The sequence below is a fragment of the Taudactylus pleione genome, unplaced genomic scaffold (assembly GCF_031769625.1).
Source record: "Taudactylus pleione unplaced genomic scaffold, aTauple2 ptg000062l, whole genome shotgun sequence".
Taxonomy (NCBI): domain Eukaryota; kingdom Metazoa; phylum Chordata; class Amphibia; order Anura; family Myobatrachidae; genus Taudactylus; species Taudactylus pleione.
In genome coordinates, this window is record NW_028284464.1 from 918872 (window position 1) to 990960 (window position 72089).

General features: G+C 45.0%; 1 protein-coding gene across 5 annotated transcripts; it reads left to right on the forward strand.

The window, feature by feature from the left end:
• Positions 1-11268: 11268 nt before the first annotated feature.
• Positions 11269-45118, forward strand: PXN (paxillin). 5 transcript variants are annotated; one of them, XM_088465231.1, is made up of 16 exons: positions 11269-11427; positions 25952-26160; positions 33643-33716; positions 33803-33942; positions 34840-35032; positions 35133-35268; positions 37655-38389; positions 38669-38932; positions 39767-40231; positions 40537-40614; positions 40873-40998; positions 41108-41278; positions 41357-41530; positions 41617-41698; positions 41895-42043; positions 42727-45118. In XM_088465231.1, exons 1-16 carry the CDS (start codon positions 11415-11417, stop codon positions 42991-42993), a joined length of 3276 nt encoding a protein of 1091 aa, XP_088321357.1. In that variant the 5' UTR covers positions 11269-11414; the 3' UTR covers positions 42994-45118. The 5 variants fall into 5 exon arrangements, with proteins under 5 accessions (XP_088321357.1, XP_088321364.1, XP_088321371.1 ...); XM_088465238.1 differs by having other exon boundaries at positions 37655-38236; XM_088465245.1 differs by lacking the exon at positions 38669-38932 and having other exon boundaries at positions 11271-11427; positions 37655-38236.
• Positions 45119-72089: the final 26971 nt, after the last annotated feature.

Below are 72089 nucleotides of genomic sequence, written 5' to 3' on the forward strand. Positions count from 1 at the left end.
AAAAAGATTTGCCTCTGAATCAGAGGAGAAAAGAAATGCAAAGTTTTTATTTGGGAGTGCAAAGGTGGGGAAACCACTCAGAACCCTTGGTACAGCTCCCTAATGGACAACTGCGTCAAAAAAACTTAAGAACACCCCAAAAAATTACTTTTAATTTGGGGACAAGTTCGCAAACTAGCAAAATAAGGTTCTGGGGGTGCACTAAGAAGGGGTCAAGTGTTTTGGGGATTGCATGTACATTTTTGTGGGTGTTATTTCACTTTATTTAAAAGTTCACTTTACAGACATTAAAAGGTTCTTGCACCCATTTTCAGGTACCCCAAATTTGACAGGAGTACTTATTTTTTCACCAAAAAACACTGCTTTACGCTAATTAGTGGCAATTGTGGGGGGTTCAGGCTGATTTCCCCAATTCTGACACCACTTTTCGCCTGTTCTGACTTCGCGTGTCTCCGTTTTTGCTTCTTTTGAAATTGAATACGGTGAATAGCGGAGGCACACACGATAAGATTCCGTGCTAAAATACGCAATGTAGGCGAAAAGTCCGGCAGGCGAACCTTTATCGCGGGTGCAAAACTAATTGAATAACGCCCTATGACTAAAATATGAATATGACTGAAGGGAAAGAGATGTGATCAGACGCAGAGAGGAGATATCGGGACTCACAGAGCAGGAAGCTACATTGCCGAGGGATGTTTCTTCTATCATGGGACTTCCAAGTATGCTGCCCCCCTCTTCCAGGCCTGCCACGGTGCCCAGGACACGTGCCTTCGACTCCCCCCTGGGCCCGAGCATCATGTACAGATAAAACGGGCTGCAGCACGTATTAATACTTTTTAAACTGCTTGCTGCGCCTGTAGACATGAATCTTTTTTCTCTATTACAGGCTGCAGCCGTCCAGCAGAAGCCCCGCCCACTGACACCCTTCCTCCCCCCAAGTAAAACACCTGCAGTCACACTGTGACATGCAGGGGGCGGTGCTTACCCTCCTGGGCCCGCATCCCCCTGCACCCAGCTCCAGCACCGCCACTAATCAGTTTTCACCCCTCCTGCTTCTCTCCTCTCCCATCGGCTTCCTCCCCTGTTATTCCCCTTAGCGCATCTGACAGTCTGCCACTACTCCCCCTCACTGCACCCCCAACCTCCTCTTCTCCTCTTGTGACACCCCTGACCAGTGGCGTAACTAGGGTCTTCGGAGCCCAGGGCATGTTTTAGATTAGCGCCCCCCACTTGTAGAAAAGTATAGTTTGCGCGCCTCTGGCGCGTGGAAGAAAAAATGGGCGTGTCACATACCGGAAGGGGCGTGGCTACTGAAAATGGGGTGTGCCAACATGAAACGCCACCCATTCCTTGTCACTCTGGGTACATTTCTTTCCATTCCATATGCACCTTACCTATATGGTGGTTTCTTACAATGTGAAACCTCTGAAGAAATGCATCCTCCCTGGGACGACGACGTCTTCAGTCAGTATTTAATATTCATGTAGGTCACATCGTCAGGAAGAAGCCTGTTTGTGTAGGAATATTAATAAGGTCATCATCATACAACAGCGGTGACTCGTGCCCTCTGTGTAACTTCCTTCCCCCTGCGTCTTTCAGCCACACCATCATCTCACTCCATCATCACCCGCCCTGCATTGTCTCTCAGCCACACCATCACCTCCCCCTGTGTCATCTCTCAGCCACAACATCACCTCCCGCCTGCATCATCTCTCAGCACGCCATCAGCTCCCCCCTGCATAGTCTCTCAGCCAAACCATCACCTCCCCCTAGGTCATCTCTCAGCACACCATCATCTCCCCCCTGCATTGTCTCTCAGTACACCATCATCTCCCTCCCTGCATCATCTCTCAGCCACAACATCGCCTCCCCCATGCATCGCCTCTCAGCCACACCATCACCTCCACCCTGCGACATCTCTCAGCACACCATCATCTCCCCCTGCATCGTCTCTCAGCACACCATCATCTCCCCCTTGCGTCATCTGTCAGCACATCATCATCATCCCCCCTGTGTCAACTCTCAGTCACACCATCAGCCACCTGCATTGTCTCTCAGCACACCGTTACCTCCCCCTGTGTCAACTCTCAGCCACACCATCAACCCCTGCATCATCTCTCAGCACACCGTCACCTCCCCCTGTGTCAACTCTCAGCCACACCATCACCAACCCCCTGTGTCAACACTCAGCACACCATCATCTCCCTACTACATCGTCTCTCAGCCACACCATCACCCCCACATCATCTCTCAACACACCTTCACCTCCCTGCGTTTTCTCTTAATGCACCATCACCTCCCCCTGCATCATCTCTCAGCGCACCGTCACCTCCACCTCCTGCGTTGTCTCTCAGACATGCAATCAGCTCTCCCCCGTGTTGTCTCTCAGCACAGACACACACTGACACAGATACACATACACACAAACACTGACACACATACCCACTCACTGACACATATATATACACATACATACACTCTGACACAATATACACACACACATTGACACACACCTACACACAATGACACACACACACCGACACATATATACACACACTGACACACACAGACACATATATATACAGACTGACACACTGACACACACACGCTGACACATACACACTATACAGACACACGCACTTATTTCACCCAAATGCACCAAGCAGCCCCCACCCCCATACCCCCTCCCCCGGCACCACAATTAACACCCCCCACGGCAATTTAGCCATCCACCTGCCGACACTCAAGCAGTTTAGCCATCCACCCACGAAACATCAACCCCCACGGCAGCTTAGTCATCCAGATGCTGACACCCCCTTACGGCAGCTTAACCATCCACCCGAACCCCCCCAAATAACTCACCTGTGGGAGAGGGAGCGCCGGGGGAAGAAAACTCACTCCAAGTCCTCACCCGGCACAGATGGCAGGCAGCTCTGGTCCAGGAAGAAGGCTGCATAGGAGGGGCTGCACACTTCCGCTGCAGCTCCCCCTACAGGCAGCATCAGGCTAGCAGGCACATTTTCCTGCTTGTTAAAGGAGAGACAGGACACAATGGTGGTGGGGAAGGGGGTGGGAGAGCGGGCTTATGTGGGTTCGATGCCCTTGCGGAACTGCCCCCCTCTGCAGGGCTTGCCACGGCGCCCAGGGCACAAGCCCTGCTAGACCTCCCTAGTTACGCCACTGGCCCTGACCTCTCTCTCTCACGACACACCAGACCTCTCCCCCGAGACACAAAGGGCCTGGTTCAGAGTTATACAGTATTGTACAGCTGCAGGGAGGCGGATGCGCAATACTGTACAACTAATATGCTAATGCAAGCAGCAGGTGTCTGGTGTAAATAGAAGCTTCATGACAGCTTCGCAGATCCGAGTGCTGCATCCTAACACGCAGCATCAGATCTTCGGAGACACCATCGCCATTCTGAGTAACACTGAGGTTACTCAGATTACTCCTCGCAGCTCTGTAGCTGAGGCCAGGAGGCCCACGTTGGAAGACGCAGATCCTGGCCTCAGCGCTCCTAGAAAATAGGGCAACGCGCCCCCATTTTCTAGAAAGGAGACCAGCGCCGCCCACTCCCCGCCCCCAAATGGCAGCGTCCTGTCAACCAGGCTGTAGCTTTGAAGCCCATGCATGCGCAGCACAGATCCTATGCACGCACCGATCTTCTAACATCGGAGTAGTATGCAAACCATTGGGTTTCCCAACTACTCTGAATCAGGCCCAAAAATCACAAGTGGTATTTGTTTTTAGAGATCAAAATAAAACTGTTTTAACATTTGTTTTAATATGATTACACTTGTTATATGAATTTGTTTTAAAATCAGGGCTGGATTAAGGTTTGTGGGGGCCCCAGGGCAACTAACTTTTGAGGGCCCCTACCAATAAAATTGTGAATAAGATTCTCTTGCAATGTTATCAAAAAGTATAATGTGTAGATACTCCCAGCATCACCAATGTGATACACACACACTGTAGTGCCCCCTGGTCACATTATGCCACACAGAATCCATCCGGATCTGCTTTACATGTACATTTACTTTTATTTATATTTCTGCTAAATATGGAACATTTCATAAAGTGTGATCACTGCGCAGGGGACAATCTATCTATACATACAGATCTGCCCAGCTACATTGTTGTCCATAGCGCATCGAATTGCGCTATGCGTGGTGCGAGATGGATTCCCACATCAGGGACGCGCATTTGCGTCTCCATAGGATATAATGGGAGACACACTCCTGCGATCAGGGACGCGCTTTCGCATCTCTATAGGCTTGAATGGAGACGCAATTCCGCAATCAAGGACATGCTTTCGCGTCTCCCTAGGATTGAATGAAGATGCACTCCCGCGTTCGGGGACGCACCATAGCGTAGCTTGGCACAAAGCACAAATCGCGGGCACGTTTGTACCGCGATCAGCCACAATGCTCACGGGCGAATCTGTAGTATAAAATAATGTCCCTGGTAGGCGTCTGACTGTGTGTTTGGGCTAATCTCGAGAAGCACTGGACGGATTTTGATTCAGTTTTCACTATTCTATAGAGCATTTGTGGAGGAAGGATTAGGTGTATGACACATTAATGTATGACAAAAGGGAGCCGAGCAGTGATGATTTTAGTGAAGCCAGTCAATGTAAAAACGGATGTCTGAGCACTTTCTTGGCTTACGCTGCCTAAACCATTAAAGATATATCACGATGGACTTTATTTTATAACATGTAGAGATTAATACGTATTATCTGGTTTCTCCAGAAAAATTGATGTAAGTACTGATACAAAATTTCAGTTTTTCCTGTTCTTACCATTCCTATATAATTTATGTGAAAAATGGTTCTTTAATATCAAACGAGTCCAATTCCCGGTAAGAGCCTGCTTTGGCATGACAATAAATAAAGCACAGGGACAGTCACTTAATGTGGCTTTAGTTGACCTAATTGGAGACTGTTTTTAACAAGGACAACTTTACATGGCCCTTTTGCGTGTCACGTCAAAACTAAGGACCTCATTCAGAGTCTCTCGCAAGCGGCCACTCACTCGCATCCAGCGTATGCAAATTTTTCAAAGTGACGCCATGGGAAGCGATTGCTGGCCAAGGCATAAGCACACCCACTTTGGCTGTGCGAGCGATCGCTCTGTGTATGCTGACACCCATTAGCCTATGTTGAGACGCCCACTTGCACACGTCATCTCCAGGAAGTGTATTAAAACATTGGTACATCGAGCACCATCGGTAGCGATCGCAGCGCTTGTGGTTGCCTTACCCTGCTGCAAGCATTGCGAGGACTTCAGTGTAAAAAACAAGCATGTGACGTGTACTATGACGCTGCCTGTTAATTATGCATGCCTTAAAAACGGCGTTGGAACACTCAGGCACGCCTGTGTTCGCACCTCCACTCCCCCGTTATTAGTTTCCTGCCCCTGATACCACCCACAAATGGCCTCTCCTGTCACTCATTTCACTGGGCTGTCTTTGCTGGGCAAGCGAGCGGGCTGCGCTCACACAGAGTAGTTCGCGCACGCGCAGAACGAAGCGTGCGCGCTCACAAACCATCGGGCCACTTGCGAGCGCACAGCTCTTGCGAGAGACTCTGAATGAGGTCCTAAATCTTTTTGTGTTGATAAAAGGCGGAAAAACAACTAATGTCATCTACACAACCTTATAAGACCTCGATTAAAAAAGACTGTCACCTTAAAATCGAATCTTCTCCCGTGCGAAGCAGGGGTGGGTCGCTTCTTTTAGTATATGTAGATACTTATGAATCTAGCATTACTTTTTATTTCATATTTTTAAATAAAAGTGGTCCTGTTATTTTGTTGGAATCCTTTGTTTTGTTGTTTAACCTTTTCTATGAGGGGATAGTTCCTAGCATGAGATGGTAGTCTAATGTACACAGATTTCATAACAGCTTTTGCTTAGCATAAAGCCCTGCAATGATGTCTCATGAGCAGATGATGTCACAGTCACTCGGTAGGCATTATGACATCACACGCTGCCTTGGAATCCTCACTTCTCAGTACGAGTTGTTGGAGAGTGGATGATTTCAGTTTTGGAGAACTAGTAAAACTCTAAAGAAGATTGGAATGTCTGATTGGGAGGAGGAGCTTCCTCCCAACGTCATCCTAGTGAAAGAGGCCAGCCCTAAAAATCGATTTGTCACCAGGACACACAACCCTGTGAGAACATCAAAGATAACACCAGATGCAGAGGAGGAAATTCCTGCTAATGTCATCTTAGTGCAAGAGCCCGTGGCTAAAATACCATTTGCCAAGTGGATAAGGTACCACACATTGATCCCATCAGTGAAAACACCAGATGTGGAGGCCTGTGCTGAAAAGCGATTTATAAATTGGATACATGACCCTGTGATGCCATCCATTGAAACAACAGATGTGGAGGATAAAACTCTTGGCAATGTGATCCTTGTGGCAGAGGCCTGCGCTGAAAAATGTTTTGTCAGCTGGACACAGGACCCTGTGATGTCATCAACGGAAACAACAGATGTGCAGGAGACAATTATTGGCAAAGTGATTCTTGTGGCAGAGGCCTGCGCTGAAAGGCGTTTTGTCAGCTGGACACAGGACCCTGTGATGTCATCACTGGAACCATCAGATGAGCCGGCAGTAACAACTAATAATATAACATCTGAGACAGACACCAGGCCAGTCATGGTGGAGGAGGAAATATCAGGTGACCGGGCAGTAACACCCAGTTGTATAATATTTGAGAATGACACCGAGCCAGTGAAGGAGGAAGAAGTTATTGTTAATATTGAAATGCAGGAACCATCCAATGACCGGCCAGTGACACCCAGCAGTGTAACCTGTGACATAGATGCCAGGCCAGTGACACCCAGCAGTGTAACCTGTGACATAGATGCCAGGCCAGTGACACCCAGCAGTGTAATATGTGACATAAGTGCCAGGCCAGTGACAGGAAAGCGCAGAAAGCGAGTACTCAAATGGCTTCGGAACACCTTCTGCTGCTCTTCAAAGCAGGTTGAGTAATAACCAGAGTATAAATGCTCTCGAGATTGTCTCACCCCTGTCAGCCTGCTTGATAACCTGTGAACCCGACCTCTGGACTTGAATTTGGACCCCGCCTCTGTCTCACCCTTGTCTGCCTGTTAGTGATACCCGTGTACCAGATTCCGGACCAACTGACCACGATCTTCATCTTTGCCGATACCTTAATCCAGTTACATCTATTAGACCAAAGAAGAACCAACAATGCTGAACATCTCCTTAAGGACCCCAGATGTCAGGCCTGCTGCAACATCTGTCCATGCACTTATTTTCTATAGAAGGCCAAAAATGGGGACTTTGAGTTGGTGTTTTCCAGACTTAGATGTCTCTTCATAGAACGTGACTGGGGTCTAATTCTCTACAAAGGAACCATGCAATTGTGTTATATTACATAAATAATACTATAGTTTCCCTATATAATAAATCTGTCCTACTGGGACTGGAACTCACAGATATTCTCTGTGTTCTCTTAATAACTCTGGCAAGTATATATCATGCATGTATGTATGTATGTAGTGTGTGTGTGTGTGTATGTGTGTGTGTCCAAGCCCGGTGACAGGGGGGCAAAGGGGACACCTGTACCAAGGTGCCCAGGGCAAGATGAGAAATGGCACCACCCCAACTGTGTGAAAAAAAAGGGCATGGCCACAAAGAGTGTGGCCACTGGAAAATGGGGACGTGTCAACATGACACACCACCATTTCTCGTCACTCTGGGAACATTCCTTTCCATACTAGTTTGAATCCCAGGTATGACTGTATTTTACATTATGGCGAATGTGAAGTAGTTTGATATAGTTAGAAATCACAGGCTTTCACTGTAGTAGCAGGTGGCTCCATTGGTAAGGTGGCTGACTGCAAAACAAGAGGTGCTAAGTTTGAATCCTAGATATGACTGTATTTTAGATTAATATGAAAATAAAGAATGTGAAGTAGCTTGATATAGCTTTAATTCACAGTCTTGCCTGGTAATAGCAGATGGCTTATTGGTAAGCTGTGTGACTACAAATCATGATGTGACAAGTTCAATTCCCACCTATGGGCTGTATTCAATTGGAAGTGAAAAGCTGAGAGCAGCAAAAAGGCATTGCTGTATTCCATCTGCTCTTTGTGTATGTGGAAAGTCAATGTAATAAGCGAAAAAGATTTGCCTCTGAATCAGTGGAGAAAAGAAATGCAAAGTTTTTGTTTGGGAGTGCAAAGGTGGGGAAACCACTCAGAACCCTTGGTACAGCTCCCCAATGGACAACTGCGTCAAAAAAACTTAAGAACACCCCAAAAAATTACTTTTAATTTGGGGACAAGTTCGCAAACTAGCAACATAAGGTTCTGGGGGTGCACTAAGAAGGGGTCAAGTGTTTTGGGGATTGCATGTACATTTTTGGGAGTGTTATTTCACTTTATTTGAAAGTTCACTTTACAGACATTAAAAGGTTCTTGCACCCATTTTCAGGTACCCCAAATATGACAGGAGTACTTATTTTTTCACCAAAAAACACTGCTTTACGCTAATTAGTGGCAATTGTGGGGGGTTCAGGCTGATTTCCCCAATTCTGACACCACTTTTCGCCTATTCTGACTTCGCGTGTCTCCGTTTTTGCTTCTTTTGAAATTGAATACGGCGAATAGCGGAGGCGCGCACGATAAGATTCCGTGCTAAAATACACGATGTAGGCAAAAAGTCCGGCAGGCGAAACTTTATCGCGGGTGCGAAACTAATTGAATACCGCCCTATGACTGAAATTTGAATATGACTGAAGGGAAGGAGATGTGATCAGACGCAGAGAGGAGATATCGGGACTCACAGAGCAGGAAGCTACATTGCCGAGGGATGTTTCTTCTATAATGGGACTTCCAAGTATGCTGCCCCTCTCTTCCGGGCCTGCCACGGTGCCCAGGGCACGTGCCTTCCTGCTTCTCACCCCTCCTGCGTCTCTCCTCTCCCATCGGCTTCCTCCCCTGTTATTCCCCTTAGCGCATCTGAGAGTCTGCCACTACTCCCCCTCGCTGCACCCCCGCAGCATCCCCAACCTCCTCTTCTCCTCTTGTGACACCCCTGAGCAGTGGCGTAACTAGGGTCTTTGGAGCGCAGGGCATGTTTTAGATTACCACCCCCCACTTGTAGAAAAGTATAGTTTGTTGCGCCTCTGGCGCGTGGAAGAAAAAATGGGCGTGTCACATACCGGAAGGGGCTACTGAAAATGGGGCGTGCCAACATGAAACGCCACCCATTCCTTGTCACTCTGGGTACATTCCTTTCCATTCCATATGCACCTTACCTATATGGGTGGTTTCTTACAATGTGAAACCTCTGAAGAAATACATCCTCCCTGGGACGATGACGTCTTCAGTCAGTATTTAATATTCATGTAGGTCACATCGTCCGGAAGATGCCTGTTTGTGTAGGAATATTATTAAGGTCATCATCATACAACAGCGGTTCAACCAGACTCGTGCCCTTTGTGTAACTTCCTTCCCCCTGCGTCTTTCAGCCACACCATCATCTCACTGCATCGACTCTTAACCACACCATCATCTCCCTCCCTGCATTGTCTCTCAGCCACACCATTACCTCCCCTGTGTCATCCCTCAGCCACAACATCGCCTCCCGCCTGCGTCATCTCTCAGCATGCCATCATCTCCCCCCTGCATCATCTCTCAGCCACACCATCAGCTCCCCCCTGCATCGTCTCTCAGCCACACCATCCCCTCCCCCCTGCGTCATCTCTCAGCACGCCATCATCTCCCTCCCTGCATCATCTCTCAGCCACAACATCGCCTCCCCCACGCATCGCCTCTCAGCCACACCATCACCTCCACCCTGCGTCATCTCTCAGCACACCATCATCTCCCTACTATGTCAACTCTCAGCACACCATCACCACCCCCCTGCGTCAACACTCAGCACACCATCATCTCCCTACTGCATCGTCTCTCAGCCACACCATCACCCCCACGTCATCTCTCAACACACCTTTACTTCCCTGCATTGTCTCTCAATGCACCATCACCTCCCCCCGCATCATCTCTCAGCGCACTGTCACCTCCACCTCCTGCATCGTCTCTCAGACATGCAATCAGCTCTCCCCCGTGCTGTCTCTCAGCACACAGACACACACTGACACATATATATACACACACTCTGACACAATATACACACACACACTGACACATATATACACACACTGACACATACCTACACATATATACACAGACTGACACACACACGCTGACACATACACACTATACAGACACACACACACACTTATTTCACCCAAATGCACCAAGCAGCCCCCACCCCCATACCCCCTTCCCCGGCACCACAATTAACACTCCCCGCTGCAATTTAGCCATCCACCTGCCGACACCCAAGCAGCGGCAGCTTAGTCATCCAACCGCCGACACCCCCCCACGGCAGCTTAGCCATCCACACGAACCCCCCCCCAAATAACTCACCTGTGGGAGAGGGAGCGCCGGAGGAAGATAACTCACTCCAAGTCCTCACCCGGCGCAGATGGCAGGCAGCTCTGGTCAAGGAAGAAGGCTGCCTAGGAGGGGCTGCGCACTTCCGCTGCAGCTCCCCCTACAGGCAGCATCAGGCTAGCAGGCACACTTGCCTGCTTGTTAAAGGAGAGACAGGACACAATGGTGGTGGGGAAGGGGATGGGAGAGTGGGCTTGTGTGGGTTTGATGCCCTGGTGGCGGCGCCGCCCTCTGCAGGGCTTGCCATGCCTCCCAGGGCACAAGCCCTGCTAGACCCCCCCTAGTTACGCCACTGCCCAGGACACATCTCTACTGTGCATGTGCAAATCTCTGGAAAAATGTTCACTGCGCCATTTACCCTGTGATTTGCACTGCTACTGCAGCATTGATGCTCGGCTCTGGAGAGGTAAGTATTAATAATAGATACAAGGTGTAGGGTAGATTTAACAATGACAATTGAAAATTCAACAAAATTATACTGTTGTAACCATGTTCATTGACTGTCATGATGAAAATGGAGGTATATTTGGATTTGCACTACAAATGATATGCTTATATATGTGCCCAACACCAAATTGCCCACGGAAGTCACAGTAATATATTGGTATCTATGTATAAGCTGACACGACACTGAACTGTGTGGTTCCATAAAGAGCCACAGGTTACTCCATGTCACGGGAGAGGCTCGTGAACGCGCAACAAACTATGCGCCCTCCCGAGGCGCGAGTCTGCGCTGCGTGAATGGAGGTGGTTGAGGCTGAGCGTGAAGCCGGGGACCCGTACGCACTCGCGAGGTGTGGCTCGGCGGGTTGTCGGAAGCGCGCACGCAGGGGGCGGAGGCGCGTTCCTGCATTGAAGTCAGAAAGTTGTGTTCGACTCACGGGGACCGCTCTGGCTGAGCGGCGGCAACATGGACGACCTGGGTGAGCGATGGGCATATTAAGGGACGGAGTTGGTGATGGCGGCCCCTTTATGTGCAGGCAGCTGTGTAAAGACGGGTTCCGGCTGAGTTGTCCTCTTTTGGCTTTTGGTTCAGCAGTCTCACAGTGTATCACACAGTGCTATGATGAAAATGTAACGTGTGGGGTAGTATTGCAATTTTGGCGTGGAGCCCTGGCTACACTTACAGGTGTCACTCTTCATCTGCTCGCATGGAGGAGCGTGCAGTGGCTGCAGTCTGCTGTGAGGCAATGTGGACCTGAGGTGTCTCCGACATAGCCATGGACCACCTGTGATATGGAGGACAAATGTGCATGCCTTTATAACTGTTCTGTGTCACTACTACCCTGATAGATCTTATACAGGTTATTTTATTCTTTATTAAGATATATATATATATATATATATTATATAGCAGCATATTCTGTTGTGCTTTACAATTGGGAACAAAATAGTAATAAACCAAGAGTGGGTAATAACAGACAAGCTTGCTATCTATAGGGTTAAGCATTGCACAATGTGGATAAAGAGCTCGTTCTCTTTACTGCTCTCTGATTAATAATTTCACTGCTGTCTGATTTATTAGTCATGTTTTTGTTCGATAATGATCCTATCGTTTAAATCTGACAGCTTCTGGCCCCTGCAAACGATAGTCGATGCGCAGCCAGGTATGGTAATTATCGACCTTCGTCGGTAGTCTGTGCAAGCAAGCATACCTAGCCGATATCGACCAGGTTAGCCTGTTTATTATAGGGACCCGCAATTGTTATAGTTGTAAGGGGCTCGCAGCATGTGTTGGATGTTTGATAACGATCATCCAACAAATGCAGGACGATCAGATAACAATTGTTATCTGATCGTCCCACAGTCGTACCGTGTGTACGCACCATAAGTGTCCTGTCCTATAGATGCACATGGAGATGCCCATGCTTTAGACTATTTTTGGTTCATTTTATAACAATCTTGGAGGTTTGGCTGCAATGTTAAGCCCTGTATTTTTACATCTGGAATATTTGCGTAATTATCGGATAGCAAGACAGACCCACTTATTTCCCCACTTGTCTGTGACCATAGTGGATAATTCTCCATCCTGTGAAATAGGCTATTGAGTTTGTCTTTTGGAAGTTGCAGATGACAAGTCACATTCTTGGTGTATGTTGCAGCTTTAAAAGGTCTCTCCACATCCTGTATGTGACAGAATTGAGTTACTACTAGGATGGCAAGTCTGTTAGGAATAAGATAAAATGACAAGTAGTGTCGTAGATGTGAAGATTTATTTGCTCCTTTTAGAGATATGTATTTCAAATGGGATACTATATTTTTTATATGCTGGTAATATCTAATGAATACTCCTAAGTAACATCTCGTTTTCCTTATTTTATGATTTTTTTTAAATTTGTTTACTTTATATTCTATGTTTAATATATTATCTCTAGTGATGAATATGTGCATGTAGTTTGTTCAGTGAAAAAGATTTAATCGGTGCCCTGGGCAAAGAAAATGTCATCTGCAACAGGAGAAGGTGCTCCATGTTATTTCAAGGGATGGCTTGTGTATTTCTTGGCTAGCAATTCATGGCTTGTTTTAAATAAAATGTAATGTTGGCTTTTAGTCTTGGCAGGATATGTAGGCAAGCTTGCCATTTATAGGGTGGCTCAGTCTGTGCCCATTACTGTGTAATATTGTTCTGTCAGTGGTATAGTATTTTGTATCTCATCAGGTACTTAAAATGTTGTCATTGCAGAAAATGTTTTGCTATCTTAATTAGTTTTTCACCATGCAGTAGTATGCTGTCATATACAAGGTCAGTGACTAGTAGGCAAAAGAGAAAAATACTGAAGTATATTCAGTGAATAAAGATTTTAGTCTGACGCTTATTCAAAAAACTTTTCAAGTCTGCTTCATTATATGCTTTTTCTGTAAGAGTTTGCCTAAAAAAATTTTAAAAAAAGTTTGCACAGAAGCAGGTCACCCAAAAGGTTTTTTTTTTTTTTCAGTTTATACATGTCCCCTTAATACTTATATAGCATGTGCACACACTGGTGTTTGCAGTAAGTTTATTTTAGGATGTAGTTAAGAAACCTACAGCCGGGATGCCAGCTGCCGAAATCCCGAACCCCGGCCTGAAGACCGGCATCTGAATCCCGACAAGAGTGGAGTTGTCGACGCCGGCATCCCGATCGTAAGTATAGCGGGGCAGGTAGCTCTTAGCTGCTTTTAGCTTTAGGAACCACAGGGTTAGGCTGCGGACTGGGGGGGTATAGGCACTAACTGGGAGGGTTAGGGTGCGAGGTAGGGAGGGTTAGTGTTAGCATGCAGGTTAGAGGGTGAACATGGCGGGGTTACAGTACTTACTGTTCCCCTGTTGGGATTGTCCCCATCGGGATGCCGTTGTCTCGGTCTATTGACAGGCGGCATCCCAAATGCCGGGATTTCATACCCAACCAGTTTCTTTTATTGCCTGTTAAAAGGCATATGAACAACATCACATTTAATGGGGGCAAATTAATTCAACGCAAATTGAATAGCGCTGGGGACGAGCTCCTGGAGCTATTCAATTCAGTGCGCTGTGTGGTCGGAGAATGCCGATTCTCGTGCCTTAACACCCTTGTAACTGGCATTCTCTGACCATAATGCCGGGCACGCGGCTGTTAGCGCCGCGCTAAGCAGAAAAGCAGCTGCGTGCCCGGCACTTTGGTCGGACTTCTCCTCACATCCCCAGGGGGTGCGAGAAGAAATCCTTAGCCCGCCCAAACAGCGGGTTGAATTGAATAGCTGCGGGAGCTCCCTCCCGTCGCTATTCAACATCGCACTGAATTGAATTCCCCCCATTATGCTGTTTGCTACATATGCAACTGCATTCAATCTGCTTTAAACATGCATCTGTAACAAGACAGGAAGTTATCTTTTTCATGCCAAACACATGGAAATGCCTACCATTGAGATGAAAACATTTTCAGATGCTTTGATGCACTTCAGGCACTCTGAAATGGAAGGAAAAAATAATATAAATATTTAAAAATATATAACAATAAAAATGTGGCAAAGCACTGCAGCAGAAAGCCAGTCAAAACACTCGTAAAATGCAAATATGTATGGTCTCCTTTGGTCCAAAAATTTATGTTTTCACAGCTCTTTACATGCATTTAACTGCAAGAAAGATATCTACACAAAACTGTGTCACCAAACTTGGGAAAGGCATAAAAATAAATCCAAGTGTTAATTCAGGTGTGTTGGGCATGTAAAATTTCACTAAAGATCTATTTTTGGGTGAGAGTGAAAATAGTCCTAGGGAAAGTGCAACAGTATGTGCCCAACCCAGTAGGGCATGTCATTGGCTACCTGATAACATTACTTTTTGTAGGTAATGCAAAAGTTGTAAATATTTGCATTCTGTACAGTAATTCTTTAGTCATATCCTGCTGAGCTGTTTGTTCCCTGTTTTATAGTTTCCAAGAGTGAATAAAGATTTGATAACTATTGCTTTTGTTTCCGTAACAGTTCTGTTTTGTTTGTTTTGTTTTTAAACTTTAACATTTGCACCAAGCAAATGTATTTTGTTTGCATTTACCGCCTTAATAACTTGTGAATTAATTTGTCATTATCCAGTCTGATCTTGTTGATGTATTTTATGTGTTTATCTTCAGTTATCAATGAGCGAGGTTACAGCTGTATTAGAGGTGTGACATAAGCTGGCAGTCTCTGGTGTTGCTTCAGCTTAAACATAATACTTCATAAACTGCATACATACACACGATTTTCTGTCAGATTATCTGACAGATTTTTTTAAAGTGTAATGGAGCGTACACACGGTCAGATTTGTCAGACTTGTCAGATTTGTCAGATGAACGACTGGACGATTAAACGATTTGAAAGATTTGAACGATTTTACCAAAGTTTTGAACGATTGAACGATTTTTGACTGCATTAAAATGAATGGAATCGTCCAAGTCTGACTGCAAACCCATCAGATGTCAGATATCATTATCTGACAAACGGGAACGCGCATCGTTGATCGTCCATCGTTCATGCATGTCAGATATGAACGATTTTCCTTCAGATATGAACGACTGAACGATTTTTAAATCGTTATCGTCCATATCTGAAGAAAAAATCTGATCGTGTGTATGCACCATTATGAATGATTTTTTGAACTACAAACGATTTTTGTAACTTCCCTTGATGAAAATCGTTGAGTTGGTCAGTCAGAATGAACTACAAACGGGAACGCACATGAACGATAATCATTCATCGTTATAACTCAGAAATTGAACGATTTTTTCAACGATTGAACGATAACGACATCGTTATAGTTAAATTTTTCCAAAAAAATCGTTACGTGTGTATGCACCTTTAGTTGGTTGTAAGAGGTATTACTTTACTTCTTGTCACTCATCGGCACACTAAACACTCCGGTGACTGGTTAGTGGTGGTTAGATCTTCTGTGGTCTCACCACAGAAGCATTTTTGTGTAAGCATTTGCTATAGCAACTGTATTTACCATGCTCATCATTTTCACAGTGTGCAGGACATCTGTAAAAGTGCCCACATTAAAAAAGCTGGTAAAATGTACACCGTGAACATTGTTTCTGCAAACCTGTAGGTAGTGTCATTAGCGTTCTTGTCAATTGGTTGGAAATCATAAGAAAGATAAATAAAAGCTCTCTGTTTGTCACATCTAAAGTTCTGATCAAGAGTATTTAATCAAAACACAAATGAAAATCTCCCTGTAAAAGGTGGAACATTCTTTTTTTTTTTTTTTTTTTTTTTTTTGAATGCTTTTGTAAAAGCTAGATTTTTTTTTATAAAGTCCCTGTAAAGTAACCCTTTGCTATCTGGATTTTCATCTGGCATTAGAAGAATAATGTGTGTTGTGGTGTTACAAGGAATAGTTTGGAGGTGGAATGGTAGGGGGAAGGGTTGTTGGCTGTTGATAGATGGGTGTGGGAGGAAGGGCCTGCTTCCTTACAAAGCTGGATTTTGTTTCCTTTCATTTTCAAATGTTTGCCCAGATGTTGAACCTCCAGCAATTGCTGTGCTATGGTCACTGTCTTGCTTCCTTCTCCAAGCAGGGGATTGGGGCACCCTGCTCATCTTCCTCATTGCAGCTGAGAAACTGTGTGGGTATTATTCCTAGAACAGTGCAAATACCACATGGCTCATGTACTGTCACTTATTTCTTATGTAATAGCCTAAAGATGAATTACTTCAATTCGCAAGTAGCGTCTGACCTTTAACAGCTATTAAGGGTGGTTTGCTCATGTTTCTTATAGCTCGGCACAAGTGTTTACAAGAAGGATCACAATCATATAAAAAAGGAAAAAGTATATATAGTCAGGTTCTCTACAAGGAAAGTTGTCATTTTGTTTCTTGTTATATGGTAAAGGATCTATCTAGTAGTAATTGAGAGAATGAAAATGCAGAGATTTTAGTTGACATTATCCAGTTACTGACATTATTCATAACATATATTTCTTTTCTAGCCTATATAGGTATTCTCTGCATGTGTGTCTGATTTACTTAAGCTGCATACACACACAACGATTGAGTTAATGAACGATTTTAGTAAACGATTTTCTACCTTGAAAAAATGAACTAAAATTGTTTACTAAAGTTGTTCATTTACTATGTTCATTTAAATGTAATGAACGATTTTTATGAACTACAAACGATTTTTGCATATTAACTTAATGAAAATCGTTGAGTTGACAAGTCTGACTGAACTACAAACGTGAATGCGCATGAACAATAATCATTCATCGTTTGACTCAGAAAGTGATCGATTTTTTCAAACGATTATCATTAAACGATATCGTTTAACGATAATCGTTCCAAAAATCGTTGTGTGTGTATGCACCTTTAGTGTTTATTTTGTGCGCAAGAAACTGTAGGTCCATGCGTTTGGTGACGTAAGAATCTAGAAGCTGATTTCACTCATGAATCTTGTGATTTAGTTGCTGATTAGTTGTAATGATGTGCTCTCACCATAAGGATCTCTGATAAATAATTCTTACTCTCCGTGCAGGGAGAGAGATGGTGTTTAATCTGAGCTTGTCCTCTATATTATATACAGCATATAGACTCCCCATTCCTGTGCAGTTACTCACTGAGTATATGAGGTTACATGGAATTGGATTACAGCTCAGAGCGGTGTGTAATGAGTGCTGCATACTGTATGAAGACACTTGGGACTCTGTTTCATCTTTCATGGCTGGATATCCATGCTTTGTACAGCTGTTTGTATTTTGTGATTCACTTGCAAAACTTTTTTTTATGAATAGCAGCAGATGAACTTCAAGCTTTGGAGCTTTATAAGACTACTACCCTATTCATTGTATTTTTACATAATTTCACAAACCTGCTGCATCATATGATTTTAGAAACTAGTGTTTAGTTTATAAATATTAAATAAGATTTATGTACTAATACAATATTTCTTATATAAGTACTTGGGTTTCTGTACTGACAATTTGGCAGGGTGGGCCCCCTCTGTTGGGGGAGGTGGTGACAGATTTGTCTTAGGGTTCCTCTTAGCTTAACCTGGTGTTACTGACCACTCCTACTGATGCTACACAGTCACCAGACACTTCAGGGCTTGAAGTGTTAACTACGCACCAACATGGTGCTGCCAGTTGTTGAATAGTCACTGCTATAGCCATAGCGATTGATTAGAGTGGTAACAAGAATAGCTGATGTATGCATCTTGCAGGAAAAGAGCAGGAGATATAAGAATAGTTGTGTTTATTGCCCAGTAATACCTCTTAAGAGCTGTTACATAAGACTAAAAGGTATTGATACTCAGACAGAAGGATACTTTACATTGGGATTTGCTTTCCTTTCTGTGCAGTATTTGACACACTTATTGGCAGGGGTAATCCTGCCTGGTGTCTATCTGATCTTGGAGAGTTATTAAATCTCTTGTCTAAAGTATCTTTTAGGACATCTGCTTCAGGTTCTAGCAATGCTTCCAAATGTAATTTGGCTCCAGAGGAATTGTAGCCAGACCCCAGGTCAGCAGTCTCCCTGTAGCCAAGCTTACTGGGAAAGTGTCTAGTGCTACTGCTGTCTTGTACGCACATAGGGAATCAGGGTGAAGTAAATCACTTCCTTTACTTCGCTCCTCCTATATGGTTCAAGGAAAACCATTCATGAAGCTACAGTTTTGCACTTGCAACGCTGCCCTCTAATGTTCCTAGTACCCCAATGTTCCAAATCCACACTAGACCAACAGAGAACCAAAGTAGCTGCACAGTACCACTATAAATGCCTCTATCTTCACTAGATAACCAAGGAGAGTTAAAATCTATTCTGTAGACATTTTCAAACTGTTAGAAATTCATACAAGCTGTTCAGCAACGTAACAAGAGAATAGAGGGAGAGAGAACTTGCCCCATATAGATAGTTATACATTTATAACGTGTGTATCTATCTAAAATAAAGACTATAAAGTATTGTGCTCTACTATCAGCATTCCAGAAACGTAATTAAACTAACTGAAATTTGATTACAATGTGCAAACAAAAACCTACAGATAATTTTCACTCTCCAAAAATATTCTTAGCGCTATTCTAGCTAATTCAATCTGTGCTCTGTATTTAAAACAGGCAAAGTTTTAAATACAAATCGCATGCCTAATATAAACATGAATTCAATCAGTATTTTAACTGAGATAGACAAATTAATGCAGTCATGTGAAAAATTAAGCACCCTTCATTCAGACTGTATTAGCTTACATCAATCAACTTGTCAAAAAGTACTAAAATGTTATAAATTAAATCTCGTATAACAGTTTTTACATTTGTTATTTCTTATCCAACAAAAAATATAAGGCAATATAAAGTAGCCACGTATGAAAGGTAAGTATAAATGTCAGTAATGTAAGCTATGGAGTGGGACAAGTATAACTACTGTCATACACTACTCACTCCCTTTAAAGCAGGCGCCCTCCTTAACTGTTAATTCTGTATGGATCGCTGTACCATAGATAAAATGTGTGCAAGTAAGGTGTCCATATTATACAGTATTTCTGAAGCATGTTGTTGCTGTTGTCTCATCTGTGGGCATTTCTGTAGTTGTGACTTTCTGTATGCAGTGCTGATGCTGCGAGTGCCAGCATGCAGGGAATGTCAGGATTCCTTGAGACTGTACTTGGCAAGCCTTCCGTTTCCCTCCTGTGATAGGAACAGGCCCTGGGGGCAGCATTGCAGAAATCTCTGTGGAATGTGATCTTACTGTATCCACCCTCTGTTTCTTTTTTTCTCCTTTGAAATTCTTGTCCATTACAGGTAACTAGACTAATAACCTAGTAAATTATTAAATACAAGATTATTTCTGTTTGGAAATGTGCACTAATATATTATTTGTTTAGTAGAATAAATTCTGGTAATTGAGTTCTTCCATGACTGATAATGTGGTGCAACTGGTGTATTTTCTAACAGCCTTACTAGAGTCCTCTTTCGTTAACTTGCAGCTGCCTGGCTTCTTCACAGCATCTGCCATATGCAGAGGTCTGTCAGCAGGACATAGGGTGTTCTATCATGTTTCTAGATGCTGTCTTTATTGTCTTTTTTTGTAAACATGGAATAAGTGGTTATGCGGAACGTCTGAGCTCTCGTAAACAATTATATGCCTTTCCCCAACCAACAGCCTTGAACAAGTCAGCTTTTTTTCAGTGAATTGGATTTGGAGTGAATGAATGGTTGTCTTAAAATGTTGACATTCTAAATTTAAACGCATAATAAAACTTTGTAGAAAGGAAAAAAAAAGTCACTACTTCTTTGTAATTTATTTAGTTTTCATAGAGGTGGAAGCTACATTTACCTTCTACTTCGTAATTTTTAATTCTGTGTATGTTATACATTCTTATGTCTGTGTTTTCACATTTTCTCCTTTGCACGGACAACCCAATGATTTAGGACGGGTGGCCAACTCGCGGCTTTCTTTGTTGTGCTTCGGCACGTAACAACGGACCCTGCGGTTGCTAAGCCACTGCAATTGTGAACGCTGGCCTCTGAAGTGATCAGAGGCTAATGAAGCCTCTGATCGCTTCAGAGGCCAGCGTTCCCAGTGATGCAGTGCACAGGTGACTTCAGGACGTCACCCGCGATGTGATGAGCCTGCGTGCCTGCTGTATCCAGTTAGATCCGGCAGGCAGCAGGAGCGATGCCCATAGTGAAGCTTAGCGTGAAGTCAGGTAAGTACGGGGTGCACTACTGTTGGTCACTACTTTAGGGGGCAATGCATAAGGGGTACAGCTACAGGAAGCACTGCATAAGGGTCATACTACGGGGGTGTGACACAAGGCCATGCTCCTGCAAATGTCATACCAAAGGCGTGTGCACAAAAATGGAGCATGGCCTTATGACAGCTAGGACACACTCCATTTTTGCGTGCATGATATCTGCTTTTTAGATTGATTACGTATATTTTTTGCCTCTGACTAGTTGACCACTCCTGGTTTAGGATCACAACCCTCTTGTGTAGTATTTCAGGTAGTCTGAAAACTGCAAGCTACTGTCCTGTTATTAGTCATTATAGGTTTTAAAAATATTCCTTGTCTTTTAGTGGGGTTACTGACAAGGAGTCTGGAGTGTCTAAACCCTTCTAATTAAATCCTTATTGATATCTATATTACCAATAAGCCTCTGCTAAAAACAAGCACACTGTTAATAGTAGTAGCTCTTTGGTATGGTAACATATATTGGGCCGTATTCAATTAGACGCGAAAAGCCGAGATCCGCAAAAAAGTATCACCGATTGCAACTTTTTGCCTGTCTGTAACTTAACTCCGTATTAAATTTCAAATACTTTTCGCGGACGTCAGTGCAATGTAATAGGCGAAAAAGATTTGCCTTTGAATAGCAGGAGAAAAGCAGTGCATTTTTTTTTATTTTGGGGTGCAAAGTTGGGGAAACCACTCAGAACCCTAGGGTCGGCCCCACAAAGGACAACTGCGTTAAAATATTCCTGGGGTTGCTCTAAGAAGGGGCCAAGTGTTTTTGGGATTGCAGGTTCTTTTATGACGGGGGAATTTCACTTTTATTAAAACTTCACTTTAGAGACATTAAAAGATGCTTGCACCCATTTTCAGGTACCCCAAATTTGCCAGGACTACTTATATTCTCCCAAAAATACTGCTTAATGCCATTCTTCACCACTTGTGCAAAGACACTAATTAGAGGCAACTAATTAGAGGCAACTACTGAAGTACCCCAGATAGTTGTTTTACATCTAATCGGGCACTACTACTTTGATCCCCAATGTTTCTACATCTTTTTGTGGGGTTCAGGCTAATTTCCCCGATTCTGACACCACTTTCCGCCTGTTCTGACTTCGTGTGTTGCAGTTCTCGCATCTTTTTGAATTGAATAAGGCGAATAGCGGGGACGTGTACAGTAAGTTTCCGCGGCCAAAAGACGCGATGTAGGCGAAAAGTCCGGCAAGCGGAGCTTTATCGCGTGTGCAAAACTAATTGAATATGGTCCATTATTCTTAATTGGTAAGTTTCTGGCCCTGAATCTAAATAGAATTTGGTCACATGAGCAGATATGGATTTTGGGAATGTTTAACAAGTGAAAAGTTATTCCTTGTGTGTGTTAGCAATGTTTCTTAGGTTAGGCCAGTTTCACACACAACATTTTTTTTTGTCCAGCCATAAAAAACCTGAACTTTTTTTTTTCCTGTGGCTCAGTCCCTTTCTCACACACATCGGTTTTGTGCCGTGTGTGATGTTTTTGCCGTGTATAATCAATCTTTAACACTGAAAGTGTGAACGATAGCCGCCCTAGACAGTGGTTAAATCGTCTAACATGACGACCATGCTGTGTTTATGCCGTGTGGAAGCCCTAATCTGTTTTTTAACTTCCACTAAAGTTTAACAACGGTAAACTGTCCGTTTGTTTGGCAAACGGACAAAACCATTGTGTGTGAAATAGCCCTTACTGTGGAAAATTGCCTGGTACATTTATTGCGTTTACTGCATATACATTAAATTGGACAGGAATGTTGCAGTACTTTCGCACACATGAAAATTACACCTAGATGTCCCATTGAGATGCATGCATTACAATATGATTTTCACTTGTTTTTATCTTATCTTCATATATTCATACCGTTACACATTACCATCTTGATCGGACAACGTAGCAATATAAAACTGTTGTAATGTCATTTACAGCTCAATCTGGCCACTCACTAGGTGTGTGTACCCGGCGACGGCACGATACATCGGGTGGTCTCTACTAACTGCACAATCTGGTGTATGACAGCCCGATATATCGTTCCCTCGCCGCATCCAGAAGCATGGTGTTGGCCACCAGATCATGAGATCTGCATGCACTGAAGGTAGCACGACAGACAGGAGCACGCAATAGTGTATACACGCTGGACGATGTGGACGATTTGTCATTTCGATTTGCCTCAAAATGACAAATTGTCCAATATATCGTCTAGGCAGGGGTGGGCAATAAGCGGCCCTCCAGCTGTTGAACTACACATCCCAGCATGCCTTGGAAACAGTTTTAGCATGGTCAAATAGCAACACTGTGGCACGGCATTCTGGGATGTGTAGTTCTAAAACAGCTGGAGGGCCGCTTATTGCCCACCCCTAGTCTAGTGTGTGCCTAGCATTGGATCATTTTTGTGTACAACTTTCCCACGGAGCGTTAATGTATTATTGATAGTCGTACCAATCCCATTCCATCTACAATGTATTGTACAGATTTATCTGTCTCCCATTCTGGGGTGGTATTGTATGTACTCAACTTAGGGTTTATTCTCCAAAGAGGTTATGAAATAAGCTAGTTAGGATAATAGTTATATATGTGAATTGGAATGTTTGTGCCTACGTTGTACTTTTTACCCATGTGGAAATGCCTTTTAGCGATTAGGCAGACAATGATTGGATAAAAATGATGGAATTGTAACACATTTTGCTGGCCTAAATTGTAATGTAGAGACAGCCCTGATCTTAATGAAGCACCATTGTGGACTATGGCAGCACAGACTGTGTAATGGTTAGCATTACTACCTCACAGCACTGAGGTCATGGGTTAAATTCCCACCACAGCCCTAACTGTGTGGAGTTTGTATATTCTCCCTGTGTTTGCGAGGGTTTTCTCCGGGTACTCTGGTTTCCTCACACACTCCAAAATTATACTGGTAGGATAATTGGCTTCCAACACAAATTAACCATAGTGTGTGAGCCTGTTATAAGGAACATACATTGTAAGCTCCACTGAGGCAGGGACTGATGTGAATGGCCAAATATTCTCTGTAAAGCGCTGCGGAATATGTGTGCTCTATATAAATAACTGGTAATAATATTGCTGCGCCGCACAGATGCAGATTTCCCCTCTTTTATGCCTAACTCTGGAAGTAAAAGCAGCCAGGAGTAATCTGGGTGTGTATCCAGCTGCTGATCTTTTGTCCTCTGTACTGTCTTTATCTGATCAGAACTCCTGTGTGTGGGATACAGTGTATGACTGACAATACGGAAATGGCTGAATTGACTCACTCTGAGAAATCTATGACTGTTTGCTGCTGCTTCCATCCTGTTTAGCTAGTGCACACAATTACCTTGCTTCAGATGTCATCTTACAGACACAGATGTATCATGTGTTCTAAAGTGCTTGTGAAAAAGTATTAGATACAATATGGCACTAGCCTCCATAGTCTTGGGGAGATATATGAAGCCTTGGAGAGAGGTAAGCAACCAATTAGCTTCTGACTGGTATTTCAAAGACACTGCTAGAAAAATGAGTTAGAAGATGATTGGTAGCTTTAGGCAACTTCTCCACTGTATCACTCCCCAAGGTTTGCTACATCTCCCCCTTTGTGTTAATCAGCGGTTCAATAGAAATTATTTCAGATAATATCAAAGATGTAGCAATAATGATATGAACTGTCCTACAGCTGTGCAGTTTGATGATTCTGAGCTTATTCATCCTTAGTGCTTAGGTTAGTTTATGGGGGGTATCCACTTAGCGATATACAAACGAGAGCACGATTGCGACATTGCAATCGTGCTGTCGTTTGTATAGCTAGTGATGTGCCTAGACTGAACGTTCACTCGTTCAGTCCCGGGCACATCCCTCATCCCCGCACATGCAGAACCTGACGAGATCGTCAGGTTGACCTGCATGTACGGGTGATGTCGGAAGCGACCCGCGGGCACGTGCATCGTGGGTCGCTTCCATCCAAAACATGCCCGATGCATTCGCGATTTGCAAGCGATTGCACGATAACGACTTAGTTATTGTGCAATCGCTTGTTTAAATTGCTAAGTGGATACCCCCCATTAGAGCTTAGAAACTGAAACTACTTGGACATATTTTGTTTTTTTAATATTTAAACTTTTTTTATTCTTATGGAGTATGCAGTTGGCATATTCTTTCAGCAATATGGCAACTGCTTTTACTTTGCGAAGACCCCTTTCAACTCAATATTTAGGCAGCTATGGCTCAGTTGGTGATCATTACAAGGACTTGTAGCATGTGGCTGCATGGCACATTCACTAACTGTGTATACTACTGTAACCAAACATCCCCTGAAGTACAATCTTTCATTCTGCAGATCTGTCTATTCCATTCATTTGTTTTGGTCAATAAGCAGATGTTGCTGGTGTAGTATAGAGGACCCACAGTTACAAATGTGTTGGTGGAATTCAGACACCATTTGTTTTAGTGCAGAGCAGCCACTTTCAATATGATTGCATACAGTAGAGGATTTTTTAATAACTGTGAAATGAGTCTACTCTTCGTAAAATTTGAGGAGAATAAAATTACCATTTCAGGGATGTAACTTCCAGGTTAAGTGCCCGGAGCTATTCAGTTGCTCATGTTGTATGCCTATGACTAGTGGATATCTTCTTGCATCCCGGTAGTTAACCCAGGAGATGCAGCTTATCGTGAATAAGTGCTCCCTGATTAAGTGCCGGGCATGACTCAGTCATTTGAATAGCTCTCGACACTTAACACAGGAGCTACATCCCCGTGATGCTAATTGAATTCACCCCAATATGTGTATTTTTCTGGCAGCCCAGAGCATTTATATGTGCAGAGCTACACCGGTTCTTGGCAACTGTTCACATAAAAGACTTGCAGCAATTTGGGTCCAGATAAAAATATTATTTTTTTCCCTTTTAATAATGTCATTTTACTTTACAACCCTTGTAATACATTTTTGTCAATCATTTGTCTTTAAGTAGTCTTCATTCTAGCACCTTGCATCTGTCAAAACATGTGCAGTTCCTCCTTCCTGTCTGGTGTGTCACACTCTGTTCTGGTGCTTCTAACACACTCTGGTCTGTATACCACAAGTTTGTTGCATCAGCTGATTGTGCTGCTAGAAGCATCAGAGCAGAGACTGACACCTCAGACAGGAAGGAGGAACTGCACATGTTTTGACAAGTGCAAGGTGCTAGAATGAAGACTACTTCAAGTATGCATGAGAGTAACCTTTGAATATTATTTAGCGCTAATCTTCTTACCCTCTCTTTCTATACTGCAGATGCATTGCTTGCTGACCTGGAATCCACCACATCTCATATTTCCAAGCGACCTGTGTTTTTATCAGAAGAGACTCCGTATTCTTATCCCAGTGGTTGTCATACTTATCAGGAAATTTCTGTGCCAACTGGACCTGCCAGTGAGTCTCTCAATGGCACAGTTACCGACCCCCTGGATTGCTGGACCAGCAATAAATTCTCCCAGCAGCAGGTAAATATTGTGACAATATGGACTTACTAAGTTGTGGGGGAAGGGGAGAAGTTCCTCTTTCTGTCTAACACGCCTCTACTAACCACTTCTGCTGGTGCTACTTGGCGACATGATTGTGAGTTTCTACTTCGCAGTTGTAGAAAAATCTTTGCCACGATTAGACCCCTTCACTGACAATTGAAACCTCTTACTTTGCTGCTGTCTGTGGCTGGTTCCTCATGACAGCTTCTGCAGGATCACGACTGCTGTATGGATTGTGGGCAGATCATGACTCTGAGTGCTAGGTTTTCCACAAAACAGCCATCAGATGAGTGTGAGTAGGTCACAGGACAAGAACGGGTATAGATATCTTGAAGGAAAAGAGGAGGCTTTTTTGGAATAGTGATGAAAATATATAGCCATAAAAGAACTGTTGCATACAGCATCCAAATAAAGGTACTATTTACACACATGGGGCGCAATTCAATTGTTTTCTCGTGCCCAAACTCCCGTCTAAAGTGATGGGAGATCGCGGGGTGATATTCAATTGATTTAGAATTTTGCGTCAATCGTGCCCAATGATGTTGGGTTTAGCCGTGTAAAACCAAAGTGCTGGACGCGATCGTGAAAAGTGCAGTTTGGGCACTTTTCACACATTTCTGCACGCTACCCCCGTGGGGGTGTGCGCTGAAATGCCAGCGTCGGCAGCTGATCGCTCCCGGCAGGAGCAGCAATTGAATAGCTCCGTCGGGTGCAAAGGAGGGGACAGCTGCCAGCATAAACAATTGACTTCTACCCATGGTGCTTTGCTTCCTTTTTTTATGAAGTTTTCTTGCATGTGTTAGCAGCGGATTATCCAGTTCATTGTCCCTTTTAACCAATCTGTTTCTCTTTCATTCACTAGGGGGCACTGGAAGCTATGACACTAGGGCAGAGGTGGCCAACCAGTCGGAGGCAAAGGGCCAAAAAATATATGTAGTTAATCGAAAGAGCCGATAGCATGCGCGCGCCTAAGGCGCACGGGCAAAGATGGGGCGTGGCCTATCTGTCACTATAAACATTTTACATAATCTTCCCAATATGTTTTTCACTGTTGAAGTGAAAGAAAAAGCCAGAGCAACATACAAAACATTGAAATAGCCACGTTCACATAAATTACACATATTGAAATCCAGAACCACATAAAATACAATGAGAATGCCAGTGCCCATTATGCTGTGCCCCCCTGTAGTTGTGGCCCTAATGCAATGCCCCCTGTAGTTGTGGCCCTAATGCAATGCCCCCTGTAGTTGTGACCCTAATGCAATGCCCCCTGTAGTTGTGGCCCTAATGCAATGCCCCCTGTAGTTGTGGCCCTAATGCAATGCCCCCTGTAGTTGTGCCCATTAATCAATGCCCCCTGTAGTTGTGCCCATTAATCAATGCCCCCTGTAGTTGTGCCCATTAATCAATGCCCCCTGTAGTTGTGCCCATTAATTCCCACTGTAGTTGTGCCCATTAATGCCCTCTGTAGCTGTGCCCCTTATGCAGTACCCCTGTAGATGTGCCCATTAAGCAATGCCTCCTGTAGCCTTCCCCCTCCCTCAATGCTCCCTGTAGTTGTGCCCCCAGCACTAGCTTCCCCCCCACCCCCGCCCCCTATGAAGAAACTTGCCTTTGTGCTGGCACCGCTCCACGACGTCAGGATTCCCGAGTCCCGCCACGCCATCGCTGCTGCTTCTGCCGCCTGCTGGATTACTGGGATTGTTGGCCTCCGAAGCGATCAGAGGCTTCTTTAGCCTCTGATGGCTTTAGAGACCAGCGTTCCCAGTAACAATGGGGGTCTGCCAAGCCGCATTAGAAGCTCAGAAGAGCCTCATGCGGCTCGAGAGGGTTGGCCACCGCTGCACTAGGGTATAGAGGCGTGGTTCGTTGGAGCTGGCACAATTATTTAGTTGTGAAGCTCCTCCCCTGCTATGCCCCATCAGCTCTCAGTTTAGAAAAATGTGCCATAGGAGCTGGTCACTCAAGACAGAGTTCCAGCATTTTGCTTTCATTTTTCTTTTATCTTATTTCAACAATTTACAATGGCAGTCTGCCTACAGGGTCCCTTCGCCACCTATCCAAAGGTTGGAGTCCCAGTCCCTGGCGCCCTGACTCTCATCAGGGAGGAGTGCACTGGGCTTCTATTCCGCAACATGAGACGCGGGACAAGCCGCTGGGAGTGCACAGGGCTTCTCCCAAAAAGCCTCTGACAGCTCCCCACCACAGCAAAAATGCAGTGAGTGTTTGAGGCGATCCCTCTCAACTTTTGCCCACTGTTTCTAGGGCATGGTAGTAGTGGGTGGAGCACACAGCCTGTATGCAACAGCACTGCTGCGGCTCCCTCACATGTTCCCCTGGCGAGAGCTGCGCTAGCGGAGGCTCTCAACACTAAGACTGTGAGTCCTGGCGCCGGGAGTACACAGGCTATGGGAGACAGCGCTGCTGCTGCTCACACATGCACTCCCCTGTCCCCCCTCCCCCCCTTTTCCCCCCCGCCGAGAGCATCACTGCGGCGGCTGGACACTGTGGCGCAGAGAGTACACAGATTGTGGGAGACAGCACTGCTGCTCCCACCCACGCTACGCAGAGAGCTTTTACTATATGTAGCTCTGAATACTTTTCCCCCACTGCTTCTGAGAGGGTGGCAGTGGGAGTGTATGCAATCATGGCGCGCACACATGGGCACTGGGGATGCTTGTATAACATGGTGCTGGGAGGTTAGAGGCGGAGCTTCAAGGAAGCGGGCTCTCTCTGCACACAGTCTGTCAAAACAGTGCTTCTGCTGCTCCCACTGTACCTTGATCATCTTATGTCTGCATCTTTTCTCCCAGGTTGAGTGCATGTGTCAGGTTACAGAGACTGCAGGCTACAGTGTTTCCTTGAGCACCTTCTGACATCCAAGGGCTGTGAGTACACTCGGATGTTTAAAGGCAGGTGCTTATAGGGAATCCATTGTTTGGACAAGGCTTCTCTCACTTTGTCTCCCATCAGCCTTCAGGTCTCTAACTGTATATATTTTCCTGTTCTGGATGAGTGGGTTGTGAGTCTCTACTAATGACAAGGCAGCCTCCAAAATCTTTTTTTTTTTTTTTTTTTAAGTAGTTTGTTTGCCTTATAAGCAATGACAAAACTTGCACAACCACATCCTACTAGTAACAAGATGTGATAAGTGTACAGTACAAGATTCTCCTACCTCAGCATCAGCGGGCTTTATCATTTAGTGTTGTTAGAATCCACCCAGGGAGGCAGCTAGAATCCTGATCTGTGTACAGGGGCTCAATTCAGACCAACAATTGTTAGCACTTAGGTTATCAGTAGGTTATCGCTGTGCAGGCACTTCATAATCGGTCTGGTCTCCTGTGTTTTCAGAGCCACAGGGGGTAAGTTTTCTTTCCTCCCTTCAACTGCCCCACCATCCAAAAGGACTTCCACTGGTCTCAAGTTTCTTTCCTTTCGTTCCCCGCAACCCTTTCGTGGTGGATCCAGGGGTGCTTCCACACATGCTAGGGGTGGCAGAAGTAGAGGTCGCCAACACGTCGACTGGAACTACAACCAGTTGAAAACGGGTGGCGTGACGCTCAACCGTCCCACTTGGGATCTCATACGGCAGGAGCTCACTTGCTGATTTTCAACAGGTTTGACAAAGAGCCACACCTCTTCGGTACCGTGGATTCGCAGATTACTCTCTATTGGGTACGGGATAGATTTAGAAGTTTCTGCTTGAAATCGTTTCTTCACTACGGGACTGCTGACAACGACCAAGATTCTGCAAGTGGCAATTCTGTCTGTCCTAATTAAAAAAAAAAAAAGATAATAATTTGACAGTGCTGGTTAAGGTTCCGGTACATTATCTTGGTCTGGGGTTTTACTCAAACCTTCTTTGTGGTCTCAGGCCAGACGGGTTTGTCAGGCCTATCATGAACCTCAAGTTTTTTGTTTCATCCAGTATCTGATGGTTCATCGCTTCAAGATGTCGATTCACTCAGTCCTGCGACTTTGCAAATGGTGGAGTCTCTAATTTTTCTGGATATAACAGATCAATATCTACATGTCCCACTTTGGGAACAGGAACAAGCTTTCCTGACATTTCACAATCTGTTTCGGGAGTTGCTGTTCGGTTTATCTGCACCCCGTGCCTTCACCAAGATCATGTCTGTCTTATTTACACACCTCCGCACTTCAGGTGTGACAATAATGCCTTACTTAGTCGACCTGTTGATCAGGGCCCCATCGGAATCTCCACTCTGGGACTATGCTTCACTACATACAAGACTCTGACACAGCACAGAGTCTCCAGTTTTCTTGGGATGGCCCTGGTTACAAGGTTTCAGTGGGTGGTTCTACCAGCAGATACAGCCCAGGACATTCTGCTACTAGTTCAGATAGTTCTCAGACCGAAGTAGGTGTCTTTCCTTATTTGTCTTCGTCTCTTGGTAAGATGGTAGATGCCGTCGAGGCGCTACTATTCAGAGTTACAGCTGAACCTCTTGACTCACCTCTAGGTCTCACCTATTCCTGCATCGCATGATACGGTTGGCCTCGACAACCAGGGTCTCTCCCCTCTGGTGGATGCAACCTAACAACCTCTTGGCAGATCCAAGTTCAGAGTGTGGGAATGGATAAGTGAGTCAGTAAGTGATCCTGTCGGCAGTGTTTTTTTCCTGGGAGTGGACAACTGGAAAACAGATTCTATCAGTCACCAGGATCTTCATCCAGACATATTCCAAGCCTTGATCCAGTGTTGAGGTCGGCCTCAGGTGGTCCTTCTGACATCTTGATTAAACATCAGCTACCAAGATGCTTGTCCAGATCTTGAGATCCGGCTGCAGAGGCAGCGGGCGCTCTGTTCCATGGACCTACAAAATGGTTTACCTATTTCCTCCAATTTCTTTTACTTCCTCTAAAAAAACGTTGTGTGGCCCTTTCTTCTTTGTCCGGAAATTCTGCAACAAGGTCCTTTTGTTCCCTCCCACCTAGCGCAGCTGCATTTAATGGGGTTTCTGTTAGGGCAGTTATCTTGAGCTGCAGGGGCATCCAAGTATCTATTATCCCAACTATGCTGTGCGCCAGTAAACTAGTTAGGGCTGCGCATTACCACCGGCGGTCTTATGTATCATGGTGTGACAGTCGGGACCTACCGTCTAGAATTTGTTGTTTAGCTAGCCTATTTTGTTTTTTCAAACGGAGTTTGGTGCTGGTCTCCATTTCAGGTCATTAAAATGCAGGTATCTCCCTCTCTATTTTCTTTCAACACAACTTGGCCCTCATGCCTGGGTGTGGACTTTTCTTCTGGGAGTGTTTCGGGTGTCGCCACCTTTGTTCCGCCTACAGTTCTCTGAGACTTACTTTTGGTGTATACGTTCCTTCAGTCTTCCATGTTTGATCCGCTTGATGGGGTAACTATCAAGTATGTGTCTTGACAGATGGTCCTCCTCCTGTCATTGACTTCGGCCTGTCGGGTTTCAGAGTTGGGGCGGGGGAGCCCTGTCTTGTACACCCCATACATTTTCCTTCATGATGATGGGGCAGGGCTCAGGACACATGTAGTTTTATTTCCTAAGGTTGTGTGGGCCTTCCACATAATTAGACTATTGTGGTGCCTTCTTGGTTGAGGACTCCGGAGTATCCTCCACTCTAAATGTTGTTAGAGTACTCCATCTCTGTGAGGCTTGGACAGCGTGTTTTTTCTTTTTTTTTCCCCGTAAAACTGATTTGTTTTTTGTTATGTATGATGCTGCTCGGAGGGGGTTGACTGGTTCTACGTTTAGACCACCTTTTCCTTCTGTTTTCAGCACATTCCACATGCTCTGTGGGTACGTCATGGGTGGCACGTCGGGGTGCTTCCACCATGCAACTGTGTCGTGAGGCTACTTGGTCTTCAGTACATACCTTTGTGATGTATGGGTTTGACACGTTACGACTTCAGCTTCATGATTTGGCTGCCTTATTTTTCAGGTTCCTCAAAGCGCTCCCGTCTGTGGGGAAAACTTTGGGATTTCCCTAGTGTCATATCTTCCAGTATCTCCTAGTGGATGAAAGAGAAAATAGGATTTGGTACTTACCGGTAAATCCTTTTCTCTGATTCCACAGGGGACACTGGACACCCACCTTAGCGCTCTACGCCTGCCTGTTTGTTTGTATAGTTCTGTTTGTTATGTGATTTTCTCTTCTCTTTTTACTCATGTTGTTCTCCATCTCCTCTCGGTCTTAATTTTTTTTAAACTGAGGGCTGATGGGGCATAGAGGGGGAGGCCCTTCACACTCCTAAATTATTTAAAGTGCCAGCTCCAACTAACCACGCCTCTATACCCCAGTGTCATAGCTTCCAGTGTCCCCTGTGGAATCGGAGAAAAGTATTTACCGGTAAGTACCTAAATCCCATTTTATTTACTTATATTGCACAGGAATGCACTTTGACCATGTTTTTACTGTTGTACTCAGTGGTATTGTTTTTTTGTTTTTTTTACCCCTCTGTGCTTGCACTGCCTGATGTGGGGGGAAAGGGAAGGAGATGACTTGTTCCATCCGGACTCAATCCACCAAGTCTGCCTGGGAGGTTTATCTTAAAATTCTCTGCCCAAAGTACATTCTAAGATTCCTGCTTAAGGTCTTTCGCCTATTCTAGGTGATATAAGCTTCAAAGGGCTAGTAGTCTGACCCCTGGGCAGCAGTATATCTGCTTCTGGTTCTGAAACACTTAGAGCTCCAGAGTGGTACTAACCAGTAGTAACCACTGCTGCTTTCTCCAGGGACTGCAGCTGTGGCCCCTCCACAGGACCTCCAGGTAGGGGGCCTTCTGGCGCATAAGTGACCCAGTTTCTGCAAACTGTGCAGTGGAAAAATGCTGCTGGTGAAATATACTTTTTACAGTGCAGAATGTGCTGTATATCATACATGACAGTACACAAGCGTACTGCACCATACATCCAGGGAACATACTGTAAACAGTATAGTTAAATTATATTTGTGAACAGGGAAATCTTATCAGATCACCTATATATAGTTTAAATTGCTAAGTAGTATGACGTGTAAAGATTAATTGTGACCAGTGAGTAAACAGTTAAAGGTTTCCGAACATTTTCTTGATAAACACAATTAGAACCACAAAGAATAAAAATACTTCAAAAGGTATTAATAAATATATAAAACCAAGTCATAGATTGCATGTGTTAAAAATACTCAGGTGTATACAATAGTAATATAACAATCAAATGAGGTAGATGTATGAGTATAAATAATGTTTCAAAAAGTCCTTAGAAAAACAAATTCCTGCTTATCTCAATTTGAGTAATACAGGTCCATGATGTATAAATTATATTTGTTCATGTTGTGCGCATAAGATAAGATGTTGGTTGTATAGTGGAATTGTAAGCCATTTCCTTCCAATGTGTGTGAATTAGAAGTTCCACATGAAATGCAGTGGTTGCTTCAAACTATATTTAAACTCCTGTTGACCTCTTTTACTTTTCACTGTCACAGAATCCCCTCCACAGTTCTCTTCCAAAGGAGAGTGTGGGATCCCCCTCTGCTGGAGAAGAGGAGCATGTGTATAGGTGAGCATAATGGGCAACATCTGTTATTACACCATTTCTTTTTAATACACAACTCATATGATCTCTACTATTTATCTTTGGGACAGTTTCCCCAACAAGCAGCGATCCGCAGAACCATCCCCCACTGTCATGAGCTCATCTCTGGGAAGCAATTTGTCAGAGCTGGACCGTCTGCTCCTGGAACTAAATGCTGTGCAGCAAGCCCCATCAAGTAGCCTGTCCGCAGGTGAGGCACTTACGAATCAAATACTATTAATAGTCTTCATTATTAATTTTTCTACATCGTACAGTTACGTACTAGAGCAATGGAAAAATAAATGAGCTATACAGAGTATATTGAGTTTTTAGGAGAAGTCCATTGAGCAGTTTACAGTTGTGTTCTATGACCTCGTTGCTGCAGTCGTGCTAAACAGCCCTTCTAGTCGCACTTAGTCCCGTGCGCGTTTATGCAGAAGGTATTTTTGTGCATATTTTTCACCGCAAATGTCTTATTCGCAATGTGATAGGAGTAAGACGCACAAGCAGCCTTTGGTAATTAATAAGATATGCGGCATGTGTATGGTCTGTGAGACTGCAGCTGTATCTGTATGAAAAATGCTGCGTTAGTGTCAGCGGCTGTTTTCACATGAGCTGGCGGGTCTTGTGCTCTATCTAATGTGACTCATAACACACAGAGGATAGAGGACAGATTTGTAACATCCCATCTTGTTTAAGGTCATATATGGCAAAATCCTTCCAGGCTCAATGTTTTCAATAGCATAATAACCATGTAAACCACATCATGGCCATCCCACTCTAGATCTCTACTCCGCTAAACCTATCCAGAAGATTCTGGTCTTGTCAATCAACATAATGTCAACCAAAATAATTTCTCATGAAAGGATGGTGTCGCATCCCTCAGAGAGACAGACACTTGTAGAATCTGTTCCAGGGTGCATTGAAGTATTTCTAACTGCGTGTGGTAGCCATTTTCCCTATAAGTACTTTGTATAGTGCTACCTCTTATTTATGACCTTTATTTGTTTCTTGAATTGGTTTTTGTTGTCATATATACTTTTAAACAGTTGTTGCTGGTTAAGGAGTGCTTTGGATCAGGCAAATAATCTTGTTTTTTGTTACTTAGATGATTTTTGCCGAAACATCTCGCAACCTGTGGCTCCTGCTGGTCTCACCAATGTCTCAGACAGCTCAGGTATAAAGATTGCACAGTCCTCGAAGGAAAAACCTAAACGCAATGGTGCAAGGGGAATTGAGGATGTCCGTCCTAGTGTAGAGAGTCTTCTGGATGAACTTGAGAGCTCTGTACCCAGCCCAGTGTAAGCACTTTTGCTTTTAACATTTCCTAACATACAATTACTATCCTCTCTGTTTGGTCTCCCCTTGTAGCTAAATACTGAGCTTTGCTTCTTCATACAGCCCATCAATAACTGTGACTCAAGGGGAGATCAGCAACCCTCAGAGGGTCAATGCCAGCCAGCAGCAAACTAGGATGTCAGCCTCGTCTGCAACTCGTGAACTGGACGAACTCATGGCCTCACTCTCTGATTTTAAGGTAGATTATACCGAGCGTTACTTAAATGTGGCATTACTGTGCTGTTTATCTATCTTGTAATTTCTTAGGCAACTGGTCTATTAAAACATCAGCACTAGATGTACATGTCTAGTGTGCTGCTATGCATTTACAATCTTATTTAACTATAAAGAATACAATTGTTATTTATCTTAGAAGCATTTGTGGACTTTAGTCAAACAATACAAGTCATTTGTTCTTTCCGGTGATGCCTTGCCTTTACTGGCAGCATTCCATTGTACCGGAAGCAGGAGTATCCCATTATTGGATTGCTTTTACCTGCCTCTTATGTATAACCTCCAGTTCTATTCACTTACAAGGTTTCAACATGGTGAAATCCTCTTATTGAGCACCTGAGTACAGGTACATGACTTCTGCAGTTGTATGTCATATTAAGCATAATGCAGCTTCCACAAATATGGCTAAACCTAATTACCAATTTAAAAATGTACAAGATATTGTAATGTTGGACCGTTATTGTTTTTCTTGAGTAAATAAGTTTATGCTAGACCTTCCAAATCTTAGAAATCATATTTTACGCTCCTGTATTGTGGATTGGTGACCTGTGCTTTTTCTAATCAGTATGGCAGATCTAAAAGGCCACACTAGTCCTTTGAAGCTCCTGCTTCAATGGTGTTGGTTGAATATTCATGGCCTGGCACGGAAAACAATGATGAGAAATCCACTCGTACTACTTGGTGTGTGTTATGATTAGCCTTATCCTGAAAATAGCCTTAGCAGTTTGGGGCGAGGGTTAGAGTCTCAGTGGACGATGTCATCTGTTTTGCACCAGTGGTGCACGATCATTGAGGGCACTTGCACTGTAGCATTAGTACATCGGGAGGTGGCTAGACCTTCCCTTCTACAATTTCTGCTTTTTGGACATAGTTCTGCTTTTTTGTATTTTTTTTGTAGTGTATTGACACTTGTCATCTCTACCATATGCAACATTTTTTGTTTGATTCCTTTAAAGGAAACATACATATGTAACGCACATTACTTGTGTGGTTTATGTTGCATAATTTTCATTCTCTTAAATACATTATGGGAGTAACAGAACTATTCTTATTTTTCAAGCTTTGTGGGAGAACTTTAAAAGGAGAAGTACAGTATACCACACATTTGGAAATCCTTAAATGTAACTGCTATCCTGCTTATACATTAGTAATAGATTGCAAGACTTTTTTTTTTTAATTTTCTTTTTTTGCTGATTCGGTAATTTATAGTTAATGGCTCCATTTATTTTCCTACATATCCATGTAATCACTTTACTTTTTAATATATTTGTAATCTAAGGACTAGTTATTGGAGATAATGTGGCGAATTTAAATAACTAATCCTTCATATACAAACTTTACTAACTTCAAAAAAGCTGTCCTTTCCATTTGCAAGAAATGGTAATAAAATACTTCATAACAAATAAAATTCTTACCAATTAAATAGATTAGTAACTCTTCTCTGCTGTGTGGTGCAGCAGGTGTAGTATCAGAGGATTTTGCAGAGATTTCTGTTTTTTGTTTTTTTTTGACAGCTCCTCAGTACATTTAGCTGTGACAGGACCTGAGCACTTCATATTTACCAGCAAAAGCTGAAGCTCCTCCTCATCTATACCCTTATTGACTGTCAGGAACACTGTAGATTTAAGTGCCCGTCAGAGCTGACGCTACTGTACCATTTTACAAATTCTTAAAGTTCTCAGTACTTTAATCTAATTGTTTTCTCATGTTTTATCTAATGAAGTTATATAGGAACATATTTATACTAAAATTCATACCAAAAAAAGATTTTTAGTACATTCTGTGACTGTACCTGATACAAACAGCCCATTTGAAGAGCCACCCTTGTTTTTGATCTCGACTTTCAGGAGAAAACCGTATTCTATATGTACCAAACATACATTACCCCCCCTCTTATCTGCCCCATTCCCTTTTAATACTTCAAAAGTACTTTTCATTATCAGACATAGTTTGTAGACAGAGGAACATGTGTTTGCTTACAAATAACCTAAAGAAAGACAGACAGTATTTATATATTTCTTTCTAACTTTTTTTTTTTGGTGTGACCATAAGATTTGTGCCAAATCTGTCTGGGACCACTGAATTATCACATCTCAGAACAATTGTGTATTGCACTGTGAATTACCTGCAGAAGCATTCTAAAGGACTTCCTGGTTTGGCCACTAAATTAATGTTTTTTGTTTTTATTATCCCCCTCTCAGCTTAATCTATAATCATTTTGATATCATGATTTTGTTCTTTTCCAAGATGTATAGTAAGTGGCTGTTGTCAGTGCAACAATGACTTGTGTACTAATATTTGTTTTCTGTAACTATTTTTTCTTTGGCCTTTTCTTTTTACTTCTAATACAGACGTGTCGTCATTCTTTATCTGGACCTGTTTCTGATCTGAAAAAAAATAAACCTACATCTCCTGCAAGCACTTTCTGTACTACTTCTCTATATGCAAGGCAGGAGAGTGGGTGTGATGCTCTCACTCCTGTTAGCTCCGCAGTTCTCCTGCGCATTGATGAGGAGGAAAACCCTGCCTTGACCTCTCATTTTAGGAAAGCACCTGTCCTGTCCAGCCATGGAGTAGAGATAGATGGGGCTAATAAAGATCAGCCGGTTACCTGCCCATTCAATGCTTATAGTTTGAGGACAGATATTTACCTGCCAAGCTATCATAAGTCTCAAGTTAAGCAAACAGAACTTGATGTTCGTCCTGTAGAATACACACAGTTAGAACTTGCTGTCCAGTCTGATGGTCCACCTGAAGTACAATCTCCTTTTGAACAAAATGCTTGTGCTCTGTGGGAACCACATGAGAACATGGTTATAAGTAAAGAAGCTCTCTCATCAGAAACCACACATCAACCGTGTTCAGTCTCCTTGAGGAGTGTAGATGATGAACTTGGAAATGATCCTAAGTTTATGGAACCCCCTGGTGAGCAAGTAAGCAGCAGTACCACAGATGGAGACTTTGGACAACATGCAACTGTATTTCATCCTGACCCAAAAAGCATGGACGATTCTTGGATACAGGAATCGCACCAAATTATGTTACCAGAGACTCCAGCACGGGAACGGATCTCTGCCTTACGTCAGGCAAGCATGTTGTGTGTGGAGCTTGTCCTGTGCATGGAACAATATGCATGACCGAAGAATTCATTATTATAGGTGCATGTACAAATAGATGAATGTGTGACAACATCTGGAAACTTTTGGTTTTGAAAGATCTAATGTATCCTGCATTTCTAATAAGAGCTGTGTACGACATGGAACACGGTACTGCTCCTGTGTGTTGTGGTGGTGTTGGAGCGTAACATGCTGGTTTTACAGTGCACTTTGTGTGCTCTTTTGTTTAACATTCTGTTGTTTGTTCAGATGAAATCTGTGATTAAAAGAACTAAAGAGACTCCTAATGTGCATCCAATGTCTCGTGACCTTTCTCCTCGACGGAAATTTGGACCAGCTATATACAACAAGAGTGCTTCACAAGACCGCCTAATTGAAGAGCTACATGGGCGGTTTGGCATAGAGAAGCAAGAGACTTGCAAGACCCCAGAGGATAATTGGCTTACAGAGGGAGTCATCATTACTTCTCAGCCCACTAGAAATGAGCTGTTGTCTGAACCGAGAATAGAGAAGGTAGATGGGAGTATAGGGAGAAAATGATAGCCTTCTTGTACTATGCTTTGCATGGGCTGGTTAGTTTTATGAGGAGTCCGAAAAGTCTCCTAATTTGCTATGTATGTGAATCTTTATATGTTTTAGGTGCTTATACTTTAGGACCTCTTTTTTTCTTTGTGAGGCTTGAATTCATTTAAATAAAAAACTAACAATAAATAGATCTAGGTCTTGTGCAAAGTACTTATCATTTTTGTTTTACTGGGTATTGGTTAGTATGTTATACAATTATAGGGAGTTAGGTATTTTTCACCCTTCTGATGTGATGATGAGAAACTTAAACATAAGGTATGACTGTGTTCTTGTGGACATAAATTTTTTATCCTCTATTTTATCTTATGTGTAGTTAATGTTCATTTCTTTTAGTCACATTTTATGCTAAAATATCATTGAATTCCATGTTTAAGTAGATAAGATTCTATCTCTTGCATTGCTAATGTAGAGGAAGGGCAATATTGATCAAGTGTGTGCAAATAAAAGGAAAGTAATGACAATCTCAGACAATTGATAAAAGCACCCAACTTCAGTATCCGTAAAGTCTTAGAACACGATCATATGAGCCTTGGCAAATCACAAGCATGTATTTAGCATGCTTCAAAAACACACTGAGAAAAGCATTGACTCAGAAGGGCTACATTATGAATTTAATTTCTCAAGTCTATTATCTAAATAGGAGTGGCTTGGAAAAATTATATTTGCTACAGATATATATATACTGTAGTTGCAACAAAATAAGTGTGTATTCTTCATTGATTTGGATTTCTTTTTCTTTCCCCATCTTGTTTTCTCATTTAGATAATTATACCTCCAGATTCTCCACAACTCATGAGAAAAACATTATCTGTCACTACTTCTCCTCCCCGTACTTTGCAGGCAACTAGACTTGTGTCTAAATCTACATCCCCTGCACAACCCCCTCATTATCCTCCTTTTTCTTCTTCTTTCTCCTCTAATACCACTGCTACTGCTTTTCTTCCACCTCCGGCCCCTCCTTTGCCCCCCATTCTGCCTCCCCTGCACACTCCTACTGTAAGTACACTTCCCCCTCAGCCACCATCTTCTTGGAAAAGATATAGTGATGATTATCAGGATCTGTCCAGGGCACTTCCTCCTCAGGAAGAATCTAGAACTCTTTATCAGGATGAACTGCCTGTCCCATGGATTTTCACATCAGCTCCTGCCAGATCTCTACCTGCGCCGAAGTCCTGCGTCTCTGTGGCTTGCCAGACGGACAGTAATCCACTTTTTCCACCTATTCAGGCATGAAATTTATAAGATTCTTAGTTCCCCATTAAAAGCTGCTTTAAAAAGCAGGAAAGCATGCCTGGATTTTGAGCAGTCTGTGACCATTGCAGAATTATGTGGTGTTGGTCTTGTGGGAGTTTTTTTTTTATTATTTAAGAAGTATGTGGTCTTTTTTGTAGTATATTCCTATTGTAACTGGGTTACCTTGGTAGTATTTCAGTGTTTGTATATTGTTTGTTTTGTTTTTTTGTTTTGTTTTGTTGGTCAAGCATTTCCCTTTGGAGGCTTTCATAATGAGTCCATTCTGATTCTCCTTGCAGATGATGTCTCCTTTTGCCTCTACTAGTTCTGTAGCTTTTGCTGCGCGTCCTCCACCGAGTCCTTCTCTACCTGACAAGGCAGGTTCCTTTTTTGTCTGTGTGCTGATCTTGGCAATTTTGTTTTTTGGAATTGGTGCAGTGTTATGAGTTGTATGGGTTTTAAAGATATTTGTTTTCAATTCCGTAATCGTGTAAAGACTGTGGTTGAAACCAGTTGGTGACAGAGGATGCATGTTATCCAACAGTCTGCTCTTGTGGTGTGTTTATTTGCATGCTGAATCAGCATATTGTGAAGTGACTTAGTCACCAATTTTATCTCTTTATATTGGTCTCTAGTCACTGGTTTCTTTCCTACCGGCCTCCTCTGCTTGGCCTTCCCAAGAAGACACGGATTTCATGCCTGGTTGTGATTACAGTAACGGCTACTCTAGGTTCCAGACTGCAGCCAATGACTCACCTTTGGTACATACTTGGCCTGGCTCTCAAGATAGTAAAATGTTGATCAAGGGTAGTATATTATTTAACAGAGGGATATTGTATTCTATCTCAGAACTTGTTTCTTCTCTTACAGATCATGTCCAAAGGGATGCCTGTGAACAGTTCTCCTCCTTCCAGTGCCCCCAAGCCAGGCAGTCAGCTGGACAACATGCTGGGCAGTTTGCAGTCTGACCTTAACAAGTTGGGAGTGGCAACAGTGGCTAAGGGTGTTTGTGGTGCTTGCAAGAAACCAATTGCTGGTCAGGTGACTATCGTGTTCTGATTTTGGGAGAAGGTACCTGGTGTAAATACAGGTAGGCTGATGACATTTACTCCCATGCAGGTTGTCACAGCCATGGGAAAGACTTGGCATCCCGAGCACTTTGTATGCACACACTGCCAGGAGGAAATTGGATCTCGTAACTTCTTTGAGCGAGATGGTCAGCCATACTGTGAAAAGGATTACCACAATCTGTTCTCGCCTCGCTGTTTTTACTGTAATGGACCTATACTGGATGTGAGTGCTTGGACTTGTAGCAGGACATTATAAAATCATAATCTTTCATCTCCACATTAGATGTAACTTTTCTTTTGCCCCTTTAGAAAGTTGTGACCGCTTTAGACAGAACATGGCATCCGGAACATTTCTTCTGTGCACAGTGTGGAGCATTCTTTGGACCTGAAGGTAGCGCATGTAGGGGTTACTAATGGGGGTATTTTGTCTATCCATAAAATATGCATTGACAGTCTACAGAGTGACTTATAATTTCTTATAAGGTGTACTTACAACGCCCTTATTAGGTTTTATGCTTTACACTTTCAGCATCTAAATTTGGGGAACAACCTGTATATTTAAATGCTCCCATTTGATTCGTTTACAGGTTTCCATGAGAGGGATGGAAAGGCCTATTGCCGGAAGGATTATTTTGACATGTTTGCTCCCAAGTGTGGTGGCTGCACACACGCCATCCTGGAGAACTACATCTCTGCACTGAATACCCTATGGCACCCGGAGTGCTTTGTCTGCAGGGTACGAGTCTCTCTCTATTCCTACCGTTGTAGCTTCCTTATCTCTTACTTTTTCTGTAAGCTCTTGTACCTTTCACATAAGGAAACTTTTATTAAAAACTAGAAAGGAAATGTGTAATAACTAAGGAGATTAAAGGTGTTAAGAAAATTAAAGGCAAAATTTAGTTGCCATGAGTTGTTCTGCATTTTCCTTTGTGAATTTTATTCCATCACTCTCAGCCCAGTAAAGCTCTAAACTATGGGGGAGATGTACTAAGCCTTGGAGAGAGAGAAAGTGGATGGCGATAAAGTACCAACCAATCTGCTCCTAACTGTCACTTTACAGGCTGTTTGAGAAATTACAGTTAGGAGCTGATTGGTTGGTACTCTCCAAGGCTTAGTACATCTACCCCTATATCTCAGTCTCAGGCACTTGGATATCTCATGTATATGACATCTCAAATTGGTCCCTCAACCTATTATTTTCCTTGACGCGTACCATTAGTTTTGCAGCGCACTCTACAGAATGCTGCTTCGCCTTGTGAAACAATTGTTTACATTGTCATCAGCCCTGGTCTTTTCCTTTGCTGTTGGAACCTATGCACTGCTTAAAATAATGCTCTCCTGTAATATTTTCATTGTCTTTTTTGTTGCCGACGCTGAAATTCATTAAAGAGATTCATAAAGAATTTGCTTTCCTTCCAGGAATGTTTTACTCCATTTATCAATGGGAGCTTCTTTGAGCATGATGGCCAGCCATACTGTGAGGTGCATTACCATGAGCGCCGCGGTTCCCTTTGTTCCGGCTGCCAGAAGCCTATCACCGGCCGTTGTATCACCGCAATGGGGAAGAAGTTCCACCCCGAGCACTTTGTCTGTGCCTTCTGCCTTAAGCAGCTGAACAAAGGAACCTTCAAGGAGCAGAACGACAAGCCATATTGCCAGAACTGCTTTGTCAAGCTCTTTTGTTAGAGAACATTGCACTGTATCCAAACATTTCACTCATGAGGGTATGAACAGCCTTTGTGGGCTGCCAGGGTGGTTAATGTCTGGGAATGGAGCATAGAAGATTATAGTGAGAATTCATATACACCATTCACATCTACTACTTCATTGTATTGTAAGGAACTCATACTGTTGGTCACTAAATATCATCTTGTTTTAAGGAGGCTCCTTCTCATATCACAGTAGGCAGCACAAGGCCACTCATGAGTGCAAACTATGAACCCTCTGTTCTCTATGTTTGTGTAATATCCATGACTACATGTCATGTTCAGTTTGTGCTGTTGGCAATCCAGCACTTTAGAAAGAGAGAGACAATCACAGAATATGAAGGGTTGTGTGTATGCAAGATGGCTCTTGGTAAAGTGGCTTAGAATGGAGTCTGCTGTAGGTTCCCTTGATTATAAAACCAGCTGACTCTCATAGTCACTTGAATGGCAGCTTTGATTTATATTGATTAAGCTGTGTTATAACAGAGCCGGATTTGGGAATTACAGCAATAACATTTTCTACTGACAGTTACTGGTAACTTGTCACCCGAATGCTGATCTCATTTCAGCGTTTTTTTTTATTTTTTAATCTCAAATGACCCTTTTTGCTCATTAAAAAGAGTGTGATTTCTTATACTATGTTTATTTCAATTTTATTGACAAAATAAAATTGGCTTTTTAAATAAAGTATACACCTATATAAATATATAACACATATAAACAAAGTGAATCCAGTGGGACTGGATTTTTTGCGCTTTAACAAAACTTGGCTATTAACAATTCAGTATTTTGTGTGGAATTACTATATTAACAGTTTTGGATATATGTTAATTAAAAAGCAGTATTTCAAAATTAAGCCACTTCAATGACTTATAAATAATGCCAAAATTCAAAATGATGATGTAAATTGTGCATTACCAACACAGTTTATTTTTCTTCGGTTTAAAGAGCCTAACACTTTCTTTTTCTGTAAAGTCGTATGTTAATGTGGCGATCATTTGTACCCTGACAGGGTTTGTTTAATGGTTCACTGTTAGCTGAACATTTAAATATAAATACATTCATCAGCATGCACTGCACATTAAAACTATGATTGTTTGAAATGCCAAAGATTATGGCTGTGGCCAAGATGCCTTTACCTTGGTATGATCCTAGAATGTCCTGACACAAACCATCCTATTTTTTTATTGTTAATAAAATATACAAATATATTGACAAATGTCTAAGTTACTTTGAACTGTCCATGGACTTAAAATGAATGTCTTAATTCAAATTTGTTCACACATCTAGATCGATGACTTAGACCAGAAATTCAAAGGAGGTTTTCATCCAGTTTGAATGCATTTGCGTGTAGACAGACTGGATGAAGGTAAAATATTCTGTTCCTATTATTGAACGGTTTCTTGTGATACTGTATGTTTCATTATTGGATCATTGGCATGTAAGATACTTTACACTGTGTTTTTGAGTTTAAGAATAATGTGTTGGGGAGAGTGTGGTGGGGGGAGCAGTCACAGTTTTGTTGCATTATAGTAATGGGCACCAGAACTGCAGGTATGAACATTCCCAAAGTAGTTTGTGCACAGTCTGTGGCATACTTATAACTTGACCTCAGGAAAGTCTTTAAAGAAAAATTGTTGCAGATTTAAAATATATTCTGAAGTAGGGTGTATTCACCTTCAGTATAGGTATTCCAGAACAGCACCTACATTGTTCCATTTTATTGTTGTCATAGTTAAATATTCTGTATTTTCTATTACCTCACGTTCAAAACTTAAATTGTGGTGACACATTTCATCTAAAGCAAATGAACAGGGCCAAACAGGACTGCTGTCTGCTAGTTCAGTGCTTTTAGAAGTTTTCTGTCAGATTTGCTGTTTTGATTGAACTGCATTGTATGAAGTGAACCTGATTTACTGCACACTGCAGTTCCTGTTGTAGTTTATAAGCCAAGATTCTAATCCAGAAGTAAAAAATAATTGGATAAATTCTGAATACAAACAACCCTTTTTTTGCCATGCTTCCCCCCCCCCCCACACCACTTTCACACTGCTTTATGTAACCTCTTGCTTCTTTGAAAAATGGCAATAAAATTTACAATTTTGGCTTGGTGGATCATTATACTTTTTTGGTTCAAAAATCTATTTAAAAATGGCTGATAAAAGTGAAAAGCAACAGCACATACAATTTTGTAGTAAGTTCAGTTAAAGGGTAAATAAGGGATGGTTATACTACAGACCATCTGCTAGTTGGTCAACCATCTTCACATTTTGAATCTGAAGGCATGTCTCAGTCATGTGGGAGATATTACCTGCACAAAATATATAGGCAAATATTGTGTAGAGTTGTGTTTAGGTAACTCAGCAATCCAGGAAAACAATTTAATTTCCAAGGTGATAAAACATATAGCATACAAGTCTTTGTTGCTGAGGGTTTGGAAATTAGTCCAAGAGAGTAACTAAAATCCCTAAATAATGGCAACTTTTTTTCTGCAATCCTTAAGGACAGACATTATTGTTGCCTCCTGTCTAGTTTATGTAGAGACAGGCTAAAAACTCACCCATATTGTGTAAATCATGCAATTCCTCTTGTGTCAGATAGTGCTGTTTTGTTTTTTTGAAATGTAGATGCTTGCTTGTTTGTCCTGTTTCCTCTCCATCCATGGACGCAAGCCGGGACTCAGTACCTCCAGAATAAGATCAGGTTGTCAAAGGGTGCGTGTTTGGATCAACACCAGTGTTCTGTGCATGCATCATGGAAGTGGCTATGGCTAGGAGAATTAGCTGCAGATGGGTAGCAGAATGTGCTCAGACCACATGACAGTGGTCTAAATAGCAAGAGTCACCAAAAGTAAACTAATGATGGTATCGGAGGCAAATGTTTCCAAGAAATGGTCTCTATATTAGTCTTTTACTTAATCAAATATTGATATTTCCTCAAGTAGATGACAAACCAGAATACCAAAGTACCAAGTTTCTTCTCTCAGCACAAAGTTCCAGGGACAGAGAGAGTGGGATCATTGGCAGCTAGGTTTTGGCTAACCTATATCTTGTCTATCTTTCCTGTCATCCCTCACATGCCAAGAAAGATTAAGAGAAAGTAGAGGTCATGGCAATTCTTCCAGTGTGGCCACAGCATAGGAGATACTTCAAGGGGAACCATGGTTCAGTCTTTTGCACAACTGTAGAGCAGCTACTGTACATTTAATGACACTGTTCAGATATAACTATCATTTAGTGATCAATATACACACTTGCAGACAAGAAATAAGAATTCTTCAATAGTGTTTTGCTAAGGTGCATACACTGTCAGATATTTCAGATGAAAGATTTGCAAACAATTGAACGATTTTTGACTGCATTAAAATGAATGGCAATCGTCCAAAACTGACTGCAAACACATCAGATATCGTTATCGTTCATCGTTGCACATGTCAGATTTTTCTTTCAGATATGAACGATTTAACTATTTTTAAAATCGTTATTGTTCAGATTTGAAGAAAAATCTGACAGTGTGCATGCATTACTCATTACTTTTGGAGAAAAATTTAACTCTATGATACTCAAATCCTTTGAAGGGAATTCCAACCAGATTCCATACAAAACAAAGTAACCTTGTCAGAAGAAAGTTGTCATAATTCAACTCAACAACAGATCCAGCATCGTTTGGCAGGAAAGGCATTCAAATGCAGATCCACTTTGGTATTGCTGCATTCTGTCTGTATGTTTTTAACGTAGTGGTCAGCATCCGTAGGAGACCTTTAAACATTTTGAGCCTCTTGGTGAAAAATGTCAAAGGTGCCAGGGAAGGCCCAGTAAAATAAGCCTATACTTGTGTACTTTACGGACTCATTGCAGAGCGAACCCAATGAATGTTTTGAATGGTACTTGGGTACTTTACGTACACAAGTACCGAAAGTTGTCCCCTCGCCATGCTTCGAACTTGGTGGCTCGCTATGCTCACCACAAGGTTATATTCCCCCTCTATGCCCACTTGGATGGTAGGGAATGATGCTGGCCACTGGCTGATGAGGTACGGGTCCCCTCCATTATTATCAATCATGGTAATGTCTAAATCCCCTGCATGGAGTGGACCCTGACGTCATCAGCCAGTGTCCAGCGTCATTCCTTACCATCCAAGTGGGCATAGAGGGGGAATATAACCTTGTGGCGAGCCTGAAGCGTGGCGAGCGGTGAACCCCTAAGGTGACAACTTTCGATACTTATGTACGTAAAGTATATTCATGCAAGCAATAAACTTTCACAGCAATTCTTGATATCCCTCAGTGCATACCAGCTATTCAGACTGCAACTAACCAAGTGCATACCAGCTATTCAGGCTGCAGCTAGCCAAGTGCATACCAGTCATTAAGACTGCAACTAGCCAAGTGCATACCAGCTATTAAGGCTGCAACTTGCCAAGTACATTTCAACCCACAAGGTCACATTTCAACTAGGAGCCATCTTGTCCTCACAATTCATTATTAATTGACTCTTGATCAATTCACTATACTCTCCTGAGCTTCATGTTCCTTGTATGATTCAATTGTGAATCTTCTCTGAGATTCATAACATTATAGCTGGTCACATTACATTAACTGAAGCTGTCTGCTTTTGCCATGGGACCTGCTCTGCAAAATCCAGTCCAGTCTTCACTCTCAAGCCAGGCCACTTCAAGTCAGAATCCGGATGAGGATACAGTTTCGGTCCGGTTCAGCAGATCGAAAATGTGTGAAGACATGCAAATTCTCATCACAAGCCTTCCTAGGGCTATCCATCCGTGTAGTTGCTCTGCAGCAGCAGATTTCTGCACAGCTATTCAGGCTGCAACTAACCAAGTGCATACCAGTCCTCAAGACTGCATCTAGCCAAGCGCATATCAGTCCTCAAGACTGCAACTAGCCAAGTGCATACCAGCAATTAAGGCTGCAACTTGCCAAGTACATTTCAACCCACAAGTTCACATTTCAACTAGGAGCCATCTTATCCTCACAATTCATTATCAGTTGACTCTTGATCACCCAATTTACTATACTCTCCTGAGCTTCATGTTCCTGGTATGATTCAATTGTGAATCTTCTCTGAGATTCATAACAGTTATATGGGTATATGACTTTATGTGTACGAAACTCATATGCAAGATGCCAGCTAGCCATTCAAATAAATTCTATACGTGCATGGTGTCTTTAGTGTGGGATCTCTGAGAAATGACGTGGCCCTGGTGAAAGTGATCTAATAATAGGCCGACCCAATGGTGAGTAGTGCAGTGTTTTGTGAATTTGAGGTAAATAGTTAAAAAATGGGAGGGATATGGTACTCAATAACCATATTGATGAAGTGATATTCTGCTTTGGAAATGATCCCTTCAGCAAGTGCTAGTGCTAGTAATCCGTTTAGTTCTGAAAATTACCCATTGGATCTCTGTAAAGTATCCTATAGGATTCAATATCCTGAAGCCGTGACCAAGATGGCACCCACCCCACTGGGAGGGTTAATCACTCATACTGCGTGCCGTTTTTTAAAAACTCATTGATGGGTACCATGTAAATGTATATTTAAAATTAAATTTTTATGTTTGGTGCTCTGCCACCGTCACAGACTAGAAACGGCAGCTGCAGCTTAGTAGGGGGGGAGTGTAAATGGAAAGATGCTACAGCTGGGTGTATATAATACCAGGTTAAGTGCTGCTGCATACTGGTGGATCGGGAGAGCTAGCCGTCGGTACCCCCCTAATGTTAAAAAGGGTTGTTACAGCGATGGGACTAGTGTTAAAAAGAAATGTATTTCTACTTCAGGGTCCAGAGGGTATCCACAGGATACCTTGGGGTATAGGTGTGACGTCAGTCATCGGGCACCATAGAGTTAAGCTTTCAGCCTCCCAGGATGCACTAGGGTCCCCCTCATATACCCCGCCCCCGAGCCAAGGCACCTCAGTTTAGTTTGGTGCCCGGCCGGAGTCGGGTGCACCTGTTGGAGTGGGGGCTAGAAGAGCCCCTGAAGCTTTTTCTTCATGCAGCTGTGGCTGCACATCTGGTTGAACAGCATGGACAGTCAGTCCTGACGTCCATGCTGTCTTCCCTACACCCCCGCCGGTACCAGAACGCCGGTACCGATCCGGGGATGCTGGTGAGCATCTGGGGTCACAGCTAGCGGTGACCCCAGATGTTCCGTACCATGGCCGGATTCAAGGGGGACAGCAGGTAAGCAGCGGGGTCCCGCGGTGGGTCCCCGCTGACACATGGTCCAGAGTCCCCAGGCAGGGGGCTCCCTGGGGACTGGCTGCAGCGTGGAGCCAGGTATTGAACCTGCGCTTCCACTACCCCCTGGGACAGCGGACCGCAGCAGAGCGGTAGCGCTGCTGCGTCCCGGGGGTTAAATGCATGCCAGGGGAGCGCGCCTTCCCTGTCTCACAGCCGGCGCCTCCCCCGCTGCACACAGCCCTCTCTGCACACTGCCGACTGGTCCTGTAGCAGCGCTCCTCCCCCAAGCCAGTCTCCTCTCTGCTCCTCGGCGGCCATCTTTCCAACGCATGGTGAACGCTGCTGGAAGCGCTGGACGGAAGCATCGTGGTCTGGGTCCCCCCGCATACCTCTCCTCCGATTTGGGTCAGGTCTGTGTATGCTGCGCTGTGTCCTACCAGGCCCTGTGTCTGCGTAGTTGAGTGATCAGCGCTGTTAGTGCAGGAAATTATTTTTTCTTTGCATTGTATGTACTGTGCTAGCGCTGCTGCCTGTAACTTTTCTTCTAACTGTCAGCTTTATTACTGTCCCTGTCCTTTCTGCTAAGCCCTTGCGGTGCGGTGCTGCAGGGTGGTCTCTAGCCTATTTAATATATAATTGGTGAGAGGGGTCACATACTTGGTGCCATCATGTCTGAAAGTGATTTTCCTCTCCGACTACAGTGTGCTACGTGTAAAGTACCGTTAGCGGAGGGGGAGGGTAGCGCGGAGGGCCTCTGCCGGCAATGTTTGTCTATGGCGCGGCCTATTACGGTTACAGCACCGGTACAGGAGCCGCCCTGGGCTTGTTTCGCTCAGGCGCTTACAACCTTAGTGGGCCAGTTAGCTCCGCAGCCCGCGTTTCCGCCGATGGGTTTGTCCCAGCAGTCAGTGGTGTCGTCACCCATGCAGGGTTTCCCACGACAATTGGTGGTACCCCACAGTCTCCCTATTGCCCCGCTCCCGGTTTCTCAGGAGCCGGCGTGGGTTAACTCCCTGACGAGTTCTGTACAGCACTTGTCGGATGTGTTGCAAGGGGAGTTTGTGATGCGGCCACATAAACGGCCGGTGGCGTCTCTGTCGGCTCCTTATGAGGATGACGAGGGGACGTCTGATGATGGGGAGATTCTGGATCCTTACGATCAGGAACCTCTCCATACTAAGGACGCTGACGCTAAGTCCAAGGTATATATTCCTGGACTTATTCGGGCAGTCTGCACAGCCTTGGTGATTGAGGATGAAGTTCCCCCAGCGGCTAAATCTAAGTATGCCTTTTTCAAAGATGTGAAGGGCGATGCCACAGTCTTTCCTCTTTCGGGCCAGTTAGTGGACCATTTAGAGGAGGCGTGGAAACAGCCTGGCAAAAGATACCAGCCGCAGAGGCGCCTGGCAGTGGCTTATCCGTTCGCGGATAATTATTTTGCAAAGTGGGAATCCCCTCCACAGGTGGATTCTCACGTGACCCGTCTTGTCCGTAGTGCCACATTGCCGATGCCATCCATGTCCTCCCTTAAGGATGCTACGGACCGCAAGGTGGAGATCTGCCTGAAGTCCGCTTATTCCCTTGCGGGGGGGGGCAGCACGGCCGGCTATGGCCATTTGCTGGGTTGCCAGAGCGATGGAGCGCTGGGCGGATTCATTAGAGGCATCTTTTGATTCCGACTGTCCGGCCGAACAGGCGGAGTTGATTGGTAATCTCCGTGATTCGGCCACTTATATCAACGAGGCGGCCTTAGACATTAGTACTCTGGTGTCTAGAATTTCCTCAGCAGCGGTGGCTGCTCGTCGCACCTTGTGGCTGCGATCCTGGAAGGCGGACGCAGATTCCAAAAAGGGTTTGGAGGCGTTGCCATTTACCGGAGAAGTTCTCTTCGGTCCGGATCTGGACAAGATTGTGGCCACGCTGGCGGCAGCCAAATCGGCTTGTCTCCCGTCGGCCGCTGCTCCTTCTGGTTCTGGACCATCGTCCTTTCGGTCTTATAGGGCCCAGGGCAGGCCCAAACCACAGTCGTTTCCTCGACAGGCTGGCCCTAAGAAATCGGCCAAGCCCCGGAAGCAGGCATGGAGTACCAGACGTCCGGCCCCTAAGCCAGATGACAAGCCTGCGGCCTGCTGCAGTTCGCCCAGGGTTGATCGGTCACTACGACAGACACTTGGGTTCTCGAGGTGGTCTCCCACGGGTACGCCCTCTCTTTCCGGCACAGACCCCCGGCTCGATTCTTCACCACGGGTCTACCATCAGACCGGAACAAGGCTACGGAGCTGCGGAAGGTTTTGCACACTATGCTCCAGGCTGGAGTTATAGTGCCTGTTCCATTCTCCCAGAGGGGCCAGGGGTTCTATTCAAATCTTTTTTTGGTACAGAAACCAAATGGGTCGTATCGTCCGATTCTCAACCTCAAAGCTCTCAACAAGTCTTTGCGGGTACCGAAGTTTCGGATGGAGACCCTACGGTCCATCATTCTGGCGCTGGAACCTGGGGACTACATGGTGTCATTGGACATACAGGACGCTTACCTGCATGTCCCTATTCTTTTGCGCCATCAACAGTTCCTCAGGTTTGCAATCCGCAGCGACCACTTCCAGTTTTGGGCGTTACCTTTTGGCCTGGCGACAGCACCACGTGTGTTCACCAAGGTGATGGCGGCTTCTCTGCGGCTGCAGGGAGTCCGCATGTTGCCGTATTTGGACGACCTTTTATTGGTGGCAGGATCTCCAGAGCTCCTTCTCCGCCACTTGGGCCTGACCATTGCGCTACTGCAACGGCACGGCTGGCTAATCAACTGGCAGAAGTCCACTCTAATCCCGTCTCGGCGGATTCTGCACCTCGGAGCCTTATTGGACTCGGAACAGCAAAGGATCTTCGTGACGGGGGACAAGATCTCTGCTTTACAGTCGAGGGTGCGCAGTTGTCTGCACAGCCGCCGGGTGTCTCTACACTCGGCGATGAGGTTACTGGGCTCCATGGTGTCGGTGTTCGACATGGTGGAATATGCCCAGTTTCACTCCAGACCTCTGCAGCACCTGATCCTGTCCAAGTGGAACGGGCTGCCTCAGTCTCTGAAGTCCCAGACGATTGTGCTCACCCCGGAGGTTCGCCTGTCCCTTGCCTGGTGGTTACAGACGACCCATCTCAGCAAGGGACGTCCGTTCTGGGTTCCAAATTGGGTCCTGTTGACAACGGACGCCAGTCTTCGGGGCTGGGGAGCAGTTTCGGGTCCACACTTGTTCCAGGGCAGGTGGACGCCGACAGAAGCGGAGCTTCCAATCAATATCTTGGAACTCCGGGCGGTCTTCAATGCTCTCCAGCAGGCACATCGGGTTCTCCAGGGTCGTCCGGTACAGGTCCAGTCGGACAACGCTACCACCGTGGCCTACATAAACAGGCAAGGGGGAACCCGAAGTCGGGCGGCTCTCGTGGAGGTCTCTCGGATCCTGGTATGGGCGGAGCGCAATCTTCCGGCCATATCAGCGGTCTTCATCCCGGGAGTGCTAAATTGGGAGGCGGACTTTCTAAGTCGCCAGGACGTTCATCCGGGGGAATGGTCCCTGCACCCGGACGTTTTTCAACTGCTGGTGGACAGAGGGGGTCTTCCAGAGATCGACCTCATGGCGTCCCGGCACAACAACAAGTTGCCGGTGTACGGGTCTCGCACAAGAGACGAAGGGGCGTCTCTGGTGGATGCTCTGTCCGTCCGGTGGATGCTCCGGTTCGCATACCTGTTCCCTCCGGTCTCCCTTCTTCCACGGGTAATCCGGAAATTCAAACAGGAAGGAGGGACGCTCCTGTTGATAGCGCCCGCGTGGCCCAGACGGCACTGGTTCTCAGACCTTCAGGGTCTGTCCGTGGACTGTCATCTGCGGTTGCCGCTACGACCGGACCTTCTGTCACAGGGTCCTTGTCTTCACCCGGACCTGACTCGGCTGTCTTTGACGGCGTGGCTGTTGAGACAGCCATGCTGAGGTCCAGGGGGTTTTCCAGCTCTGTGGTGCGTACCCTGTTACGAGCTCGGAAGCCGTCTTCCGCGAGGATATACCATCGCGTGTGGCTTACGTTCTTCCAGTGGTGTCGACCGAGAGGTTATGCACCGCGGGAATTTCGTCTGTCTCGGATACTCGCCTTCCTTCAAGCGGGACTAGATCATGGGCTTCGCCTTGGTTCTTTGAAGGTACAGGTTTCGGCCCTATCTGTCTGGTTTCACCGTAGGATTGCTACAATCCCGGATGTGCGCACCTTTATGCAAGGTGTTCTCCGCATTCAGTCGCCCTTTGTTCCACCTGTGGTGCCTTGGGATTTGGCTGTGGTCCTGAGGGCTCTCCAGGGACCGCCGTTTGAACCACTGGACTCAGTGGATCTTAAATGGCTAACAGCTAAGACTGTTTTCTTTCTGGCTATTGCTTCGGCCAGATGATTTAGGGGCTCTTTCTTGTAAACCCCCTTTCTTGGTTTTTCATGGGAACAGGGCAGTGCTCCGCACTCGGCCCGAGTTTCTTCCCAAAGTTGTTTCCCAGTTTCATGTTAACGAGGAAATCATTGTTCCGGCCTTTAACTCACCTGGTGGGTGAGGCCTCTTTGGATGTCGTGCGGGCCTTAAGGACTTATGTTGACCGCACTTCTTCATTTAGGAGTCGGACGCCTTGTTTGTCCTCTATGGCTTCCGTAAAAAGGGTTGGCCTGCTTCAAAGCAAACTTTGGCGGCCTGGATCCGTATGGCTATTTCTGAAGCTTATCTTCATGAAGGCCTGCCGGTTCCTCCTTCTGTGAAGGCTCATTCCACTAGGTTTGTGGGTCCTTCGGGGGCAGCTCGACGTGATGCCTCTGCAGTCCAGATCTGCAAGGCTGCTACGTGGTCCTCTGTCCATACCTTCGTGAGGTATTACAGGTTTGACACCTTCGCCTCTCAGGATGCTTCCTTCGGGCGGCGGATTCTCCTTTCTGCACAGGAGTGTCCCCACCCTTAAAGGATACTGCTTTAGGACATCCCCAAGGTATCCTGTGGATACCCTATGGACCCTGAAGTAGAAAATATGAGATATGGTAAGAACTTATGGTGCATACACACGATCAGATTTTTCCTTCAGATATGAACGATAACGATTTAAAAATCGTTCAGTCGTTCATATCTGAAGGAAAATCTGACATATCTGACATACCTGAACGATGGACGATCAACGATGCGCGTTCCCGATGGTCAGATAACGATTTCTGACATCTGATGTGTTTGCAGTCAGACTTGGACGATTCCATTCATTTTAATGCAGTCAAAAATCGTTCAATTGTTCAAATCGTTCAAAACTTTGGTAAAATCGTTCAAATCGTTTAATCGTTCAATCGTTCATCTGACAAATCTGACAAATCTGACCGTGTGTATGCTCCATTACCCTTGTTATCTCTATTTCTACAAAGTCCATAGGGTTCCACAGGACTCCCGCCCTGTCGCACCTGTGCTGCAGATGGGTTTTGGTCTGGTCACCGGTTTTCCCGTCTCCCTCTGGTGAGAGTGTGATTCTTGTGTGTATCCAGATCTTCTTTCTCTCTCTTCCTTCTCCTCCTCCGGCCTATGGCTTGGTAACTAACTGAGGTGCCTTGGCTCGGGGGCGGGGTATAGGAGGGGGACCCTAGTGCATCCTGGGAGGCTGAAAGCTTAACTGTATGGTGCCCGATGACTGACGTCACACCTATACCCCAAGGTATCCTGTGGAACCCTATGGACTTCGTAGAAATAGAGATAACAAGGGTAAGTTCTTACCATATCTCATATTATTCATGTTTTACTGTGGCGTCATCCACACTATACTGGATGTGGCCTTGACGTACTCACACCCCTTAAAAACTTGCGGCGAGGTGTCGGTAGGTCCTGCTTCAGGTGTTGCCACCTGATGTTTTAGTTTCACCCAGAGGCGGCTCCAGGCATGGGCAAGCCGGTCTTTCTCCCTGAGCGCCATGGCATCCGGCGGGCGCAGGAAAAGTCCCCCTCCCCTTCCAGGTGCTATTTTGATGATATGCGCTCAGGGGGAGAGAGCGGAGGAGGGAAGGGGCGGCAACACAAGACTGCACTGAGCGCAGCAAAGCCTATCGCCGGCCCTGGTTTCACCCTGCATTCTTGAGCAAGAGCTGTGATAGGAGAATGTTCAAGGCTGGGTACTGTATGCTGAAGCATCCTGGGATCCCGTACGCAACCCAAATGTATTACTGCTAATCCATTGGTGCTCACTGCTGCTGCTATTTTACTGTGTATTAATGTGCTAATGGGTCTTATTCTGAGTTGGACCCAATGCTGATGATCAGAGTTTAGTGGGTTTCTTTTACTGTGCATGTCCCGATTGTGGGCCTGATTTAGCAAGGAACGCAGATGTGATTACATACGTAGTCGGGTGATTGATACGCAATGTTCATGCGTCAAAGCCACAGTATACGTGCGTGAATGCCCAACTGCGATTAGGACTGCAATCACAGTGGCTATGCAGATACATCGCAGAGTGATTGACGGGAAGTACCGTTAGTGGGTGTTAACGGGGGGTGGTGGTCGGGGAAATGCAGGCGTGCTAGTGTGTTCGCACACCGTTGCAGGGGCATGCACAAATTAGCCACTGCGATGCCATATGCAGTCTGAGGTCTCATAGCAATAATTTGCATATCACTGCTGATATTAGCAACTGCGTTGCGTGCGTATTAGCAGAATAGCGATTCTTGCTGAATCAGGCCCTGTGTTCATACAGAGTCGTAGTTGCGATTTCAGACACGTGCAGAGAAGTACAGTGAAAATGTATTGGGCATTCCTGGGCGGTGACTGGGAGGTGGTTATTCAGAAGCAGGGAGATGGTCCGTCTTATGGGAGTGTTGTGGGCGGGTCGCTGAGTTGTTTGCATACACACATACGCATACGGATAATCTGCACCTGGCATAGGGCTTGTGCAAGCTTTGATGGTGGCATCTAAGGATAGACCAGGTGGGTGCCTCAGTCATTGCACATTTGTAGGGGCATAGCAATAGCCCCCGCAGACACCGCTGGTGGCTTGGGGAATGCAGATTCCGTGTGGACTAGCCGTCCACATGGAATCTGCTGAAAACATCCCTCCAAAAATGGCCGCCATCTAGGAGGAGACAGATGCTATAGATCCTTATGGACCTCTAGTGTCTGTCAGGGCAGCACATAGCGCAACTTGAAACTGCCGGGAACGCTGGTGCCACTGGGAGAAGATGCAGAAAGTTGCATCTTCTCCCGTGAAACTCCTGACATCGGAATTTGTATAAAGTCACACATGGGCATCTGCCATAAGACGCAGACACGGACGCAGCTGTACCAGACTCAGAATCAGGCCTATATGGTTATATGAATTAATATGAATAACCCTATTGTCAGACAGAATGTCCGCTGGAACAGAGATGCCAGAGCCATTTTACTGTGTACAGGATCACAGTTTGTAGGCAGAGTCATGCCCTGAAAAGGTATGTAGTCAGGAAGCTGGCGGTCAAAATGCCCGACCGCCGGCTTCTCAACAGTGCAATCCTGGCATGGGACTAATGATAGGCATCTAAATACGAACGCCTTTCATTAGCCCCACCGGAAATCCCGATGCCCGGCATACCGATCGTGGGTAAGCCTGGCGTTGGGTTTAGGGTCTCCCGGCAATACTTAAGGTTATGCTAGGGGAGGTTAGGGTGAGGCACCCCTAAGGGAGGGTTAGGTATAGCCTTTATACTTACCCTGGTCAGGATCTCCATATGCTGGTCTTCCGGCGTCGGTATTTCATCTGCCGGGCTGACGTTCGGCAGTATAACATACCGATTCCCCTGAAAGCGGTCCAAACACGTCCCTGTCTATCAATCAATTTGCAAATAAATGCTCACTGTGAGTGACATCTGTAATGAAACATGACGCATGCACAATGTGACTCAGGCACACAAGCAGATCACCGATAATCGCTCAGCTGCGCAAACATCGGCATTGCGTCCATCTCTGAATCAGGCCCATAGTGTAAGATTAAGTACTGTACACCGGGGAAGCTGTATGTTTTATGACAAGAATAGAAGTATTGGAGCATAAATGAGGAATGATATAGCCACTGGGTAACAGTCGCCTGGTCTTCCTGTCCCGTTTGGGCTGAGGAGATCTTGTGCTGAAGGATTAGAAGTCAAGGTCACAGGTTGGGAAAGGAATCGGAGGAGAGAGGCCTGGATGTATGTCCTCCTTATGCACAAGTAGCGGATGTTGGCGAGCCCTGACCAAAGGCGCGGAGTCTAACCTACTGGGAGGTGTTCGCCAGGGACCCCTCCAATTGAGATTTGGGTTTAAGCTGCACCCAGGAGGCAAGTCGCAGCCCTTTGGTCAGGTATCCGGCACAAGTTGGAAACAGAGGAGCACAATCACAGGTAAAGCACAGAAGAAAGACACTAGGAGTCAGTACTTGGATGACGTACTGAAGGCCTGATTCAGCAAGGAATGCACGGATGCAGACGTGCGCACCCGTCCGTTGCGAGTATATGCTAATAAATGCATATGCACGCAGAATAAGCAAACGCCTAGCAAAACACAATACCTCCCACTTCCTTTAACGTGCGTTCTGTTAAACCACGCAGGACAGCGGAAACATCTGTACCATCGAACACATTAGCATATTAGTGGTTGACCTGACTACATGCAGGATGTATTCCACTACCTGCATGCAACTAGACTTCAGGCTATGGCTGTCGCTGCAAGGGCTTAATTATGCACACCCCTAAAATGCCACCCAAATGCACAGGCATGCCTGCGTTTGCCCGTCCACTCCCACAAAACGGCATTTCCTGTCAATCACTTTTCTCTGCACACGCAGTACCCATCGCAATTGCTAGTTTGTGCACGTGCACTGCGATGTATACGCAGAGATAAAGCATTGGCCAAGTGCGTTTGTTCTCTCCTGTGCGTTCCTTGCTGAATCAGGCCCTGAGTACAAGCACTGTTGATCCAGACACAGAGCTGGTACAGGAGAATGGCACTAGGAGATAGTACTCGAATGACATACTGAGTACACACACTGTGGATTAACACTAGGAATAATTCACAAGAAGAAAGGATTGGGGAACCTGGAATGCTGCAACAGCAAGTATTCACTGGAAGTAGCAACGTTGTACAGGCAACTTACTTTTGTCCAGAGCCCAGCTAAATACCCTAACGTAGCGGTCCATTGGAGGATAGTGTCAGCTGACAGCAACCAATGCTACCATTGGGTGAAGGGCTAATCAGATGTTGTAGACAGTCATGGCTGCGCCCATGACTGTAACCCCAGGAATCACATCATGGAGCAACACATGGATGTCCTAGTGGACCCCAGGCATAATCCTCAGCGCGTCACTCGCCGCCACACCTGGCGTCTGACCACTCGAGAGGTCAGAGGAAGCCGGCACTGAGGTGAGTAACAGCCAATCCTAGGTCGCAACCTGACAGTACTCCCCCTTTCAGGGTGGACTCTGGACACTTACAAGGCTTACCAGGAAATTTCTTGTGAAAAGCTCAAACAAGCTGTGGAGCATGGACGTCAGATGATCCATGCCTGTTCTTCAGGTCCGTACCCCTTCCAATCAATGAGATACTGAAGATGATTCAACCTGGTGTCGAGAGTCAAGGAGAGTCATGGATCTTCTCTGTTTCAAATTAGACTCCCAGTTGAGTATGAACAAGGTGTCTTGGGTAGTGAACACTGAAATTGGTTAATAATTAATGGTCGTAGAAGAGAAACATGAAATGTGTTGGAAATTTTCAATTGAGGAGGTAGCTCCAATTTATATACCACTGGATTGATAACTTTAAGAATGCGATACGGTCCAATGAAGCGCGGAGCAAATTTCATGCTTGGAACCTTCAACCGAATGTTCTTGGTTGACAGCCATACTCTGTCTCCAAATTGCAGAAGAGGAATGGCAGATGTTTTCGATCCGCGAACTTACTAGAAGCCTTTTTTGAGCAGTGAATATTTTTTCCATATATCAGAAAATTATTCCACAAGATTTGTGATGACAGGTACTTCCATGGGAGGTAAATCTTGAAAATCCAGAACACATGGATGTTTACCATATACTGCAAAAAATGGAGTAGAATATGAAGATGAATGGTACCTAAAATGGTGGGCAAACTCTGCCCAAGGTAACAAATCAACCCAGTCATCTTGAGATGAGGACACGAAGAGTCTAATCAACAAGTCGAATTTCTGATTCACCCTCTCTGTTTGGCCATTTGTTTGCTGGTGATAGGCAGATGAAAACTTCAGTTTCATTCCACAAGAGGCACATAAAGCCCTCCAGAAATTGGCCACAAATTGCAGACCTCGATCAGACACTATCTCCTTGGGTAGTCCATGGAGATGAAATATGTCATGGATAAGCATTTTGTCCAACGGTGGTGCAGAAGGAAGTCCCACCAAGGGAATAAAATGGGCCATCTTTGAAAATCGATCTACTACCACCCAGATACTATTATGTCCCTTAGAGGATGTTAACTCAGAAATAAAATCCATCGACAGATGAGTCCAAGGAGCATTAGGAATAGGCAGAGGATGCAAAGGACCTATAACTTTATTGAGAGTGGATTTATGCTGGGCACACTTGGCACAAGAAACAATAAAATTCCGGACATCTTCCTTCATAGTGGGCCACCAGTAAGAGCGCTGTAAAAACTTAAAAGTCTTGAGGATGCCGGAGTGACCAGCAAACGGAGGCATGAGCCCAAGTTAATAAGTTCTTACGTAACTGACGTGCTACAAAGATCCTGCCAGGAGGGGAGTCAGAAGTTGGGTATGAGCAAAGACCAGAGGATCCAGAATTTGATGGAATTGAGGTTGGTCTTCTTCCTGCGGAGGTAGAAAGGACCAGGAAAGAGCATCAGCTTTTTTTATTTTGTATACCAGGACTAAATTGGACCTTGAAATCAAACCTGGAAAAGAAAAGAGACCAACGAGCTTGTCTGGCATTCAAACGATGAGCTGTCTTGAGATATAGAAGATTCTTATGATCGGTGATGATTGTAATAGGAAACCTAGCACCTTCCAAAAGGTGTCTCCATCCCTCTAGTTCCAATCGCATAGCCAACAATTCTTGGTCCCCTATGGCATAATTCTTCTCGGACGGGAAAATTTACGAGAAAAGAAACCACACGGGTGATTCCTTCCATCTTCCACCACTTGTGAGAGTACAGCTCCCACTCCTACTGAAGAGGCATCAACTTCTAACGTAAAGGATTTCTCAAGTTGTGGTTGATGAAGAATTGGAGCTGTGGAAAAAGCTGTTTTAAGAGCTTGGAACCCAGCCACCGCTGCAAAAGGCCAATGAGATGGGTTAGCACCATTCTTAGTGAGAACCGTGATCGGGGCAACAATGGTAGAAAAGTTTAAAATTAATCTCCAATAATAATTGGAGAAGTCAAGAAACCATTGGATGGCTTTCAAGGAGTTCGGTTGAGGCCAGTACCGGATGTCACGTAGCCTCTCTGGATCCATTTGAAGGAAATTTCCCGATATGATGTGTCCCAAAAATGGGAGGTTTTCCCATACAGATGATGGCTTTGAAGATGGGACAAAATCTCTCTGACATGTAGGCGATGGGACTGTAGGTTGTCCAGATAGACTACTGTACAACAAATTGATAGAGGACATCTCAAAAGATTTAATTGACGTAACTCTGAAATACCGCTGGCGCACTACACAACCCAAAAGGCATCACCAAGTACTCATAATGGCCGTCACGAGTATTAAAAGTGGTTTTCCACTCATCTCCTGCTCTGATGAGGATCAAATTGTAGACTCCAAGGAGATCCAATTAGTGAAGAGGGATGCTCCACGAACCTTGTCGACGAGCTCCGAAATGAGTAGCAAAGGATATCCGTTTGTTTTTTTTATTGTGATTTGATTCAGTCCATGGTAGTCTATACAGGGTCTTAGCCCTCCATCTTTTTTCTCCACAAAGAAGAATCCAGCTCCAGCGAGAGAGGAAGATGGTCTTATAAAACCCTTGCCGAGATTCTCCTTTATATAGTCAGACATGGCAGCTGTTTCCAGAAACTGACAGAGAATAGATACGGCCATGGGGTGGTATTGTTCCAGGAACTAGCTCTATGCCACAGTTCCAAGGGCGATGGGGAGGAAATTTATCTGCAGCTTGTTCACAAAAAGTCAGAAAAATCTTGATATGGTTCTGGCAAATGAGAGTCTGGTTTAGGGATTGATGTATCAGACGTAGGAAACACTGGAGAAGATTTGGCAGAGACTTGTTGGGTTCGCACTGGAACATGAGGAAGACAATGGTGGAAACAGTTGGATCCCCAGGCCAGTATGTGCATGGTGGACCAGTTCAGTGTAGGGTTGTGAGTTTGAACCGAAGGCAGCCCTAACATTACAGCATAGGGAGTTTTAGGTAGAACTAAGAATTCAATCTCCTCTTGATGTAAGCATCCTACTCGGAGTGAAACTGGTAGGGTAACTGAAGAAATTACATCTCCAGGGATAATATTACCATCTACTCCAGAAAGATTCAGTTTGCTTGGGAGATGTAGTACCGGAACTCCCAGTTCTTGTGTCAAAGATTCAGAAATAAAATTTCCGGTGGCTCCCGAGTCCACCAAGACTTTAATACTTTTCGCTTGAGTCTTGAAATGAATGTCCACCGGTAGTAAGCTATCTAACACATGGGAATGCTTAATTAACACCCCCAACTGTCCTTTTTGTTTTTCAGAGCGGCCTCCTGGCCGCTCGCATAGCTGTGGGTGACCACCCACAGCTATAGCGAGCGGCTAGGAAGATGGTCGCGATGGTCAAGACCATCGCGACCATCGGGCTTGCGACGAGACTCTTGTGGTAGGGTCTCGTTGCCGCAAGCCCCAGAGTGCTTTCGGGCTCTAACAGAACCGAAAGCACTCCTACTGACATCACTTGTGATGTCAGTGGGGCCGGCCCCAGACCATAGGCATTCCCATGGGAACGCCTCCGTCTGGGCAGCCACTCCCCCGGCCCGACCACCAAAGGGGGCGTGCTGTCACTCAACATCAACAGCACGCCCCCTTTAGTACGAGACCCGGAGCGACGGATTGCCTGTCGCTATCCGGGTCTCGCGCATGCGCACGACGGAGCTGGCTCCGCTGTGCGCATGCACACTGGGCCACCATCGACCCGCTTGCGAGGCGCATAGCGCTCGCGAGCGGGTCTGAATCAGGCCCAGAGCTTGTTCTGGAATCGGCAAGTCCGCTCAACCCAGATTAAGCCTTGCATAGGCTCCTTTTTACCTGGCACAGGAGAGGAAAGAAGTGCAGCTGGCGAAAGTCGGTCCTTGAAGCGATCTTCACGCCCCCTAGTAGCCAGGAGTTCTCTGTGGCTCAGATCAATCTAAATACATAAAGAAATTACTTCAGGAAGAGACTCAGGAACATCTCGAGAGGCAAGTTCATCCTTCCTTTTCTCAGACAACCCATGGAGAAATGCTGCCTTAAGCACGTCGTCGTTCCATTTTAATTCAGAAGCACTTGTTTGAAATTGAACCACGTGCTGACCCACAGTACGAGTCCCTTGCCAAACTCGAAGGAGGTCTGAGGAGGCCGAAGCAGGCTCATCCAAAATTCTCTTGAAATAACTAAGAAAATGTATGTAATTAGAGACTAGAGGGTCAGCCCGCTCCCATAATGGTGAGACCCATTCTAAGGCTGTTCCGGAAAGCAAGGAGATAATGTATGCCACTTTCGACCTTGATGTGGGGAAATTCTGGGGCAGACACTCGAACTGTATCTCGCACTGGCTCACAAAACCCCGGCAGCGCCGGGGGTTTCCATCAAAACGCTCAGGAGATGCCAACTGCAGACGAGACTTATGAGTGACCGCTACTGGAGGGTTTACAGGAGCAGATACATAGGGAGCAGGAAGTATAGTGGCCAGAGTCGATTGGATGGAGAATAACTGACCGGAGAGATCCTGGAGATACTGAGCCACCTGGTGTTGTGCTGCCTCCTGATTCTCCATGTGAGAGAATCAGGTACAATCTCCTAAGTGTCATCCTCCTGTGCCAGTTCTGCATCTGGAGCCACAGTGTGTGTTCTCAGTACTTGAATGACGTACAATCTCTTGATTACACTTACTATGGATTAACACTAGGAATAAATGGCTAGAAGAAAGGAGCGTGGAACCTTGAACGCTGCAACGGCAAGTATTCACTGGAAGTAGCAATGTTGTACAGGCAACTTCCTGTTGTCCAGAGCCCGGCTGAATACCCTAAAGTAGCAGTCCATTGAAGGATAGTGTCAGCTGACAGCAACCAATGCTACCATTGGGTGAAGGGCTAATCAGGCGATGTAGACTGTCATGGCTCAATCCATGATGGTAACCTCAAGAACCAAATCACGGTGCAACACATGGATGTCCTAGCGGACCCCAGGCATAATCCTCAGAGCATCACTCGCCGCCGCACCTGGCATCTTACCGCTCGAGAGGTCAGAGGAAGCCGGCGCTGAAGCGAGTAACGGACGATTCTAGGCCACAACCTGACACTTCCCTTCAAACTAACTACCACTTTAAATGTACACAGCTATAGTGCCGAAATTGCACTGGAACTAGTAAATCGGAGCCTATTTGGGCAATATTTGGACAATTGTGAAAAGAAGTTTCCTACCCTACAAGAACAGTTAAATTATCAAATAAAATTTCTGCTGGTCACAATGAGGATTTGTTAATAATTTGTTATACAATATAGTGTTCATTCTAGCACCCTGCGCCTGTCACAACCCGTGCAGTTCCTCTTTCTTGCCTGGGGTGTTGCTCTCTGCTTTGGTGCTTCTAGCACAGTGGGCTGTATCTCAGCAGTTTGTTGCATTAGCTGAGTGTGCTAGAAGCACCAGAGAGTGACACCCCAGACAGAAAAGAGGAACGACATGGGCTATGACAGGTGTAGGGTGCTAGAATTAACACTGCAATAATCAGAGTAAGGTTTTAGCAAAGCTGTCCCTGTTAAGATTATTTATCCCTAGTTAAAAACAAAAGTGGGGACCTTTGTTTCAATCCAAAGTTAGGATTCCTTGGGTGTTTGTACATATGAGCAAAGGTGAGTCTATCTGTGACTGATCAGGAATAAAACGTGAATTTATATGTATTAACTGACTGTCTCCCCTGGTGCTGCCTGGGGTTTTTCTCTCTCTCTTTTTCCCTCGCTCTCGCTCTTCAGCGCTTACCCCCCCTTTTTGCTCCTCTCTCCCCTATTACTTCATCTCTCTCCTCCTTCATTTGTCTATTTATTTCTCCCCTTCCATTTCTCTTTCTCTTGCTTCATCTCTCTCGACCAGTCCTGTTTTGCTCTTTTTATCCCTTTCCCTCTCCTGCCCCTCGGTGTGTGTCTTTTTTCTCTCTCCTCTCCTGCCCCTCTGTTTCTTTCTCTTCCCTCCCCCTCTCTCTTTGTTTTTAAGACTCCAGTACCTCCTCCTCTTCAGCGGGCCTGTCTTACAGTTGTTGTTGCACTGAACAGACACATACTGCGGCATAATCTGTTCACGTTACTGCATTGGTCAACACGCACATATTGTGTTTTTAATCTGTACGAAGGGCTAATGTAATTATTTTGGATTGGTTTAGGAAGGAGAAGTGGCAGGGATGAGGGTGCTCAGAGTGTGAAAATTTTGCTTGTTTTATAAGACTTGGCGATTGGCCTGTGCCATGCACATTAGGTCTGACGTGCACGCACATGCCAGTGTGACGGCATACTTTTTATCAGTACTTGATTTTATTATATAGCTTATCTTTAGCATTACCTTTTTTCTAATCAGCTTTACTGTTGTACTTTCTGTGACGTCCTCACTTTTCCTTCTCTGTATGTGGCCAGTGCATCCCTGTGTGCTTTTTTCCTTCTATACTGTTATGCATTTTTGCTAGTGTATAATGTTGTCATGATATTGGTTGATTTGAAGTGTTTGAAGACTGTAGATGTGCGTCATGCCAAAACTCTCTAGAAGTGACATCACTGATATTGGCGGAAGGCTGGCCCTCTGGTTTTTTTGAGCGGCCTCCTGGCCGCTCGCATAGCTGTGGGTGATCACCCCATGGGAATGCCTCCGTCTGGGCAGCCATGCGCACTGGGCCACCATCGACCCACAGCTATAGCGAGCGGCCATGATGATTGTCGTGATGGTCAAGAACATCGCGACCATCGGGCTTGCGACGAGACCCTTGTGGTAGGGTCTCGTTGCCGCAAGCCCGAGTGCTTTCGGCACTAACAGAGCCGAAAGCACTCCCACTGACATCACTTGTGATGTCAGTGGGGCCGGCCCCAGACGGTAGGCGTTCCCAACATCAACAGCACGCCCCCACCGGAGCGACGGTTTGCCCATCGCTATCCGGGTCTCGCGCATGCGCACGACGGAGCCGGCTCCATCGTGCACATGCGCACTGGGCCACCATCGACCCGCTTGCGAGCGGGTCTGAATCAGGCTCACAGTTCATACCAACTTTAATTAAATGCCGATGTGATTACATAATTTCTATGGGCAGTTGTTTTTATTATACAGTGTAGATATATATTTATAAAACAAATTGGCATTTGAAACAATATTTGTTTGTTAAACAATATATGGCACAATTGAGAGACTGCTACAATAAGATCCTGTTGTGACTAGGAAAAGCCAAGAGGTTTTTACATGATAAAATCTAACAAGCAATGTTAAAAGCTAGAGAGTCATTGAAGAGGCAGATGTCATTTGAGGATTATGGCCGGCAGACTATGAAAGTATCTCGGCAAAAGATAAGGAACCTATCTTGAGAATTATATCTCATAAGAACAATTCACTTGAGTAAACAAAACGATATTCCTATGGCTAAATTGTTATCAATGTGATATTCCCTAGGAGTGATTTAGGGATAAATTGAATTTCACATTGCACATTTGGAGGGAAATCTGAGAAATATAATCTTGGAGTATAATACACAAAATAAATTATACTTTCAATTTAAAATGTATAGGCTAATAAGAGCTACCCTTTAATTGTAGGCGTATTTGAACTGCACTTGGCACTTTTTTATATTTAAATTAGTTGGCAACCGGTAGGAGTTGTCCAATTTATGGTTGTCTTTAGAACTAGATTTGCATATGAAATTATTGCTTCTAGTCCTCCATGCAATATGAATTGATTGTAACGGTTTATCATTTTTATTTCTGCAAGTGTATATTGTATATGATTGTACAGGTTGAGTCTCCCATATCCAAAATGCTTGGGACCAGGGGTATTTTGGATAACGGAATATTCCGTATTTTGGAATAATTGCATACCATAATGAAATATCTTTGGAATAGGACCCAAATATACACACATAATGCATTTATGTGTTTTATACACACAGCCTGCAGGTAATTTTATACAATATTTTCATTAATGTTGTGGCTCAAACAAAGTTTGTGTACAGAAATGAAATGCATTTATGTTTCATATACACCTTATACACACAGCCTGAAGGTAATTTTATACAATATTTTTAATAATTTGTGCCTTAGACAAAGTTTGCGTACATTGAACCATCAAAAACCAAAGGTTTCATTATCTCAGTCATGCCAGAAAAATTCAGTATTTCGGAATATTCCGTAATTCGGAATATTTGGATATGGGAGACTCAACCTGTATGCGTATTTGCACTGCATGTGGCACTTTTGTGTATTAATTGGTAATCTATAGGAGATGTCCTACTTATGGTTGCAATAGGAAAAATTCTTGGACTGCACACTCTGAATATATATAATGGGAGGAGCTACCTGATGAGACTAATTGCAGGCACAGAAACAGACAAATCTCAGGTGCACAACTCCAAATTACTAATAATATATAAATGCAATAACATTTTGCAATCAATAGAGGTTTTTAGCATAATCATGGCCAAGGTTATGGGCCTACCCACCATATCCAGGTAACCTCTTTAGGGTAGGTCCCTAACATACTAGGGTTCAAATCCAGAGTGCAGGATACCCCCAAAATTGGCCCAGCTAAGCCGCCCCAGGGCACCACCATAGTAAGAAAAGTGCAGTGTAAAAGAGATAGTTAAGAGCAGCCACAGCTGCATATACCTAAAGAGGTTACCTGGATATGGTGGGTAGGCCCATAACCTTGGGTTAGGTTTAGGGTTCCCAGGGGGGGACTTAGGGTTAGGCACCCCCCCCAGGAGGTTATGTTTAGGCTAGGGGAAGGGAGGGTTAGGTTTAGGCACCCCCAGGGGGACAGGTTTAGGTGGCAGGGAAGGGGGGTTAGGTTTAGGCACTTAGAGGGGGGATTAGGGTTAGGCACTTGGGGGGAGGTTAGGGTTAGGTACCTCTAAGAGAGGGTTAGGGTTAGGAATTAGGTTAGTGAATACTTACCCTGGGACAATCAGGATTTTCATCCTTGTCAGGCTGCCGCTGTCGGGATTCAAACTGCCGGCCATGCCATCCCCCACTGTGCTCCCCCATCTAACACTATACTCTATCATACCTCATCCCACAATGTGCTCTCCTATCCCCCACTGTGCTCTCTCATCCCCCTTCCCCCACTGTGCTCTACCATCCCACACTGCTCTCCCATCCCCCACTGTGCTATCCTATCCCCCATGCCACACTGCTCTCCCATCCACCACTGTGCTTCCAAACCCTTTCCCACATTTTGTGGTTCCCCATTCCCCCCAGGCTGCACTTACCTGCTGGAGCTTCCTGGGTAACTACTGCTGAGTCCTTCTCCTGCTGCTGCTGGGTGGGACTGGAGAGTCAAAGCACTGGGGTGGGGGCAGGGCTGCCTGATGACTCCTCAGAGCTCTCAGCCAGTGATCTGAGGAGACAGCACTTACTGTACATCAGACTCCTCAGATCACTGGCTGAAAGAACCATAGCCGGCCCTAGGCATAGACAAACTAGGCAAATGCCTAGGGCATTTGGAATGCCCAGGAAAATGCATTCCAAGCCTAGGGCCAGCTCAGCTTGACAGGCGGACGGCAGCTCTGCTCTTGCTGTCCTATCTCGATCGAAGCTCTCAGCTCAGCTCTGATCAGGTGGCAGCTCATACAGCCGGCAGCAGCAGAAGCGGGATACAGAGACAGTGGGGGCATTGGGCAGTAACAAAAATCGCTGATGAAGGAAGGCTGTTGGGCATGCCCACTTGCAGTAGCTCCTCCTCCCAGGGTCGTTTGTGGAGTTCAGTAGCATGGGCCTGTTTGCTGGGAGACAAACAGGGGGTGGGGGTGCCAATGTTACAGCTCTGCGGATGAGGAATGCAATGGGTGAGGGGTAATGGATGTTGCTGGCTGCTGCTGTGATCTGTGCTGCTGGTTGATTGGTGCTGTGCTGGGAGAGGGGTGCTGGTTCAGAGGCAGACCTAGGGATGGTGCTAGGGGGCACCACCCAACGTCTTGCCTAGGGCATCAAACTGGTTAGGGCTGGCTCTGGAAAGAACCAAGGAGTCATCAGGCAGTAGCCCCGCCCCCATCGAGCGCTGATCTTTTCCAAGCCCTGCCCCCGACTGCCAGCAGTGACTGAGTGATACACACCAGCCGGACCTGCAGCGTGCAGGCCGGCTGCAGTTAAATTCTACTTGCGGGTGGCAGATGGCTGGCACCCTGCTCCCCCACTCACCACTGGACTTGCTGCTGCAGTGATCAGCAGAAGCCCCGTACATGCCTACACCCTGCTGATCACTGCAGCAGCAGCGCAGGTAGCGGTACACTTGGGCCCCCCTGTCGCCAGGCCGGCCCCCATCACCCCCTTTCCTGTCCTGATCTGGCCATCAACTGTAAAACTCTTGCTTTCAGACCCCACTAACCCCATCCCTCACTTTAGACAGTGTGACCATTCCCCTCCATTATTTCAGAGGATGAATCCCACGCCCTTCTCCTCTCCTTTCCATGCCCTCTCATCTCTTCTGCTTCTTACCACATAGGGCCTTATTCAATTAGACGTGAAAAGGCGAAATAGGCGAAAAAGTTTTGCCTATTTCCGCTTTTCTCCTGTTTGTGTCTTATCTCCAAATTTAATTTCCCGGGACTAATTTGCCTAAGGGGAAACCCAATGCACTTAAACAGGCGGAAAAGTTTCTCCACTGAATGGCCGCAGAAAACAGTGCAAAATCTATATTTTGGGGGGACAAATGTGGGGAATTGATTCAGAACCCTTTGGACATAGCGCCCCCCCCCCCCCTTCTCGCCCAAAGGACAAAACAGGCAAAAAAAACCCCAAAAACCTTAGAACACTGCAAAAAAGACGTAATTTTTAGGTCGAAAAAGTAAAAAGTTTGTCTGGACTATTTATTTTCAACAAACAATACTGTTTTCTATCGTTCTTCACCACTTTTACAAATATGCGTCTAGAAAGCTTTTAACACAACTTAAGGACACAAAGTACTTTTGTTAGGGCTAACAGTACACATCTGTAATGATTTCCAGTGTCAATGCATCTTATTTTGGGGTACAGACTGATTCCCCCAATCTATTCAGTACTTTCTGCCTGTTATGCTTTCGCCTATTTGCGTTTTCGCCTGTTCTGCAATTGAATATGGTGAATCGTGGGTACGCGCATGCTGCGAATTTGAGTCTCAAACAGGGGAATGCGGTGGAAAGTGCAATAGGCGAAAAGTTTCCGTCTTTTCGTCTCTAATTGAATTCAGCCCATAGTGTTTGTCCCAGTTAGCCAACCATTTTTATTTCCTGCATCTTCCCCTCAACCTTCAAATATGTTTGGAAATCCTCCCTCAACCTGGCCTCTCTCTAACTACCACCCCATCTTTCTCTTCCTCTGTGCCTCCAAGCTTCTAGAGAGGATGGTCTACAATCACCAAACATTGCACAATTTTTAAGACCATTTACTAACTTGCTTGCCAAATAACAATGAAAATACATTTATGTCAGCACCTCACATTGGTAGATGTACATAACCTCTATAAAGGAAAAATCAGGGCCGTAAATAGGATGGTGCGACCTGTGCCATGGCACAGGGCACCGCAGGGCAGGGGACGACTGTCAATTTTCCTGATTACTATCATTCTCACTTGTAGCTGATTCTTCTTTTATCCCCAGCATCTCCTGGCCTCCCTTATCTCTTCCCTATGAAGTTATGGCCCTTTTTTAGGTGCATTATCTTAATGTTCCTATTTAAAAAATGGGGGGGAGGGGAGCCAATGCTCTCTCTGGCACAGGGCACCAAAAAGTCTAGTTACGGCTCTGGGAAACAGTATAGTAATATATGACCAAAGCAACAGATTAACATAAAACCTTTTTTATGCTTTTTTTTTAAGTATTGATGTATGATACTCTAACCTCCCTTTTCCCCTCTGTGTTTTATTGGCAGAGTTCGACTAATGTGCTGAGTACGGTAGGTGTGCATATGGAGGCGAGCCCTCACAGCAGATTGGCTTAACCAGGTTGTTGGTTTATTAACCAGGAAAAGAGACAAGTGGCTGTAGACAAAGGGTTAAACAGGTTAACTATGCCGGACATTGTAGTGCTCCAGGTGGTGATGACATTTACCCATACTTGCCTACCCTCCCGATTTGGTCGGGAGCCTCCCGAAAATCGGGTGCCGCTCCCGGCCTCCCGGGAAGGCAGGCAAGTCTCCCAACCTCCGGCGATGTGTGTCAGGGTTCAGCCTAGGATCGGCCTCTCTCACCTCCTTGCCGGCTTCCCCTGACTTCCTTGCGGTCAGACGTCTGGTGCAGTGATGGATGTGGGGCTGAGTATTCTGCCTTAGGTGCTTTTTGCGAGCTTCCATGGTCGGCTGTGTGTGCTGGGGATCGGAGTTCCTATCATGGGCGCCCCCATGACAGTTCCTCTCATGTGACAGTACTCCTAACCTATGGTAGCATGATTTCAGTCAGCTGATGCTGTGCTCCAGTAATCTGCTACCCCTGGGTATAAATCCGCCTCCAGAACTACAGGAAGTTGCTGTTCAACTTCGTTATTCCAAGTGCCTGTGTTACTCCCACTGTTGCTCTGTGCTAAATCCTTCAGCGTGTTGCTTCAGCCTGCTCACAGTTTCCCAGTTTCCTGTATTAGCTTCCATGCTAAACCTTACTCTGAGACTTTAGCTTTCTCACAGTACTTCAGTGTTTCATGTCCCTTCCCTGTGTGTCTTTGTATATGTGCTGCTAATTTTATTGCAGCTTTCCTGTGGCTATTACCCTGTATCACTGAAGTGTCAGATTACCTGCTGGTATTAATTAGCTCACAGCTGGTCCTCCCAGCACATGTCTGTGTCAGTCTGCTCTGTGTCTTGTCAGTGCAAATCTGCACTTGCAGTTAGCACTCTCCCAGTGTATGCCTATCTTCTCTATATGTCTTGTCTGTGCAATCTGCACCTGCATATATAATTATTCCCAGTATTTTGCCTTTGCCCAGTACCAGCATTTCTAGCTCTCCCAGTATTTGGCCTTTGTCCAGTACCACATTTCTAGCATTCCCAATATATTCCTTGAGTCCACTCTACTCTTCTATGTGCAATCCCCAGTATATGTTTGTGTTTTCCTGCATATTTAGCAAACTCCAGTACCTGCCTGTGTCCACATCTCCCTGACCTGCTGAGCTAGTCAGCTCCTGGATTTCTTAGTGATTCTTAGTTCATTCTCAGTAATCTCATGCAAGCCGGTGATCAGGATTTCTAATTGTGTTCCAGTGTATCTCCAGTGTTCTAGTAATAACTTAACGTAATATAGTTACCGGTCTTCTGCCTTTTCCAGGTACCTGTCCAGAGGGCCGCGGCCTGCTCGCTTGGTGCAGCGGAAAACCAAATCCCAATTGGAGGGGTCACTGGAGAAAACCACCAAGTGAGTTAGACTCCGCGCCTCTGGGCAGGTCTAGCCAAACCTGGGTTCGGCCGCAAATAGGAGACCTAGCCACAGTCACTCCGATAGTCACCTGAACCCCCCG

Coding starts and splice junctions, on each gene's coding strand:
- PXN (XM_088465231.1), top strand. Junction 33,717..33,802: donor GAAGAGGAGCATGTGTATAG/GTGAGCATAATG, acceptor TCTTTGGGACAG/TTTCCCCAACAAGCAGCGAT. Junction 40,232..40,536: donor CACTTTTTCCACCTATTCAG/GCATGAAATTTA, acceptor TTCTCCTTGCAG/ATGATGTCTCCTTTTGCCTC.